Here is a 72,089-nt window from a genome sequence, read left to right on the forward strand (position 1 = left end):
TGTATTTTGCAACAGGCATGTAAATCAATGATGGATCCAGTTGTAGACATTTATGAAGCAATGAGGTGTACTGTTGCTCCTTGCACATAAACCAAGTGTGCCATGTGGAGGCTGATATCATAGTCAACCAATTTTTACCATTCTTTCCCTCTAAAAGGGGAAGTGGGATTGCAGAAATCTGACCTTCATGTTAAGGAACATAGGTAATGGGGTGTGTTATGGGTGTGCAGACCACAGGGTAGTTTGCCTGACTGGAGCCATTGTCAAGATAGTTTGGTAGATAGTGCTGGGGAGGAGTCAGTGGCCATGATGCATGTTGGCCCCAATGACAAGGGGAAATGCAGTTGTGAGGCCCTGGAAGCAATATTTAGATTGCTAGGTAGGATGCTGAAAGCCAGGACCTACAAAGTAGCTTTCTCTGAAATGCTACCTGTTCCATGTACAGGGCCAGCTAGACAGCTGTGTAGTCTCAATCTGTGGATGAGGCAATGGTGTTGGGAGGAGGAGTTTGGATTTGTTAGGCACTGGGGAACATTTTGGGACAAGCCGGGCCTGTACAAAAGGGATGGGCTCCACCTGAACCGGGATAAAACCAGACTGGTTCTAACCAGACTGGCACTTAAAATCACAAGGGTGACAGAGCAGCTTTTAAACTGATGGAGGGGGGAAAGCCGACAAGAGCTGAGAAGGGCCTGGTTCAGAACAAATCTCCCCCCTGGGATAAAGACATACATATTATGGAAATGTACAAGGGGTAGGCCTTCAACTAGGCATTGTGAGTGCAGCAGCACAGGATAACAATTTAGAGAGGCCAAAGTACATAAGCCAAACTAAAAGTGCCAAAGACACGTCAAGAGAGACACTGTATATCAGTGTTTATAAGCTAATGCTAGAAGTCTCCAAGCCAAGATGGGACAACTGGAATGTTTGGTCTTAGAGGACAGCACTGATATAGTGAGCATAACTGAAACCTAGTGGAATGGAGAAAACCAGTGGGATATGATTATCCCTAGATATAAACTCTATCGGATGTTTTGGAGGCAGTGTTGCTCTATATGTGGGAGGGCATTGAATCCAGCAAGCTGGAAATGCCAAAAAGGCAGACTGCTCTACAGAATCATTGTGCATGGTGATAGCAGACCCTAAGAGTAATTTAGCACTGGAGATGTTCTGTTGTTCCCCTGATCAAAATGTTCAGGGAGATCTTGAGATGAAAAATGAAACACAGGAAGCATCCTAACTAGGAAATGTAGTAAATGGGTAGCTTCAACTACCCTGACATAGACTGGCTACATATGTGTTCCAGTCATGACAAAAAGATAAAATTCCTAAATATCCCACTTGACTGCACTTGAGAACACTTGGTTATGGGGCCGACCATAGGGGTGGTAACCCTGGACTTAATCTAAAGTGACGTCCGTGACCTGGGTGAGATATAAGTATTGTCAAACTGATTGGGAGCAGAGACCATAGTGCTATTAAATTAAACATACATGTAAATGACCAATTGCCAAGAAAATCCAACACAGTCACATTTGACTTCAAAAGAGGAGACTTCCCAAAAATGAGGGGGCTGGTAAAAAGAAAGTTGAAAGATAGTGTCAAGAGGGTTAAATCACCCCAAAATGCTTGGAAATTGTTTAAAAAAACAGTATTATTATAACAACAACAACAACAACAACAATAATAGAAGGTCATCTGGAGTGTATACTACAGATCAGGAAAGGAACCACCAGGGCCAAGAGGATGTCAGTATTGTTAACAAGCAGAGTGAAAGAAGCTGTTACAGGCAAAAAGGTTTCCTTCAACAAATGGAAGTCTTGTCTGAATGAAGACAATAAAAAGGAACACAAACTCTGGTAAAAGAAATACAAGAAAACAAACGCAATGTTAATAAGGAATTTGAGGAGGACATTGCTAAAAACATAAAAAACAGCAACAAAAAAGGGAGTCAAATGTGTGTTTAAGAAGGATAAGGAGATTGCAGAGAAGCCAAATGAATTCTTTGGATCTGTCTTCACAGAGAAGGATATAGGGCAGATCCCTGAACCTGAACTAACTTTTGCATGAATGGAGTTTGAGGAACTGATGTAGATAGTAGGGATGAGAGATTAATTTCTAGCCTTAATAGACAAAATAAAGACTGACAAATGGCTGGGTCCAAATAGCATCCACCCAAGAAGAACTCAAATGTGAGATTGCTGATCTTCTAACAAAAATATGTAACTTGTCCCTCAGATCCTCCTCCATACCTGAGAACTGAAAAGTGGCCAATGTAACACCATCTTTAAAAAGAGATCTGGGGGTATCCTTGAAATTACAGGCCGGTTAGCTTAACATCTGTCCCAGGAAAACTGGTAGAAAGTATTGTTAAAGATAAAATAACCAAGCATATTGAAGAGCAAGCTTTGCTGAGGTAGAACCAGCATGGCTTCTGCAAGAGTAAGTTCTGTCTCACTAATCTATTCTTTGAGAGTATTAATAAGCATATAGATAAACTGACATGGTGTACTTAGACTTTCAAAAAGCTTTTGACAAGACCAAAGACCTCTGAGTAAGCTGAGCAGTCATGGAGTAAAAGGAGAGGTCCTGTTGTAGATCAGGAATTGGTTAAGTAGCAGGAAGCAGAGAGTAGGAATAAATGGATCGTTCTCCCAAGGGAGGGCTGTAGAAAGTGGAGTCCCACAAGGATCAATACTGGGACCTATGCTTTTTAATTTGTTCATAAATGACCTAGAGTTAGGGGTGAGCAATGAGGTGGCCAAGTTTGCTAATGTTACTAAATTGTTCAGGTTGTTCAAACAAAATGGTATTGTGAAAAGCTCCAAAAGGACCTCTCTAAAATGACTGAATTGATGGTAAAATGGCAAATGCAGTTCAGTGTACACAAGAGTAAAGTTATGCTTATTGGAGCAAAAAAAAATCTTAATTTCACATATATGCTCATGGGGTCTGAACTGGCAGTGACTGACCAGGAATGAGACCTGACCAGGAATGAGACCTTGGGGTCATAGTGGATAGCTTGATGAAGATGTTGACCCAGTGTGCAGCAACTGTGAAAAAGGCAAATGCCATGCTAGGGATCATTAGGAAAGGTCGTTGTCCATAAAACTACCAATATCATAACACTGTTATATAAATCTATGGTGCAGCTGCATTTGGAATACTGTGTACAGTTCTTGTTGCCTCACCTCAAAAAGGATATTTTAGACAAAGGTGTAATTGTCCAGGGTCTCAGGAGGTCTTAGACCCCTTACTGATTTGGGAGCAGGGTCCCAGGAGGGTCCCTATGTCTGCAACATCCTATGAGCCAATCAGCATGAAAGGAGAGTTTGTTAGCCACTGAGAAGAGTCTTCTAACATGCTTCCTTGTCATTTCCTGCTGTTTGTAGCCAATCAGAGTGAAAGGAGGTTAGTCAGCCACTAAGAAGCCTCTTCTCAGTAGCTAACACTCTCCACTTCCATGCTTATTGGCTGTTGCTGTGGGAGAAGGCATTAACAAGGATCTCATTCTGAACCCAGCAGCAAAAAAGGGAGGTGGTGGCTCTGAAGGGACCCTGCACTTCTGAATTTGCCACTACACTACTGATTGTAGAGCTGGAAAAGGGCAACCAAAATGATCAAGGAGATGGAGCGGCTTCCCTATGAGGAAAGGTTGCAGCATTTGGAGCTTTTTGGTTTAGAGAAAAGGTGAGTCACAGGCAACATGACAGAAGTTTGTGTAATTATGCATGGCATGGAGGGAGTAAATAGAGAGAAGTTTTCTCCCTCTCATCAACTTGTGGACATCCAATGAAGCTGAATGTTGGAAGATTCAGTACAACTAAAAGCGCATAGTGAAGCTATGGAACTCACTCTCAGAGGAGGCAGTGATGGCCACCAACTTGGACAGCTTTAAAAGAGTATTAGACAAATTTATGGAGTATCAAAGGCTACTAGCCACAATGGCTATACTCTGCCTCCATAGTCAGAAGCAGTATACTTCTAAAATACCAGAAACTGCAAGAGGGGTGGAGAGTGCTCTTGTGCACAGGTCCTGCTTGTGGGTTTCCCATGGGCATCTGGCTGGCCATTGTGAGAACAGGATGCTAGATTCGATGGGCCACTGGCGTGATCCAGCAGGCTTTTCTTATGTTGTTAATATGAACCTATGAATGAAGCATCCACATTATATATTACTTTAGGAGATTGGTGAGGCCTAGTCCTAAGACTGAAAAAAGCAGTGTTCAAATATTCAGTGAGCCAGCTTCTATAATGAAACAAGTAATAACCACTTTAGGCTGCAGCATTGGTGTTCGCTTCTTTGAATGCTACAAATTAAGGGCCAAATTAGATATGACATTAATTCAATTATCATTCAGATTACATTTTTTTAAAATAAAATAAAATAAATAGCAGGTGCATGGGGACCAAGCAGCAACAGAACTGCAAGGGATGGAAAAGGAGAGTATAAGCCTTTTCCTCTGCCATATTTCTAAGAACAGTCATCCCCTGAAGCTGGTGTTTGCTTCAGGATGAAAACCTTCATTGGTGTCAGTGAAGACAGTTATGGAGGTGGTGATGAAAACCATAGCTATATGAGAAACCCAAAAAAAGGTATTTACATATTGTGGAGAATTCTCAGGGAGAAATTGTGAGAAATGGGGAACAGTCTGTTTTCTGCAGTTTCCAAAATCCTGCATATGGATCCAGACCTTCTGTGTAATCTTGAAATTCTCATAGGGAAAATTTAGAAGCTTGTACCTTTCTCTCTCTGAGCCCTGGCATTCAGAAGTGGAACTATATTGTCAGGGCCGGCGCCAGGCATGGCGCCTGGGTGCACCGTCTGTTCCACCTACCTCTCTCATGTCTGCTACTGCTGTGCGTGCTGCGTGCACAGGGGTCTATCCGCCAAAATGGTGGCGGAGGCTTCTCTAAGGGACTGATGCCTCCGCCACCATCTTGGATGATGGCACACATATGCAGTACACTATGTGCATGTACATGCCTGCCATCAACCAAGATGGTGGTAGGGTCATCAGCCCCTTAAAGAAGCCTGTGCTGCCATATTGGTTGATGGCAGCCCTGCACGCACAGCACGTGCAGCTGCAGAAGACAGGAGAGAGAGGTAGGTGGAGCGAGCAAATGGGTGGATGGCCTGAAAGCTCCCTTCCTGGGATCCACGGCAGGGCCTCTGCCATGGATCATGGCAGGGGAGTGCTACTCTCCCACCCGTAGGACGGGCCCTCAGTCAGGGCCCAACCTGGCCACCCTTTGGCACCGGCCCTGCATATTGTTCCTGCAATTAGCATGAAAGTCTCAAGCCTTCCCCATTGGCTTTCAGGAAAGGAGAAAAAATGGTTAAGAAAGAATGTATGACATGAAGAAAATGAATACGTACCAATAGATTTAGATTTAATGCTTGTGGTGGGTGGGAGCAAAACCAGAACTGACTAACTATTCAGTCAGCTGGTCAGTGGGAGAAGTAAGTTACAAAACTGCTATTGCAAGAAATTGTTAAAGAGAGGGCTTTAGTGTGCCGACTTAGTATGCTGACTTAGTGTGGTGGGTTGGATATGAAATGTTACCACTAGCTTCTTCCAATTCAATTCTCCCAGGTCAGGCACAATTTTTTTAAAAAGGTATGTTGTTCTCTAGAAAATAGAACAGTGTTTTGGCCTTATCGGATACAAGTTATTATTTCTGAATACAAAACTCCTGAGGGGGGAAAAAGGCCATTCTCCTCATTCATGGAGATGTCCAGTTCTTTTCATTCATACCAAATGATGTTTTTTAAAATTAAATTTGACTGGTGTGCCAACTATGACTGTTCTTCGCTATAGCGATAATACATTCACAATAGTCTTGCAATGGGATAATTTTGCCACGGTGATCCATACATTGGTAACCTCACAATTAGACTACTCCTGAAGTGGAAAAACCCATTTTCAGGGGTCGTTGGTATTAGCATGTAGATGAGAGGGTTGGGGACGGATGTTGCGACAGGACAAGATAGATAAGGGATGGGCATGTGCATTCATACTTCCCTACAATGGAGAATTACCTGGCAAATCATGAGCCAGGTGGGTGTGGGAAACCTTGGGTACCTTGGGACACATGACTGTACCTTGTACAAACCTATAAAAGCCGTGAAGTGGGGAAGAAGGCAGTCTCCCGCCATAGCACACACTAGCAGGGACTCCTTGCAATTGTAAGTATAATAAACAGCTGTGAGCTTCAACCTGCCTCAGTGTCGTTTCCTGGACAAGGACTCCATTAAGGAGAAAATTCCACAACACTCTAATGTAATATATGTAGGGCTACCCTTACAGCTAGTTCAGAAGCTACAGCTTTACACATTATTGCACTGTTGCTGAAAGATCTGGCTGCCTATTACTTACCAAAGCAAGTTCAAGGTTTTGCCATCGACATTTAAAGCTCTAAATAACTTGTGACTATGATACCTAGCAGATCCCTTCTCCTGGTCCAAGGCAATCCTTAAGGTCTTCTGAAAAGAACCTACTAGTCATTTGATGACCAGTGGTGACAATACGGAAAAGGGCCTTCTCAGTGATAGGACTAGGGTTGCCATATTGCCCAGTTAGCTGGGTTTTACCTGGATTCTATCCATGCCACCCGGTGCCCATTTAGCCCATTAGATGGCCCAGATTCTCAGCTTTAAATTATTTAACAAATTAAGTTTCTAGGTGGTCTGGTTCTTGAGATATACATCAAAACATCAGCCCCCCCATGACTGTTAAATCTTTTTAACAGATCTTGTCATAGCACTTTGTAGCTCTAACCCTGCCCTTTCAGGATTGCAGCCAATAAGTGAAACCAGGGTTGTGATTGGTTGACCTTCAGGCAGTGCCTAGAAGACCTCATTGCAATGCCAGAAAATGGTGGTTTTCCCTGTTTATCAGAAAATCTCATAAATTGGGTAAGTATATACATTTCAGGGTTTTTTTCTCTTGTGTGTAGGAGTCAAATCCTGGGCTGTCGAAAAGGGCAGTGTTAAACCTTCCCAATGCTTGCTTTTGTGGGAGTAAAAGCAATGCTAATCCCATATACCCAGAGTAAATCCGATTGAATTTAATAGGACTTACTTTTGAGTAGACATGGTTATGAATATGCTGTAAATTAATGGGACTTTGGAGTGAACATAGCAAAGAATTGTGTTTGTGTTCTAAATCTTTCTGTCTCTCTCCAATCCTATTCTTAAAGCAATTAGGCAGGGCTTACTTAGGTATTACAGTTTTTATTATGTAGGAAACTAATACTGATTTTTTAAAAAATGTTCTGCAATGACCAACTGGCTTGACAATAAACTATTATATGGGTTGTATGTATTTTTACATCTGCAGTGTGTGTGTGTGTATGGAGTCTTTCCAACAACCCTGTGAGGTAGCGTTGGTTATTGAAAACCAAGGTAGCTCACAATAAGAAATAAATCCCTTTAAAATCCAGTAACCATAAAGCACGAATGAACAGTTGCAAAACAGCTTAAAGAGGCATGATTCTGAATTTTGGGTTGGGTGAATGAAGTTTATTTATTTGTTATTTATTTATTATTTGATTTATATCCCGCCCTTCCTCCCAGTAGGAGCCTAGGGCAGCAAACAAAAGCACTAAAACACTTTAAAACATCATAAAAACAGACTTTAAAATATATTAAAACATCTTTAAAAACATTTTTAAAAGCTTTAAAAACATCTTTTTTAAAAAAGAAAAAGTTTAAAAACATATTAAAAAGTAATTCCAACACAGACGCAGAATGGGATAAGGTCTCAACTTAAAAGGCTTGTTGAAAGAACAAGTTCCTTATCACTTGAGGTTGCAGTTCTCTGCACACTACCCTGTTTGAGTAAGTCCCATTGAATACATTGGGACTTGATTCTGAGTAGAAAACATAGGATTGCATTATAAATATTTTTACAGATTGTGTAATTAATAAACATATTTGATAGTCGTGCTTATATAAATATTTCTTCATACTGTGTCCCAATAAGTATTTGATTTCACACTATGGTTGTAGATGATTTTCCCCTCTACATTTTAAGTGTGCCCTTCTTCCTTGGTGTGGTCATGGTTCTCCGTTGTTTTCATCCTGAAGGGCAGACAGGCTGAGAGATGGTGAGTAGCCCATGGTCACCCAGTACACTTTATAGCTCATTTCCATTTTGAAAAATTAATTAAAACAATTTACATGCAGTCAAACTTTATTAAGTAGATCAACACATTTAAAACACATCCAACTCACATTTAAAGTGCATGACTTCCCCTAAAGAATCCTAGGAAGTGTAGTTTCCCCCTCACAGTTATAGTTCTCACCACCATTAACAAATACAATTCCCATGATTCTGTGGTGGGATTCATGTGCTTCAAATAATAATAATAATAATAATAATAAAATTTTATTTATGAGTCGCCTATCTGGCCGAATTAACGGCCACTCTAGGCGACGTACATTAATACAATAAAATACAATATACAATCAATAAGACCATCATTCATCTAAACACCACTCTACCAATTAATAACAACATTAATAACTAACCCGCCCCAGAGATCCCATAGGCCTGCCTGAATAGCCAGGTTTTCAAGGCCTGGCAGAAACCTATTAGGGAGGGGGCATGGCGAAGATCGAAAGGAAGGGAATTCCAGAGGGTGGGCGCCACAATCGAAAATGCCCTCTCCTTGGTCCGCACCAGTCTCGCTGTTTTAACTGGTGGAACTGAGAGAAGGTCTTGTGTGGCTGATCTCGTCAGGCGGCATAATTGGTGATGCTGGAGGTTCTCCTTCAGATAAACTGGGCCGAAACCGTATAGGGCTTTAAAGGTCAACACCAACACCTTGAATTGGGCCCGGTAAATAACTGGTAGCCAGTGTAGATCTACTAACACCGGAGTAATATGATCACGGCAACGGCTATTCATGAGCAACTGAGCCGCCGCATTCTGTATCAGTTGTAATTTCCGGACCGTTTTCAAGGGTAGCCCCACGTAGAGCGCATTGCAGTAGTCTAAGCGAGAGGAGACCAGAGCATGTATCACCCATGGGAGCAGAAGGGCTGGAAGGTAGGGTTGTAGCCTTCGTATCAGATGTAATTGATACCAAGCTGCCCGGCTCACTGCCAAAATCTGAGCCTCCATAGACAGCTGGGAGTCAAGAATGACCCCAAGGCTATGGACCTGGTCTTTCAGGGGCAAGCTTACCCCATTGAACACCAGGTCTATATCTCCCAATCTTCCCTTGTCGCCCACTAGCAACACCTCGGTCTTGTCGGGGTTTAGCTTTAGCCTATTCCTTCCCATCCATCCACTTACGGAGTCCAGGCACTTGGACGTGGTATCCACAGCCAACTCTGGTGAGGATTTAAATGAGAGATAGAGCTGAGTGTCATCCGCATATTGGTGGCACTGCAGCCCAAATCTCCTGATGACGGCCCCCAGCGGCTTTACATAGATGTTGAATAGCATGGGGGAGAGGATAGAACCCTGTGGCACTCCACAAGTGAGAGGCCAAGGGTCTGAAACCTCATCCCCCAATGCCACCCGCTGGTGCCTGTCTGAGAGATAGGAACGGAGCCACCATAAAACAGTGCCCCCTATTCCTAATCCCTCCAGGCGGCCTAAAAGGATACCGTGGTCGACGGTATCGAAAGCCGCTGAGAGGTCCAGGAGGACGAGGAGGGTATATTCTCCCCTATCCAACGCTCTCCTCATATCATCCACCAGGGCGACCAAGGCTGTTTCAGTTCCATGTCCAGTCCTGAAGCCCGATTGGAATGGATCTAGATAATCTGCTTCATCCAAGTGTGTCTGTAACTGTTTAGCCACCACTCGCTCAATCACCTTGCCCAAGAATGGTAAATTAGAAACTGGGTGAAAGTTATTCAACTCTTGGGGAACCAAGGAGGACTTTTTCAAGATAGGTTTTATTACTGCCTCCTTGAGGGCTAGTGGCATTGCACCCTCTTCCAAGGATGCATTTACCATTGCCTTGATCTCTTCGCTCAGTTTCTCTTTGCAGCTCATAATGAGCCACGAGGGGCAAGGGTCCAATAGACAGGTGGTTGGCTTCACAGTAGAGAGAACCTTGTCCACTTCCTCAGACGGAAGAGGCTGAAACCGATCCCACCAGACCGGAATGCGACTGGCTGACTCTGGCTCACTTCCTGTATCCACGACGTACGGAATCATGTTCTTCAGGCGTTGAATGTGCTATAAATGGGTGTTGAATGTGCTATAAATGAATGGTGTGGATCTGCCCTAGGTATGATGTGCATTCAAGAGTGAATTGCAAAGAACAATTTTAAAAGATACTTTTTTAAACAGGGGGGAGGGTTGCAACTCATTGGTAGGGCATATGCTTTGTATGTAAGGTCCAAAATTCAATTTCTGGAAAAGACTATTGCCTGGAATCCTGGAGAGCCAATGCTAGTACATGTCATCATCAATGAGCTAGATGGTACCAAATGGCATGAGTCAGTATAAGGCAGATTCCTTTGTTCCTAAAAATGAGAAGAGACTCAAGGGCCACAGGGACTCCAAAATTTATTTATGTATTTGTATTTATAACATTTATATACCGCTTTATTGTAAAAAAAAATCTCAAAGCGGTTTACAGAAAGAATTAAAACAATAAAATTATTGACAAAAGCAGTTTAGGATAGGTGTTCAAAAACATTCAAAATAATAAAACCTATGAGTTAAAAGGCAATAGCTTCTACATGCCTGGATAGGCTTGCCTCAAGAAAACTGATTTTAGCAGGTGCTGAAAAGAGGCATCTGCCTAATGTCAATAGGCAAGGAGTTCCAAAGCGTAGGTGCTGCCACTTAACAGGACTGATTTCTTACAAGAGCAGAACAAGTACTATGTGGCACCCATAACATGGAAAGCACAGCTTGAGCTTGGCCTGGTAGCAAATCAGCAACCAATGCAGATTTCAGAGCAGAGGTATTATGTGCTGATATGATCCCACTCATGTAAGCAATCGTGCTGTAGCACTCTGCATTAACTGCAGTCCCCAGGTCAGGTTGTGCTGCATGTGGATTTCTGTGACCTTGACTGACAGTCTGACAGGATTTTTTTAGTTTGGGTTTTTGGTTATGAATCCTGACTGGTTGTGGGATGCTGGCTTACTCGTAGGAATCTTGTTGTGGTTGGTATTGCATTTAGGAAAGCATCACTGTCTTTTGGTGTTTTTTTTCTATTTGTATTTCACTTATCTTTAACCTCACTCCGTTACAGCCATAGAAGCAACAGCAGTGGTTCCATGTGCTCAGCTGAACCCTCTTAAACCCACTGATGATGCACCTTGTCAGTTGCATGATGGTTTGTTTCTTGCCCAATAGTGGTAAAAGAGAATTCACATACTTGGAAGTGTGGCTGCAATTGTTGTTCCCAAGCTGCTGCCTATGAAAGTAGACCAAATCATGTGAGCTTTCTTTCTGTCCATTATTGCTTACTCGAATTGGGTTGGCTGTCAAAGTGGGTTTATAGCAGCCCACAGGGTAGACAGAAAGGGTAGAGAATCTTCTTACTCTTACTCATTTCTCAGACCTCTTTCTGAAGGGTCAAATCTGTTAAGAATTTTGGGGCAGCCATGTTAAAAGATAGGGGCAAGGCACTGCAGGCAGGGGATTGCCCACCCTGGGCTGGTTCACACGGGAGCTTAACTTCATAGTAAATACGCACCTTTTGTCATCGCGATAGCTTTGGAAGGTTTTTTATTTTATTTATTTTATTTATTATGAGATTTGTTAGTCGCCCATCTGGCTGGACAACCAGCCACTCTGGGCGACGTACAAGATAAAATAGTATATAAAACAGTTAAAAATTTAAAAACACAGTAAAACAAGCCCATTCCAAAAGCCAAAAGCCTGCCTAAAAAACCAGGTCTTCAGGGTCCGGCGGAAGCTCATTATAGACGGGGCATGGCGTAGATCATTTGGGAGAGAGTTCCACAAAGTGGGGGCCACAATTGAGAAGGCCCTCTCTCGAGTCCTCACCAGTCTAGCTGTTTTGACAGGTGGGATCCAGAGAAGGTCTTCTGAGGCTGATCTTGTTGAGCGGCATCCCTGTCGATGCTGGAGGCGCTCCTTCAAATAAGCTGGGCCACAACCGTATAGGGTTTTAAAGGTTAAGACCAACAACTTGAATTGGGCTCGGTACACAACCGGTAACCAATGCACAGGAGTGATGTGATCTCTACGGCGGCCGCCTGTAATCAGACACGCCACTGCATTTTGTACCAGCTGTAACTTCCGAACCGTTTTCAGGGGTAACCCCACGTAGAGCGCATTACAGTAGTCTAGGCAAGTGGTGATCAGGGCATGTACCACCGGTGGAAGCAGATGATTACACTCCCCAGCTTCCAATACATTTTTTTTTTTACTTTCAATTCACATGGCGTTCCTCTGGAAAGGGTTAGTATCGCTGTTTCCTTGTGGGCCCACCCCCAAATCTGCATGTTTACTCCCTCTGGAGTATTGCCAGTGGAGAAGGGGGGGTTTAATTGTTTCTTGTCAATTGGACACTGAAGCAGGAAGAGCGTGGGGGGGAGGAACCACCCCTTTTCTAAGTATATTTGAAATGCAATTTTTAGTGGAAGTGTGTGTGTGCGCGCACACATGAGTGCGTGTATGCCTTCTGCAGCCTCAAGCGACTACCCGGTCCTTACTTACTCAGAAGTAAGCCTCAACAGTGCTTACCCTTCACTCAGGGCTCATCACTAATAACCTCCTGACAGATAGACCATCAAAGTTGTTAGTTGTTATGCACTCCGGGCCCTCCCGAAGTCATTACTACCCTTCTCTCTCGATTTTGCTATTGAAGAGGGGAAGGGTTTTTTGTCAGTTTCATTGTTTCTTGTTAATTACACCCCTCTTGGCAGCCTGGGGGGGGGAAATTGACATGAAACATGGGGGGAGTGAGTGAAAGCAAAGTAGGGCAGTTTTTGCAGGCGGCAGAGAGACAGGGAAACTTCTCCTTTCATTCCTGCTTCTGATAGTGAACTGGGGTATTCCTCTCACATCTGTTTTTTTTAAAAAATCTACTATTTTGCAATCAAACATAAAATCAAATGTTAAATGAATAATATTTCCACAACGGCAATTTTGCAATATTACACAAACAAAGTTTAGAGGAGGTTTTTAACTGAACTTCCTTGGGCTGAAAAGCCTCTCTTTTCCTGCCCAACAGCTGATGTGGATGGGAGGGGGAGCTAAAAACCTGGGAACGTAAGGAAGGGGAAATCAGGTTCTCTTCCTCCAGGCAGACAGATCTCTCTCTGTGTCTCTCTCTGTCTCTCTCTCTCTCTGTGAGCGAGTGCACGCATGCACTGCACGCACGCACTATAAGTTCCTCCCAGCCTGAAACAACCCAGATGTTTATTTTGCTTGCACTGGGGGGGCATTAACGTTGCCCTTTTGCACACCCACAAACCTGTGTTAACATTACGGGGGAGGGAGTGAAGGGGCGGAAAGGAAGGCTAGAGCAGCGGATGTGGCAGGCTAAGCAGGCGGAAATGAAATGGAATTGATGGGGTGTTTAGTGAGTGGAGAAAGGGGAGTACCTGCAAGTTACGATCCACCCCCCCCAGCAGGAAATATCGGAATAAGGGACTACATGAGCGTGAGGCAGTGAAGCAGAGGCGGTTTTTTCCTTACTATTCAGATTTTCACCGGATTGGTTTGATTCGCATTTAAAGGGAAATGCAGCGGCTTGCCTTCCCTTCCCAAAAAAGTCATGCGATTGCTGCAAATTAAAAGGGAATGCAGCCAGCCTTGATCTCATAGTAAACTGCCATGTGAATGAGCCCCCTGCTTGGATATGGATGTCTTTGCAGAGGTTCCCTAGTCAAGCTTTACCAACAGCACAATCCAAACTATACTGAGGTCTTGTTGAGTTCTATGGGGCTTAGTCCCTTAGTAAGTGTGTTTAGAATTGCAGCCTTCGGGGGCATCCATCTTTACTCCTAAGGGTTCCCATCTAACATCTTCCCAACACTAGGCTCCTTTCTTCCTACAATGGCCTTCTGGTGACTGGCCTGGCCTGAGGGCACTTAAACCCTTCTTGCCGAAAGCAAATGGGCTAGATTAAATGTTCCCTACCCAGACTCCATCTTTTAGCTAAGATTTCTATCTTAATTTCCAATCAGAGAAATGCTTTTTTTTAATCATTAATTTTTATTCAAATTTTCAAAGACGAAAAAACAAAACAAAACAAAAACAATTAAACAATAAAATAAAATGTCGACTTCCGATTTGTCGCAGATCAGTTATAGGTCTAGAATATATAACAATCCTATCTCTAAAATTATATTATAAAATCACTTTCCTCCAGTAATTATCTTAATTAATCATCAAATCTCATAAACATTATTTTATTCTTTCCACAAAAAGTCAAAGAGAGGTTTCAATTTCTTGAAAGATATATCTTTCAATTTTTCTCCAAATAAACATGTCGCTTAATCCATCTAATTCAAATCTGTTAGGCCCAATAATTTCAATAGCCATTCTTCCATTATCTATATTAACTCCATCTTCCATCTTCAATAATCCTGTTAAGTCCAGTAATTTCAGTAGCCATTCTTCCGTTATCAATATCCCATAATAATCTTGTTGTCATAGCCATAGTCCAAGTAAACATATCAATTAATCCATCTTGTCAAATCTGTTAAGTCCAATAATTTCCATAACCATTCTTCCATTATCAATATTAATTCCATCTTCCATCTTCAATAGTCCTGTTAAATCCAGTGGTTTCAGTATCCATTCATCCATTATCAGTATCCCATGATGATCTTGCTGTCATAGCCATAGTCATATAACAAGAGTCTGATGGGAATTTCCCCCATCACAAATACGTCTTTGCCATCAATTCTGAATATGTTGTTGAAATATTGTTGTAAAGTCACATCTCTGTTCTGGGTGCATCTCTGCTCTGTCACATATTTGTAGTTAATTCCATAATTTTTTTCCATGTCAGGACCCATCACATCATTCCAGTCAAGAATTCTGAATATGTTACTGAAGTATTGCTGCAAAGTCATATTTCTGTTCTTCTTTTTTACAAAATGCACTGGCTCATCTCTTAAGAGTTTCTCCACTGTCACATATCTGTAGCCAACTCCATAGATTTTTTCTATGTCAAACTCCATCACATCATTCCAGTCCAGAAAATTATCCAAGACATTGATAACTTTACCACCAAAATCTTCATTAATTTCTTCAGAGACAACGTTGAATTCCAAACAATCAACTTTATTTCTAACATCCATAAAATCCAAATCTTTTTCAAATTTCACATTTGTTCCAATCTCCAGGGCTTGTAGCTTCCCTATCCCATCAAACTCCTCTCTCACAGAATCTACTATTTCTTTAAGCTCCTGCGTCATTTTGTTAAGTTCAATTTTCATCTCCTGTCTACCCTGTCTCAGGGTTTGTTTCGTTATCTCAATCTCACCCATTATTTTCTGAAACATAATTTCTTCCATGGTCTCATTCACTTTCCTAGTTGTCATTCTTAAAACCACAGAGTCAAAAATTATTTCAGCCACAATTGGGTTAATATTTCAGGCTTGCTTGTATCAGTGTAGACAATACAGCCTGCCTTATCTCTATGTGTTCAGGAATACAAAACAAACTTAGTTCCCAACATCAAAACAATTAGTGGCGTCATGAACAAGCAGATTCGTCAAAATGAAATAGACCAAAAAGAATTCCCCCCCCCCTCGAAATAGAAATCCCTCTTCCATTGATATCTTTAGAATGTACCTCCAGGACAGCTTTTTGCGATAAAAACAAAGATAAGCTTTTTTGATTTCTTTCCTCCTTAATTTCGTTAGTGAAAGAGAAAAGCCAAAACTTACCTAAGAGTTCTTCACAGCTGATTCATTGACAAATCTCTTTTTGCTGCACCAATTTAAGCCAAGTAAAAAAAGAAGATAGAAAGAAGGATGCTTATCTGCCTGTTAAAGTCCGTTTTCTTTAAAGAAAAGATAAACGTGTCGCTATAATCAGCTAGAGCTTGATGAAAGTCCGTCCGGCATTGCAGTTTGAACTTTCTCTCATAAATAAATGAAATCCAGTCCTCCCCACAAAAACAGGCTTTGGGGTTGATCTCTGTTTCTCCCTGCCCGGGAGAAAGTCTTTATCAGTCAAAAAGAACGTTGTGACTGATTTTAGAGCTGAAAAAGCTTCTTCTGAGACGAGAGCTCGCTCAGAGGCAGCACAGGCAAAGCAACCCTTCCCGGAAGTCCCAGAAATGCTTTTTTAAAATTGTATGCTCCAAGCAACTGTGATTGATGCTTAATGTATCATGCTTAATGACAGCACTAGGGCCCGCCCCTGTGACATCATGCAGGCCCACCCCTGTGACATCACTTAGGCCCACCCCCTGACATCACTGGGAAATCTCAGGGTTTGGAACGCTTCTGACCTGGTAACCCTAATTCCCGCCTTCCATTGTTCTTAGCCAATGAGGGACACCAAGTGGTCCTGGAAAAATCAAGAATTTTAGACTGCTTGCTGCTGCATATGCAGAATCTAGCAATTTAGAAAACTGCACATGCTCACTTGATCAACAGATGCTGTTCCACCCCTTACCCATAAACTTTCTGGTTGTGTCAACAAGGAGAAGCAGCTTTCATCTCAGTTGCCTGTTTCTCAGGATATGTGTCTTAAGTGGTGAATGCAATGGGAGGGTCTGCCTCTCATCATGGAGGATGGAATAAAAGGGTTTGATTCTACCAAACACTCCCTCCCCTGAACAGATACAACATATAAAAGCAAACCTCTCTGTAGGAAAGGCAGTGATACTAGTATTTGTATTTTTCAGTCCTGCACCCACCTTGTTAAATGGTGTTTACTCCTAAGTAAAGTTGCATTGGAATGCAGCCTCACTCACCCTGTTGCGTGACAGAGCCTATGTTCAGCAATTCAGAAAAGGCTAAAATGTAATTTTTGATACATACCCTTCTTCAGAATGACTGGCAGGCATCTCGCCACCAAAGATTACCCTACTTCCATCTCCCCAGGGATGGATGTGTGTGTGTGCACAGATGCATACACACATGTATGTATATATATATATATATATATATATATATATATATATATATACATACACACAGAGGCGCTCCCTCTCCGTATCTATGTATATATTCAATGCAGTGGGGGGTGTAAACTTCCCCCCTTAAGACTAATAGGAATGGAACAGCTACACTAATGCTACCACAGCTTGCCAGGTCTCTAGAATTCACTGCATTTTTAATTTATTTTTTAAAAACAGGTGCCAGCACCCAAGTCTCCATCATGTTGCAGCCTTTATCATAGAAGGCTGCATTTCCCCTCTCTCTGATCGGATATGTGAGAATCAGTGTACTAAAGACACTTCTTACATGCTCAGACATGCTCCCTTTAGACAAGATGATTGACAGAACTGATAATATTGAAATCTTGATTTCTATCTGCGTTAAAAGTTGTACGATTTTTATACTGCTTCATTGACTTGTTTTATGTTTGTTGTGTTTTTATTATGTTTTTACATTGATCGTGCATTTTTATTGTTTTTACTATGTTTGTAAGCTGCCCTGAACTCTGTTTTTAACAGTGGAAAGGCAGGATATAAATCCTCGTAATAAATAAATATTCCATAATAGGTATTTAAGGTTGAAAATGAAGGATTTTTTTAAATCTTCACATTTTCTCCAGTTTTTGGTGGTAATTGCTAGGCACAAAAACAAAACAACTGGACAATGCAACCTTTAATATGATTAATTTGCCTAATTAGGACACGATTTGCATAGTATGCAAATTATGCAACTAATTTCTAATTTGCATGATATGCAAATCAGCCTATCCAGATTTGTGGAATTGGAATATGGCAACCCTAGATAGGGCCCACCTTCTGGAATGTCCTCTCTTGTGTATTTCATGGGGCAGAGCCAGTAGTGACCTTCAAATACCTCTTTAAAATTGTATATGTTTGCCCAACCTTTCCTGGACTCCGATTTGTATTTTGTTAATAAAATTGTTTTGTGCACATAGGTTTTACTTCTGTTATACAGATCACTTTTGTTTCTATCTCATTTATCTGGTTTTTAGGAACTTTTATTAAATGTTGTTGTATTTTTATTGTTTTTATGTAAACCGCTTAGAGGGTTGTTTTATCATATTAAGGGGCATAACAATTTTACAAATAGATAAGCAAAAGAGAACTATCGACCGTGAATTTACCCAATCCCCTGTTAAGGCCATCTGAACCTGTGCCCTTTTAAATCCTCCAGTTTAAAAGCCACTCAGTTAAGTGTTTTCTGAAATATGAAGGTTCCTGCCTCATGGAGACTCATAATAAGCGCGTGCCCAGTTCCGGCGTTAGCCGGTAAGAATAACCAGAGAACAGAGACAAGTGCAGAAAGTTCTAAGAGTCTTTTACTTGTAGATAAAACACAAGCCTCAGACAGATACAAAACACCAGCTCCGCTTTCCTCCATAGACTTTTCCCCCACACTCGGCTGGCAGAGCTGTCCAGCCTTTATCTCCCTTGGTTGCCTTGGCAGCACCAGGTGCTGGCCTTGACAGCCTCGCCAAGGCTCTGCAAGGCTCTGCAAGCAGCTTAACCCCTGCTCATAATAATATCATAATAATAATATCATAATAATATCATAATAATATCATAATGCCGTTGTATATCTATGGTGCGGCCGCATTTGGAATACTGTGTACAGTTCTGGTCGCCTCATCTCAAAAAGGATATTATAGAGTTGGAAAAGGTTCAGAAGAGGGCAACCAGAAGGATCAAGGGGATGGAGCGACTCCCTTACGAGGAAAGGTTGCAGCATTTGGGGCTTTTTAGTTTAGAGAAAAGGCGGGTCAGAGGAGCCATGATAGAAGTGTATAAAATTATGCATGGCATTGAGAAAGTGGATAGAGAAAAGTTCTTCTCCCTCTCTCATAATACTAGAACTCGTGGACATTCAAAGAAGCTGAATGTTGGAAGATTCAGGACAGACAAAAAGAAGTACTTCTTTACTCAGCGCATAGTTAAACTATGGAATTTGCTCCCACAAGATGCAGTAATGGCCACCAGCTTGGATGGCTTTAAAAGAAGATTAGACAAATTCATGGAGGACAGGGCTATCAATGGCTACTAGCCATGATGGCTGTGCTCTGCCACCCTAGTCAGAGGCAGCATGCTTCTGAAAACCAGTTGCCGGAAGCCTCAGGAGGGGAGAGTGTTCTTGCACTCGGGTCCTGCTTGCGGGCTTCCCCCAGGCACCTGGTTGGCCACTGTGAGAACAGGATGCTGGACTAGATGGGCCACTGGCCTGATCCAGCAGGCTCTTCTTATGTTCTTATGTTCTTATGCTCTGCTCTTCTTTGCTTTAGTCTTGATGGAAACACAAGGCAGTCATGCCTATGGGTCAACACTATCGACCGTGAATTTACCCAATCCCCTGTTAAGGCCATCTGAACCTGTGCCCTTTTAAATCCTCCAGTTTAAAAGCCACTCAGTTAAGTGTTTTCTGAAATATGAAGGTTCCTGCCTCATGGAGACTCAAAAACCAGGGAATTCATATCTGGGAAGTCACTGCACAGGGATTGATGGGAGAGTTGGAAAACAATTCAAGTTGAATGACAATATTTGGTGTGACAAATAAACAGAAAAAAGTACATGAAACTCAGTGAAGCTTGGGACAATTTTCATATAAAAAACCCTCAAGTATTGTTACAGTGTGATTCATTCTCTCCTTATTGCAAGCCCATGTCACAATCTCATGTATGATTTGTTATTAAAGAACTGTTACCCTTTTCATTGGGAAAGGAAGTTCTTGTAACTGGCTCCTCATTGTTCCTCGAGGCATTCATTAAACTAATTATCACATGGCATGCTGAACTGCAAGTTTTATTTTGCCATATAAACCCACCCAAAATTAAAGAGTGCCATTTTTAAAAAGATAATAACTGTCATGCAAACCCTTTTTAATTCATTGTTCTTCCTAAACCACTCACACAATTAGATGTGCAAAATTTTAGTTTTGCAACAGAATGAGCATTTTAATTGGCAGTTGAACATTTTAAAGAGAATAGATTAATCAGTGTGAATCAGCATAACTGGCAGTTCCCAGAGATCCAAGTGATGTTCTTACACCACTTAAGTTTGTATGGCTTCAAAAAATTACCATTCCATTCTTCCATCCGCAGCTATGAAGGTTATGTAGGGTGGGCAGCTTTACATCTTGGATCATGGAAGGGCAAGGTACATGTCTATGACAAGCTGTCAGTGTGCTGTGCTGAAAGTGGCAGCACCTACTCTTTGGAACTCCCTGCCTATTGACATCAGGCAGGCACCTTTGCTGTATTCCTTTTGGTACCTGCTTATAAATTTTCTGTTTAGGCAAGCCTTTCCAGACACACAGGTGTTGATCTGCTTTAATCTTTTTAGTTAACAGCTGTTTTAATTGTTTTAAATATGTTTTAATTATTTGTTTTTAACTGTTTTATTGATATTTTTAATGGTTTTTGTAAACTGCTTAGAGGTCTTTACTTTCAAGCGGTGTATTCATTATGTTAAATTAAATTAAATTACATACATAAATAAGTAAATAAATATCTTGTGTTTTTCGGACCATTCTCCATCAATTAAAAAGAAAACTGATTTTGAAAATTATCAAAGGAAGGAAATTTCAATGAAATTTTCATGGGTGGAGAGGGGAGGAGGGGGAGGGAGAGGGGGAGGGAAGGAAGGGAGAAGGAGGGGGCAGGGCATTTTTGTGTTTTCCTCTCACAAGCAATAATAAAAAAAGAAAAATGAATGTGGAAAAAATAAGCTAAGCTCCAGTCTATTTTTGCATGCACTGTGCATTAGTACTTCTGATGCATTATTTAGCCCACTGTATGTGTAAAAACCCAGCTAAAGCTGTTGATTTGAATGGGTTTTGCTGCGCAATTCACCATCAATTGTTTACTCAGTGTAGCTGAATTTGAACATCTGATAATGCAATTCTGTGCCACATAATTATGCATATAATATATTCTTTACACTTTAGATATGTTCCCATATGCTTGAAATCCCACTAATCTCACTGTAGAGTTCAAAATTCTAGATTGTAGATTATATCATTCTAATTGATGGCATTGATATTAACGGTGTGGGTGTGGGTGTGAATGGAATGGAACATTCTGCAGGAGGCATGGCTGGGATCAATAGTAATTTCCCAACCACAGCAAAGATCAATTTTAAGGGAGAGATTATTTTTGTCAGGAGCATGGCATAGGGAAAAGTTGAGCACATGATCCTGATCAGACCCTCCCAGCTACTATAAGCTCCCCTCAAAAAATCAGATATGTGAAATGCAACTATGTATTGGTTGTTAGTGATTACAGTTTCATGGATGTTTCAAGGTGCTTTATTTATTTATTTATTTTATTTATTTAATTTAATTTATATACCGCCCTAAGCCCAAGGGCTCTCTGGGCGGTGTACATAAAATAAAGCAATCAGGAATATATAAATACAATAAAACAATAGATGCAATAGCGTTATGTGTGCTGGGACGGAGCTGCCCTCCTAACACCAGCATCAGTGCTACTTATCCGGTCACGGTAGGGCAGTGGTGAAGTTGGGGATGTTTAGCTGCACCAGCAGGAGTGCCAGTTAGTGGTGGCACTCCCACTGGTGTGCCCACTCTAGTCCCATCCAGGTATGTAGGAATGATCGGTGTCAGGAGGGCAGCTCTGTGCCTCTGCACAACCACATGCATCATTACCATTTAAATACCTACATAAATGTTTGTGCATTGTCCAGCCATTGGTGACATTTATTATATTTAATGTCCACAATTTCAGAACATTAAGGCTGTCCTAAAATTTCCAAAAGGGTTTTTTTCAGTTTCAAATGTTCCCCCCTTTCACAATTAACTATCATTAAGATACCTTTTGGGGGTTTTTTATTCAAAAAATGGTGACCATTTTTTAAAAAAGATGTTGGCGTGTATTCTAGCTCTTTTCCAGCTCACTAATACTTTGCAGAGCTTTCAGAGAGTTGGTGATTACAAGGCAGAAGGTATTTTATTTCATGCAGCATCTAATCAAGACTTAGGGAAGTATTAAATGAGTTTGTAATTAGTTAATTAAAAGGTCTGGCTGCCCAAACAACTTTGGTCTTGAAGCTTTGCTTAGCCCCAGCAGGAAGTGCAGTAAAGTCTTGGTTTGCTGCCCTTAGCAGTTTGCTTGTGAAGGCAACTGCTCTAGCCATAACAAGAGAAATGCCTGGGATAGTAATACTAATGAGTAAGTGGGAAGGGTTTATTTACTCAGACTCAGAGGTATGAAGGCCTGGAAAAAAAACAGAAAACTTCAGAAACCTCCCCTGCTTTTCAGGGGTTCATCCCCCCTCCAATTTTTCAGAACAAAATGACTTTGAGGGAGAAGGGGAAAAACCCCAAACAATTTTATTTCCTGAAATTTTCTGGCTTTTTTCTGGGCCTTCACATCTCTATTCAGATCTCACAGAGGCTGTGCAAAGTATATTGATTTTCTAATCACTACAGAAGCATTCTAGGAATGCTGCCTGAAAAAAATGGTTATGATCACTCTTTAAAGCAAGGACAGTGAAACTATGACCCTCCATATGTTGATGAACTCCCATTAGCTCACATCAGCTCCAGTTACCATGCCCAATAGTCAGGGATGATGGATGTTTTAGTCCTAAAGCAACTTAAATGGAGGGGCTTAAGTTCTCCCATTCCAGTTTTCAAGCCATTGCCCCTAGCATCACCATCATTCTCTGATGACTTGAGAGTGATTGCATATGCTATCTTGTGGTAACCCTTACAGTAATTCCATAGTCCAGGGGCTATTACACTCTGGCCCCAGGGACATGGTGGAACCATCTGAGGCTCACTGTAATGAATTTCCTAGGCACTTCCAGGATAAAATCTTGAGCATCCGCCAGGACTTAGACTCCAGTGTTATAGCAGGTGAATCAAGCGAGGTATCCAGAACACAGCCTTGTCCTGATTTCTTGGATGAGTTTCAGTTGGTCCAGCTTGAGGATGCTGACAAGGTGCTTCGACAGGTTTGTGCAACCACTTTTGTGCTGGATTCTTGCCCTTCTTGGCTAATAAAAGCTAGCAGGGATGGAACAGCTGACTGGGCCAGGGAAGTGATTAATGCCTCTCTGCAAGAGGGGGTGGTCCCTGGCCGCCTAAAAGAGGCGGTAGTGAGACCACTCCTGAAGAGACCTTCCTCGGACCCAGAAAATCTTAATAACTATAGGCCTGTGGCAAATGTTCCATTCCTGGGCAAGGTCCTTGAACGAGTGGTTGCGGGCCAGCTCCAGACACTCTTGGATGAAACCGATTATCTGGATCCATTTCAGTCAGGTTTCAGGCCTGGTTTTGGCACGGAAACAGCCTTGGTTGCCCTGTATGATGAACTCTGTCGAGAGAAGGACAGGGGAGTGTGACTCTGTTGATTCTCCTTGATCTCTCAGCAGCTTTCGATACCATCGACCATGGTATCCTTCTGGGGAGACTGGCTGAGTTGGGAGTGGGAGGTACAGCATTGCAGTGGTTCTGTTCCTACTTGGCAGGTCGCCTCCAGAAGTTGGTACTTGGGGAACATTGCTCGGCAGGCTGGACTCTCCAGTATGGGGTTCCGCAGGGGTCAGTTCTGCATTGGCTGCCTGTATGTTTCCGAGCTCGATTCAAGGTGCTGGTTTTAACCTATAAAGCCTTACATGGCTTGGGACCACAATACCTGATGGAACGCCTCTCCCAATACGAACCAACCCATACACTACACTCAACATCTAAGGCCCTCCTCCGGGTGCCTACTCCGAGGGAAGCTCGGAGGATGGCAACAAGGGAGAGGGCGTTCTCAATGGTGGCCCCCAAATTATGGAATGATGTTCTTGACGAGGTGCACCTGGCGCCATCACTGTTATCTTTTCGGCGCCGGGTCAAGACTTTCATTTTCTCCCAGGCATTTTAGCATGTGTTCTTAAAATTGTTTTAAATGTTTAAATTGTGTTTTAAATTGTTTTTAAAAGATGTGTTTTAAATTTGTATATGTGTTTTTTGTGTTTTTAGGTGCTGTAAACCGCCCAGAGAGCTTCGGCTATGGGACGGTATAGAAATACAATAAATAAATAAATATAAATAAATAAATAAATAAATAAGCTACTGTAAGTCTACCCTTTCCATGAGTCAAGGTGAGCCTCTTGGTTCAGGTGAACAACTGGGAAAGGTCCATCCGCTGCTCATGTTGGCCATCTGCAGGGCTACCTGTTTCAAGCAGGCTGGCTGCTGCTTCCACTGGCCACATTTGCCAGCCTGTCTGTCTCCCTGGCCCGTCTGTCTCCCCGGCCCATCTGTCTCCCCACTGCCTACCATCCAGCCAGGGCCAGCCCCAGGCATGCCGGGGCCCTTGGGCACTAGCCTGCCCTAGGCCCTGGCACTCCCCTTCTGCGATTTGCGGCAGGATTGGTACCATGGATCACAGGGCAGGAGATCCCAAGCCGCCCTCCATTCTCCCTCTCTACTTACCTTTCTCTGTGCTGTTTTTTCAGCAGCGCACCTGCATGTGCAGGTTTGCCATCAATCAGGAGGGTGGCTGAGGTTTCCCTAAGGGGCTGAAGCCTCAGCCGCCATCTTGGTTGATGGGAGTCATGTGTGCTACACACAAGCATTGCTGCCATCAACCAAGATGGTGGCAGAGGCTTCAGCCCCTTAGGGAAACCTCGGCTGCCATCTTGATTGATGGTAAACCTGTGTGCGCAGTGTGCACAGCCGCAAAAAAACAGCAGAGAGAAAAGTAGGTGAAGCAGGGAAATGGCACGTGGCTCTGAAGCTCCTGCTCTGCTATCTGCAGCAGCAATCCTGCCACGGATTGCAGAAGGGGAGTGAAGGGGCCCCCAGGGACCCTTGGCCAGTGCCCCACCTGGCTGCCCTTTAGAACTGGCCCTGAATCCAGCCATATCCTGGCAAATCTATGCCTCTGGGAGCAGCCACTGGTGGCTGCTGCCTAGGAATACTACTGCTGTATTGCCACAAAAATCTTTAACATTTAATCATTGGACTGGTGGAAGGGAGGAGGAGGAGGAATAAGCAGCAGTCACCACCATCACAGAAGTTTGGAAGGAGACAGAGGGAGCAGCAGCCAGACAACATTTGCTGGTCTACTTCAGGTGGCAAAATGTCTTGGGCTGGCCCTGCCTGTCCAAGTCTTGATGGTGCTGAGAAACAGAAGCACCAGTCAGCCCTGGACTATAGTGAGCTCTTCCAGGCTGCTGGGGTCATGACTAAGTTGGAGGACTGAAGCTGATAAAAAGTGGCTTTTCTAAGGCACCTTGTAAGTCTGTGGCAGATATGAGATGTGAAATGGGGACTTCTGTCTTAACCACTACACTACACATAGGAACTGTAAGGTACAACAGAATGCACTTCTTTAATGAGGAACTGTGTAATAGATATAACATGTTACCAACTTCCTGCAGGCTACAGACCTTCTCCCACAGCAGATGAGGGAGGTGGCCAGCTGAGGCAAGCCACACAGGAATAATCAGGACAGGACAGGGCAGCTCCTTAGTAGCTGTCCTTCTCTCACGCCACCCACTACTTCCCTCATCCTCACCCTCTGTCCCTGAAGCTGAAATGACAGCATTGATGCGGTGGGCAGCAGCCTGTCATGACTGTTTCTCCACAGACTATCTGGGCTGCTAGAGGATGAAGATGGCCACCTGAGGGGAAAGACGCCTCCCCTATCACTCTGTATTACCAACAAATTAATTACGCTTGTCTATGCTTGGCTACACTTACAGATCAACAAACAGCTTCAAACATTCCTCTAGTGAGCACAAGGATTTCTGTGCTACTTTATATGCCTCTGTTTTCATAACACACTGCTTTGAGACGGACAAGTTGCTGATAAGCTCCGAAAGAGGTAGGGAACATTTTTTATCTCCTTTCTACTGTTGTCTGCTGAACTGCTTGCTGAACTGATGACCTACAATAAATTACAATAAGCAGTTGAATTTAAGAACTCAAGAAACTGAGTCCACAAAATTACCTAATATTTATTGGGAAGATACTGAATGCAGTTTTGATTTTGCTCCTCCCAGTTGCAAACTTTAAAGAAAAAGACACCGCAAAATGGTCTGCACAAGAAAGACGTACAGAGAGCAAAAAATCCCTCTTGAAGGGGAAATAATACCACCCTCCTCTAGAGCAAAGCAGTCAAAAATTACTCACTTATTTTCAACTAATTTGAAGGAGAAGGAGAAGAAAGGGGATAATGAGGGAGTGCAAAAGGGACAGATGTTACTCCAAATGCCGATTGTTTAAATGGTGTGATCTTGGACTGGTCTTTGGATACAAAGAGAACTTTACAATCGGGAGAGGAGAACTATTTTTTGCATAATCTTGCCTTTGAACTAGAGCAAGCGGAAAACCTGACCAAGCAACTGTTGATCAGTAATGCAGGCTATGAGACACACAGACAGAGGTTTGTTCGGAGGAGAGAAGGAAACCTGAAACAAAAGAGTTAAGCAGAGCAGAGGGGTTGCCTGGTTCCTCAAGGCCAGCAGGTGGTTGACAAGGGGAACCGGGTAGATAAGAAGCTGCTCTCGCAGAAGCTCTGGTGTGGGGGAAAGTCGTTTGTGTTTAATTGTTTTTGTCAGTAAAGACTCTTACAAGATACTTCCCTGGCCTGGCTTATTTACTGGATCTATCCGGCGCTAGAATTTCTTACTTGTACGATATCTATACGCACGCGCCGACAGGGGTTATGGGCCCAGCTTATCATACAAAGTAAGGGGTTCAAGTGTCATTTACGTGACGTTGCTGCGGAGAAAAGAAAGTGCAAGAAAGAGGCAAGTAAAGAGTGGACAACATGGCTGTAAACCTGTCATCCGGGATGCCGATGGAGAGACTGAATGCTGTAAACTACTCCAGCTGGAAATGGAGAATGAGAGCAGTTCTGATTAAAGAAGATTTGAATGATGTTGTAGAAACCCCCCCCTCCGGCAGCTCCTTCAGCAGCGTGAACGAAGAAAGACGAGAAAGCGAAGGCTTTTATTACTCTGGGGTTGTCTGATTCTCAACTGTTGCTGGTGAGTAATGAGCCAACAGCTAATCAAATGTGGGAGAAGCTAAGAGCCGGTCATGTGCAGCAAACCGCAGGGAGCCGGCTGTGTTTAGCGCGGAAGCTTTATCAGATGCATTTTACAGATGAAGTGACTATGACAGAGCATCTGGCTGAATTTCGTAGATTATTTGCTGAACTTCAAGAAAGAGGAGTACATCATAGTGACATTCAGATGGTCTATATACTGTTATCTTCATTTGATCGAAAATGGGATGTACTGGTCTCTAGTTTGGAGACTTTACCAGATGGAACTTTATCTCTGGACGTTGTAGAGCAGAAACTTCAACAAGAATGGAATAGGAGACAAGACAGTAAGAGGACTGAGATAAAAGAGACTGAGGCTGTACAACAACAACATCAAAGAAACAGGCAAGAGAATAAAATATGTTATTTTTGTGGGTCCCGGGGACATATACAGAGACATTGTTTAAGTAAGAAGAGAAATAACAGGGACTTTGGACATCGGAAACCAAGTGTGAACTTTATTACTAAGGAGGACAATAAACTAATTAACTCTAAATGGCTTCTCGACAGCGGAGCATCTAATTGCCTGATCACAGACTCTAGTTTATTTTACACATCAAAGCCAGTGCAAGAGAAGATTTATCTGGCTGACGGATCGACTCAGGACGCAATTGCAAGAGGCACGCTCAGGTTAAGTAATTTGGGAACTATATTGACAGATGTGTTATTAGTTTCTGGTTTAAAATATAACATTCTATTGGTGAGAAAACTAGCTCAAATAGGTTGTAAAATTACATTTGAAGGGAATAGATGTTTTGTGAGAAAAGATGGTGAAATCTGTATGCAAGGGAAATTACAGAACCAAATGTTTATGGTAGAGAGCAAGTTTGATAAACCCACGTGTGCCTGGATAGGAGTAAATAAAAACATACACGAAAACTGTATACATGAATGGCACAGAAAATTAGGGCACGCACATTTTGAGAAAGTGAAAAATACCCCAAAGCATAGTCAAGATTTGGAACTAACACATTGTGAGCATGTGGATGAATGTGAGGTATGCTATAAAACAAAAATGACAGTGACTCCAATTAATCAGAGCATTGAAAGTACTACCACGAAACCTTATCAGCTGATACATGTGGATTTGGCTGGACCTTTCCAGTGTTCAAAAGGTGGGGCAAGATTTTATTTAGTGATTGTAGATGATTTTTCCAGATTTACACATGTATTCTTGTTGAAAAAGAAAAGTGAAGCAGAAGATAAATTAAAGGCATTTATACAGAGGATAGAGACACAATATGGGGTTGTTATCAAAAATATCAAATCAGATCAAGGAGGGGAATTTACCAGTAATTCGTTTAAAACATATCTTGAAAAGAAGGGAATAATCCAAAGTCTCACTGCTCCCTTCAGCCCATTTTCTAACGGAACTGCAGAGAGGAGGAACCGGTCGCTGCAGGATTCAATGAGAGCCATGCTGGCTGATGCAGATATGAATAACACCTATTGGGGAAAATGTATTCTGTACACTGCTTACATTCAGAACCGCCTTCTGCACAGAGTAATAGGCATGTCTCCATATGAGAAATTGACTGGAAGAAAACCCAGGGTAAAACACATAGAGCGTTTTGGACCAAAATGCTGGGTGCATGTTTCAAAGCAGAAAAGGCATGGTAAATTAGCCCCAACAGCTCAGGCAGGTCACATTTTGGGATTTCAGAATTCATATTATAGAATTTGGTTGCCTGAGAAACAACAATTACTGTCAAGTAGAAGCATAAAGGTGATAGATAAACCTTGGAAAGACAGTCAAACAGTAATACTTGATGATGAAAGCAAGCAGAAAGCAGCAGATGTTCCTTTTGGGCATCAAATACCATTAAGAACCACATTGACTGACTTAATTCAAAGTGGCAAACGTACTGTGAAAAGACTGAGGAGTGAAGACATGGCAATGCAAGATAAAGAGGTGCCAGGTACTAGTGCAGGAACAAGTGCAGACACAGGTGCAGGACCAAGTAAAATTGAGAGTGATGAAGAAATGGAAATAGATACTGTTAGACGGTCAGAAAGAAAAACAAAAGGAAAACCACCTCATAGATTCACATTTAACGTTACACAAAAGAATGATGAGACAGATGAATATCCTGTAGAATGGGAAAAAGAAGGTCCAATAGACAAAGAAACAATGGATCTCATGTGGAAATACTGTATTGAAGAATGAAATATAAATGAGTGTTATCAAATAAAAGTGAACAAAATGCTGTATAACATGTATGAATAAAGAAACAAAACTGAAATGGAAATAGAGACTGTAAAGAGAAACAAAATAATGTGTATATATATGTGTATTGAACATGTAATGTATGACTGTAAAATAAGATAAATTTAGTTTTGTGATCTGTGAGTCTCAGGTGGGGGCTGTTGATCAGTAATGCAGGCTATGAGACACACAGACAGGTTTGTTCGGAGGAGAGAAGAAAACCTGAAACAAAAGAGTTAAGCAGAGCAGAGGGGTTGCCAGGTTCCTCAAGGCCAGCAGGTGGTTGACAAGGGGAACCGGGTAGATAAGAAGCTGTTCTCGCAGAAGCTCTGGTGTGGGGGAAAGTCATTTGTGTTTAATGCTTTTTGTCAGTAAAGACTCTTACAAGATACTTGCCTGGCCTGGCTTATTTACTGGATCTATCCGGCACTAGAATTTCTTACTTGTACGATATCTATATGCACGTGCCGACAGCAACAGATGTCTAAACTAATAGGTAATTCCCTACTCATTGGAAATGTGTTAGAGGAGGTGAAGTGTAGCCCTTTGAAATGCATCCACTCACTTTCTAAAACTCCTCAAACTATTCCGGACAAAGCAACCAAAAGTGACATCCAACAGTTTTTAGAGCAGAATTCATTGGACTCCCGGCTCTGTGTAATAACAAAAGAGATTACTTGCATTAAAAACTTTTTAACTGAGGCCAACAAATTACTAACAAACTTGGCTGAAGAATTCAAGACAGTGGGTACTCAATATGAGACCAAAATATGTGCTGCTAGCCAGCTCACAGGTACTGCGTATTGCTCGAAAAATCGGAAGGGCAAACGTAGAGCTGCAAAGACCATAAATGTGAAAAAGACTAAGAATATTAAAAACTTCAAGATCAAGAGGGTCAGGAAAATGAACTATACTAAAATTTTTAAAACATTAGAGTCCATATTGAAACCCAGGAAAAATCAAGGCAATAGATCACTTGAACAGGAAGCTAGTTTGAGAAAGCCTAAATTTAAGCCCAAGTTCATTTTTCCAGCAGCTTCATCGACGGCCGTTAATCCACCCCAGTCCTATTTTATAGAATCACAGGAGCAGTTGGCACGATCAATTCAAGATTCCAACTGGACGCAGAAACCAAAAAAGGAGAATTCCTGGAATTTAAAACTCATTCTGCATAAACTAGTTTTATTAAATTGTCCCAGAGAAAATCTCCTTTATACGCAATCTGCTCGGAAACTTTATATTGCTAACCTTCTACAACCAATCATGCCAGGACTTGTGAAGGCATCGGACCTTCACAAAGTAGATTACTTATACAGTAACACTACAAAAGCAAAGATCGTACTGACCTTCAGAAATCTAGATAAAGCCAACTCTTTCTGCATAAATGGACAGGCCCTACTTAGGCGTAGAATTGTGATCCAAAGATATTTTTTGAACACAGCTGAACCCCATCCTTTGCTTTGGACGACATCGACTCTGAATATGGCACAGACATCAGAAAATGACAGTACAGCTAGACTCAAGACAAAAACTTCAAATAAAGATCTAACAACTTCACCACTAACTGCAGTAACGACGACACTACTTATTTGCGATGCTCACACATTACCACAGAGTAATACTAAGTCCGGAGCGGTTGCCTCTAATATTTCCTTGCTACCTAACACCCCAATTTTGATAAATCTGGAGTCCAGTATCAGTGGCTGCAATAATGAAGAACCCTACAGCTTCTTCAATGAAGAAGAGGAGAGTTTCTTTACTGCCTTCAGTGCTTTACCAAATCCAGCACAACAGGATATCATCTTGCGACTGCAGAGATTATCCAAACACCTTCAGGACAGGATGACCCAACTGAAACGTTCTACTCATACATGTACGGGACTTTATACTGACCCGAAGGAGCCTGGATATTTACAAGCTGAACGGGAATCACACCTCCACTCACCTTCAGAGGATAAAGTTACCCACCTTCAACATCATTCCGCAGTGGCCACACAAACAAACTGTATGCCAGCTCTCGAACCGCGCCAGAAAAGCTTCTTGAATACACACTCAGTCCCATCTTGGACTGATGTGAGATTCTTGGAGAAGGAAGAAGAGGGTTCTCCACCCAAATGTACAGGCCAAGAGAGGCAGCATCTTCCCAGGGTGATAATTTCCAATGTTAGCAGACCAGCACACACTTGTGAGGTGATAATTCACCTTCTGGTGGACCACAGCCCAATAGCTAATCTTGGTGATTTGAATCTTTTACTCAAGGAGCAGGTTGCCATTTGACCACATCTAACTGTATCTTGACAAAACAAGACTCTACGTAATACTAAACTTACTCTCATATCTTGGAATAAGAGGAGTAAGAGCTGTGACCCCGCATGCATGGACTACATAGGCAAACATGATATTATTTTCCTGCAGGAAACCTGGTCAACAGATCCGGTGGAGTTGAATGGCTTCTCCACCTATTTGCTGGAGGCTACCCTAAGTAACAACGGTGGCAGGCCCAAAGGTGGGCTATCAGTGCTGGTTGCCACTACCCTACGTGCTTCAGTTAACAGCTTAACATTTCTACCTGAGATTGCTGTGGTGCTTCTGCTAGTATTAAATCAAGTGCGATTTATTCTCATAAATATCTATCTCACTCCTCAACGACAAAAATCCAGGGTGAAAATTAATAGCCACAATCTTGAGCTTTTTATCTCCCATCTGACAACAACATTCCCTGATGCGATATTGATATTAGCAGGAGACTTCAACGACAGGCTTGGAAGAAATGATAGAGCTCTATATGATCATTACCATGAAATTCCGCCACCGATAGATGAGGCAGCTAGGTTGCCGGAAAGACAGTCTAAGGACCCAGGCTGCAATTTTGTAGGTTATTGCCTCCTCAACATGCTTCATGGTCTTAATTTGACTATCTTGAATGGATCAATAGAGGGCGACAGGTGTGGTGAGTACACCTTTTTTTCAAGTTCAGGTGCCTCAACAATAGATTTCGTGATAGTATCATCTGACTTTTTAAAATCTGTGGTCAGCTGTCAGGTTGCGAACCATACAGAGAGCGATCATCTCCCGGTAATCGCAAATTTTCTTTGCAACAACCAGTGCCACACGGCTGAATGGCGCCCAGGTCCGGACATTTCCTTAACAAACAAATTCATCCAGGCCAAATGGTCGCACAACCTGGAGCTGAAAGTTAAAGGAATTCTATATTCAGATAAAAATATTAACCTCCAACAAACTATCATAGCAGAAACACAGGGAATAAATATACTAGCATTCTATCATGAATTGTCTACAGAACTACAAAAGTATATCAATCTTAACTCTAATTTGCCAACTAAATCTGGCTTTGCAAAATCCTATTCCAGCTCTTGGTTTGACCAAGAGTGTCACGCTATGAGAATTCTTTTAGTGGGACGACTTCCCAGGAGGATCACTCCACCTGTGCTGCCTCTAAGATGGGCTCCTGTCTTGGATGAAACTTTTTCAGTTTTAAAAACCAGTCAGAAGGGCTTTTTGACTGGTGATAATTTCTTCCGGATAAGGAAGAAACGTGAGATTTTCCACAGAGCTTTGTTGTGTTTGTTGGAGACTGGAATTCATTAGAATTGTCTGTGAAAGAAGGTCTTCCAGCAGCTCGGACGGAGCTAGGATTTCTAACTAGCTCAACTGATTAAGTGAGACTTTTTTCTTCAAAGAAAAACGGATTAACAGGCAAGCATTCTCCTGTCTACTTATTATTATTTTGTTATCAATACAGCTAAAGAGATTTGTCAAAGAATCAGCAATTAAGAAACCCTGGGTGAGTCATAACTTTCTCTTTTATTCACGGAACTAAGGGGAAGAAAATAGAAATAGCTTATCTTTATTTTTATTGCAAAAAGCTGGCATGGAACTCAGCATTATAAAGATTACAAATGGATGAGGGGTTTCTAATTTTAAGAGAAAAAAATTGATTTATAAGACTTTTGAGTAATATATGTCTGGGACTATTTTTTTCCAGTCTACCTTTTGTTTTTTGTTTTTTGTTTTTTGACGAATCTGCTCATTCTTTCTGCCACTAATTATTTGGATGCTGTGAACTAAAGTTGTTTTTGCACTTTTGGACATATAAGAGATAAGGCAGTTCGTGCTGTCTAGAGGGTGACGTCAGCTGGCTTGAAAGATTAACTCCTTTGTAATTGGATAAAGAAATAAACTGTTCTTTGCTTGGGATATTAGAAATTGAAGGGGTTTTGTTCTTTTGGTTTTAAGAATGACAATCAAGAAGGTGGTTGAGATCATGGATGTACAAGAAGGGACTTTCTCTTTAGATATGTTTCAGAAAATAATGAATGGGATTAAGCTAACAAAACAAGAACTGAGTCATAACAGACAAGTGATGAAAATTGAATTTGGCGAAATGAGACAGGAGCTGAAAGAAATTCAGGATTCTATGAGAAAGGAGAACAAAGATAAATCTGGAAATCCAAAAAAGGATGAAAGAAAAATTAAAGGGAAGGTTCAAACTATGGAGATTGGATTAAATATGGACTTGGAAAAAGATTTGGATTTCCTGGCTGTGATGGATCCTGGAGACAAATATTACTGTTTGGAACTCAGCGCTGTCCCTGAAGGAATTGGTGAAGAGATTGGAGATAAAGATATCATCAGTTCGAAAAAATTCCTGGACTGGAAGGATTTGATGGAACTTGAAATGGAGAAAGTTTACAGAATTAATTCTTGTTTTGTGACAATGGAAAAACCTTCAAGAGATGTGCTAGTGCATTCTGTAAAAAGAGGAACAGAGATGCGGTTTTGCAACAATACTTCAGTGATACGTTCGGAATTGATGGCAAGGAAATATTTGTGATGAAGGAAATTCCTATCAGACTCTTATTATATGACTATGACAGCAAGATTATTGGGTGCGTAAAGATGGAAGATGGAAGATGGAATCAACACGGATAATGGAAGAAGAGCGATTTGAAATTACTGGACTTAGTAGACTTGATGAGTTGGATTAATTGACATGTCTATCTAGAAAAAAATTGATGGACATATATCTCAAGGATTGGAAACTTCTCTTTGACTTTTTGTGGAAGAATAAAATGATATGATGTTAATGAGATTTGATACCAACTAAGATAACCGCTGGAGGAAGGTGATTTTATAATCTATTAAGAGACAGGCTTGTTATATATTATAGACCTATAGCTGAACTACGACAAATCCGAAGTCAATAATTTTTTTTCTTTTTTTTAATTGTATTAGTTTTTTTTCTTTTATTGTATTAGTTATTAATTTGTGTTTTTTTTGTATTGTTTTGATTTTGAAAATTTGAATAAAAATTAATTGAAAAAAAAGAGAATTCTTTTAGTGGAAGAATACAAAAGATACAGAAAGTTAGATCTTACAGTAATTCCTCAGGAATACACGGTCCTGAAGAAATAAATTATAAAGCATTGATCAAAAGGAAAAAGAGCCTAGTTCAAACAAATCTATGGAAAACTTTAATATTGGCTTCAAGAACCAAAGATGTAACCACCTTCTGGTGCCTTGTCAATAGAGGTTGGCCTAACCAATCTTTGAGACCTGAATATCATATTCCCGTACAAACTTGGGAGTCATACTTCCTCAGCATTCATACAAGAGCACAGGAATGTGAACCTCTCTCCCTGAATCATTTGAATGACTTACCTGACTGGCCCCCAGTCTCACACAAGGAAGTAACCTCTTTAATAGCAAAATTGAAAGACGGCAAGGCACCTGGTCCTGACAATATACAGCCCGAAACATTTAAGCGAAATATTGAATGGTGGGCCCCTGTCTTAGCCGCACTTTTTACGGTAATCGATCGTACGGCTAAAATTCCAGAAGACTGGGGTCTAGCCATCGTAATTCCAATCTATAAAAGAGGACTACGATCCGACCCTGCTAATTACCGGCCAATCAGCCTGCTGTATATAATAAGCAAACTTTACACTTAACATCTTCTTGACAAATTACAGACTTGGTTAGCCCAGGAGAACATTCTGGCGGATGAACAAGCGGGGTTCAGAGGGGAACACTCCACAATAGACCATTTATTAGTAATACAACATCTGGTGGAGAAATATTCAACAGAAAAAGGCAGAGCCCTATATGTGGCTTTCACAGATTTCAAAAATGCTTTTGATCTCATACCCAGAAACAAATTATGGGAAAAGTTTGAGTCAACAAATATAGACAGGCACCTTTTAACGCTGATACGCTTGCTCCATGAAAACACCAGACTTCAGGTTTGATGTGATAATATAGGCCATCTTACCAAATTAATTCCTACTTATGAGGGAGTCAAGCAGGGATGTGTTTTAGCCAATCCTTATTCAATTTTTACGTAAATTGGTACCTTGGTTGGTTCCCTGGTGCAGACTGCATCACAACCACCGACTCGCCAACAGAATAATATTGGTATTACTTTATGCAGATGATGCAGTTCTGTTATCGCTGACCTGCACTGGACTACGTCGCCTGCTGCGGGCATTGGTGGAACATTGTGCCAAAGACCACTTAATTATCAATCATGCTAAAACAAAAGTACAAGTGTTTACTAAAAGTAAGGTGAGACACAACTGGCAGCTGAATGGTCTGAAAATTGAACAGGTCTCATTCTTTCGATACCTGGGGGTGTCTTTTCACGCCTCAGGTTTATGGCGTTTCCACGTAAAGAATACTATCTCGGTTGATCAGAGGACCTCTAAAGCACTGCTATCATTTTTTTACAACAAGGTTGGACAACACACCTCCTCTTCCATCCAAGTGTTTGTGGCGAAGGTCATATCATAAATGCTATATGGCTCACAGATACTAACTTTCCCGAAATCAGTTCCATTTGAACCCATACAGACAAAATTTCTGAGGGCTGTTTTCGGGATTCCATCATGTGTCTCAAACAACACTGTAAGATTGGAAGCCGGCCTTCCCTCTATTGAAGCACGAATTTGGAAACTTAAAATAAAGTTATGGTTAAAACTTCAATTTCTTCCTGGAAGGCCTGGCCCCACTAGTACTTTCTGATACCTTTCAATCGTCTTGGCACAAATCATTGATGAAGAAAGTGGCATCCCTCGGTTTTTCGTCTTCTATTATCTCCAAGTTAGGATACTCTAAAGCATGGACAGCCCTCTCCCAACGCATAATGGACATAGAATTGCAAACTCATTTAACTGTGCCACCTACCAAGTTTGACGTTATCACTACATCCAGGGGCTTCGCCCCTGCTCAATATCTCAGCAACCTTTCTAGTCCCAGATATAGAAAAGTGTTTACCATGGCGAGATTCAACGTGATACGATCAGCTCTCCTTGAGGGTAGGTTTCGTGGAGTCCCACATGTAGAAAGGCTGTGTCCGTGTGGAATTGGAGAAATTGAGACAATAACTCGTACTTTTATACTGCACCTTTTATCAAGAGATCCATACTTTTAGTATTATCCCTATTATCCCATCGATCCCTGGTCATGACTCTTTATTTTATACAAGATATTTATTGCAGGATCCCAATCCACAAATCACATACATAGTTGCTAATTTTTGTGCCACGGCTATTATAATCTGTAGAACATTGTTAAGTCAAAAGTCCACATAAAAGAATTCCGACAATGATTTTAACTTGTATAAAGAAACAGTTTTAGGTGTATGATTTTGCATTGGCCATTGGCTATAATAAACATTGATGATGGCCTGCAAGCTACACAGCAAGTGGATTGGACTGTGAAAGACCAACCCAAATGGTGTTTGCATTTTTACACATTTGTAGGGCAGTACAATATCTCAGAGAGGAGGTCAGGTCTCCTGCTCTCCTTGTGCATTCACTATAGCTGCCCAATTTCCCTGCTTTTTAAAGTTTGATAGAAATATCTGTTGGCTATAGGTACGTTCTTAAACCGCAAAGTTTTTTGCCTATTAGTGAATATAATTTAAATTAATGAACAATTCGATTATTCTTATTTGTGCTCCATAAATAACTTTAATCTCAGAAGTTTAAATTACATATTACATGTATTCATTCATGTGATATTGCTGGATCAAGTAAACAGCAGAACTGTAGGCAAAAACAAAAGGCTGGTTGAAATCTGATCTCTTTTTTGTAATATGTTACTATGTCAGCTGACATTAATTATTGTACTCGTGTTATTTAAAAAAATACTGTTGGGGTAAAATTTATACATGAAAATTATCTTGATTAAAGAGCCAGTTTCATAACAATGGATTATGAAGGAATGGAATAAAATGTAGTTTTATGGTCATTTTTATCCCTGATGTTAATTGCTGCTGCTTGAAAATAATTCAGGCATTATTTGCCCAATAGCCTTGGTATTCTGGGATAAGTGCTTTTACATGTTCCGCAACTGACATCATTTTGGTTCCTTTCTTTATCTTCCCCAGTAAAGTGCTGATTTCTAACTAATGGCATGGCAAAATACACTTCGGGTCAGAAAACTGCATTCACATTTTATAGTATGTTTGAAAATTCCATCTCCTGTGCCAAGGCTGATGTTCCATCATTTCACAGAAATTACCATTATGTACCATTTGTAGATGTATTATGTCAATGAGTATCATCAGGTCAGGAGTACTTATTTTGAAAGATACTGCTGTAATGACTTTTAGAGTGGTCTTTTATGACAGAAACTATGAATCAACTATAGGAACACAAAAATCTAGTTACTATCTGTTCTGACTGACAGTGGCTCTGCAGAGTTTCAGACAGGAGCTTTTCCAGCCCACCCTGAAGACACATCCTGAGGCCTTCTGCATGCAAGGCAGATGCTCCGTCACTGAACTGCAGCCCTATCAATCTCCATCTGTCAAATAGAGAAACATTGAAACACTGTGGTAGCTGAACATGTGGGAGTGTCTTTTCTATCTTAGAGATCCTGTGGCCCTGTGCTCAAAGGCTTTAAAAGACTATAGTCCTTTGGTTTTAAAGAATCACATGTCCTTTAAGGATATGACTACAGATGCTTTACAGCAGAGGTGGGGAGTCTGTAGCTCTCTATCAGCCATACCCAGCATGATCAATGCTCTGGAATGATGGGAGTTATAGTCCAGCAATGTCTGGAGAACCAGAGGCTCTCCAAACCTACTTTGAGATCAGAAAAGAGAGACTCTCACACTATGCAGCTACCACAGTGCCAAGAAAACATGTGCCGCAAGACAGGATGGAAGGGGAATGTATTAAGGGCACAGATGGAAGACAATATTCATGGATTTCTGGTGGTCACTTTACTGGCACTTAGCACATATGCATGAAATTTGAATTAAATTGGAAATCAAAATGCTTCCCTTGTTAACACAGTTGCAAGACCACCTCATACATTATTTGAATATATATGAGTGATTATAAACATTGTCATGAGGAGAATCTCCACCTTAGCACATTAATTGCAGAAGCAGCACTAGTGTTGCACTTTTCATCATTATTTTCCTGTTTTTCAACTCATGATCAGTGCCTCTAATGGAGCAACTAATGGAGATATTTTATTGGGAAAAAGGTTAATCCATATGGTAAGATGCTTTCAAACGTCATTCCTATTGCGTGGTCCCTGCCCCATGGATTTTTTTTTTACTGGCTCCACATGGTAGCTGTAAGATATGCATGAAGTGACCCTACCTCTCATTTGAGTTCAACAGGACTTCAGGATTGCATGATTATACCTAGATTTAAATTGGGTTAAAAGTGAAATGGGGGAGGAATCATTTTAATCCACCAACTCTACCGGTTTGGAAACAGTGCTAATCACTGTAGCAACATTTGTCATGGACATCAATGGTAGCATCTTCTGGAGGCAAAACTGACATTAGTGGCTCTTGCCGCAGGAACAGACATTGGCATCCCCCCCTTCTCTAGAGTGAATAGTTTATGGGGTTTCCTTCCTGCCCTTTCCCTCTAGCTACTAGTACAAGTGCTTGGTTAGTATGACAGGTTTAGATGTATGACAGCTGGTTAAAGAGGGACACAAATTGCAGACCATAACACAGCAGCATAAAGATGTGAAAGAAGGATTTCAGAGTTTGCCACCTAGTCACTCAGCCTGTAAGAGATATTGATCATGGGTTGCAGAGCAGGAAAATAATGATGCAAGAGCTCTAAGGTTTAATATCAGATGTAATTATCCCAGAGAATATATAGGTGATTGTACAGCAAAGCCATTTCTCTTCGCCTCCTTTCCAGCACCGATTGCTCTAATGGAAATATTATTTATTAGGCAGTTTCACCCATACTAGACTTAACATACTTTCCCCATTGGGCTTTCTAAAGGCAAAACTGCCTTTTGCTATGCCCTTCACAGAATCTTCCATTTCTTTCCAAAAGGAATTGGTTACAAAGTGAGACTTTTGCAAATGTAGAAGTTTCTAAGGGGTGAATTGGCTTGAAAGGAGTCAGAACATAAAGGACCAGTGAACAATGCATGTGTAAATACAGGCACACAAGAGCAACTGATGCTGCTGTCCTGGGACTGGATGCCCTGCGTTGTCACAGCAGACTTGATTGTTTAGCTTTCTTAAGTTTGCCACTACCTGTTGATTCATTCTTATGTAAGGAAAAGATACAATAGCACTTAAAAGCTTTTTATATAAGAAGTGGAGAACCTTAGACCTGGTGCCCAAATGCAGCCCTTGCCCCAGTCCATGCCCTCTCTGGCCTTCTCACATGATGCTTATGGGTGCTTTTGCCTGATTGGAATGTGTTCTTGAATTTTTTTATTATTAGTAGTATTAGTATTATCATTAGTATTATCATTAGTATTATTATTATTATTATATCCCACCCTTCCTCCTAGCAGGACAATTGTAATAATACCTCTTGCTTTCTAGGATGGAGGTGCATGTGAGAGTGTCTTCTGACTTTTGCATGGGTGGAATTAGGGATGGAAAGATCTGTCAATTTCAGTTCTCTCAAGTTTCTCACTTTTCTAATGTTAAATTCAGTCCTCTGCATCTCTGCAGCCATCTGCAAATTTTTTTAAAAAAAATCCTCATGAAAATTCTCCACCATTTTAGTGTGAATTTCTCCAAATAAACACATTTTTGTAGGCAGTTTTGACAAAGGTACACATTTTTGCAAGCCGTTTTTCATCATATGCCTTTTTGCATGTTATTTTCGCTCATATATTCATTTTATGCACACGTTCCCCTAATACATGCATTTTTGTAAATGTTGCTTAGTTGGCAAACTGCATCCCAAAATTCTAATAAGTGCAAATTTCAAAGGATGACTGTGTTTCAGTTCTCATATTGTTTTGGAAAGTGCAAATTTGATACATTCTGATTGAGATGTGAACTGAATTGAAATTCTCAGCCATCCCTAGCTGGACTGTAGCTTACTGTACAAAAGTAAGAGTTGCTCCTCCCACTTTTGCCTCCTGCGCCACCCATCTCCGGAAGGTTTCCCACAAAATAGTGCAGCCCTACACCTGTTTTAGACAAAGTATCCCTCCAATCTACCATTCCTTTATCATTTCTGTGGTTCACTCTGCTCTGCATTCTAGTCCACCTAAGCCTCCTGATTAGAGCCCAATGAAATGTTAATGCAAGTAGGAGGCACAGGGCTGCATGTGCTAGCCTTCCTCTCATTATTAGCATTTATAGCTGCCCCATCCCCTTTGTTTCTTACTTTCCTTGTGTGGAGTGGAAAAGGTCTTATAGATAACAAAATTAACCCCTAAATTATAAACCGAATGTTCCCTGGTGTTGCACTTTCAACACAATGTTCATGTTTGACTTCCTGCTTTAGTGTTTTCAGCAATATGACACTACATCCTATTTTATAGAAATATTTAATAGCAACAGCAAGAAAGAAAAACAAAGAACAAAAATTCAAGCAAAATTAAAATCTAAGGCTACCAAATGAAACAATGTGGTATTCATATTGAAAAGAAATTCACTCTCTTAAAAATAGTTTTAAAGTTTAACCCTTAATCATCAGTCTGTGTTTCTAACCTATGCCCTTTTCTGACTTGCCTCCCACTACACATTGCTGCAACATTTATGTTTTGTTTTTTTTGCTGGAGATTACAATGCTATTAATCTATTATTTACGCCACCTAACATCTTTTATAAACCAGAAAGCAAACTGAATGGACAGCTTCTATTATTTTCTTTTGGCTGGAAGGCAAAATTCTCACTTTCCTTAGTGAAATGTTACTTCCGTTGATTTATAGCTTTGCAGATCTTTCTGTGTGTGATTGCTGAATTTGCCGTCCAACAGGGACTAGGTAATCTGTGTGTCTTGGCAAGGGCTATTCATCTTACACGCTTCAATCCCCCAGTTACATTATTCTTATGTTTATGAACTACAGTAACAGTGATCACTGTAGCTGAACATGACACTGAGATTAGGGCTTCTTTTCCACATAAGACAGAAAACCAGCTTTTGAGGGATCTTAAACAATCCGGAAAAGAAAACTCTAATTCCAGGATACAAATGTTTTGCAAAGTGGAGAGAAAAATGCCATTTCTGGGACACATGCAAACTTTCAAGTTAGATTTATATTTGACTCTTATAACATGGGTTTCACTGAAACAGTCCAGTAGCTTTGCGGTTATGAATATAACTTGTTACAAGGTGAGGCAAGGCAATGGTGAATGCATACAGGCTGATTACTGAAGGCTGCTTCTACACAGAGTATTCATATATGAAGAAAATGTGCATTACAATGTGTTCATGGATGTATAGGAGAACAACAGTTTGCTGCTAAGTCCATAGGAGAGTACACACAGGCTGTTAGGAGGTCCCTAGGAACCATTGCATCAGGCAGCATTCAGTTCTTCTTGCAAAACTGATCACTAGGTGATATTTTAAGTTGGTGTGGAATTTTAGACACCTAGGGTAAACTGAAGGCAGTAGTGCAATAAATCAATCTTGATTTGCAATAACACAAGGCAGCTTGGTTAGAAATTCAGCTGTTTTAGCATGAAGCCCACATCACTTCAAACACACATTCAGTAAAGGAAGCCAAACCCCAGCCCAAAAGTCTAACGCTGTTCCCATCTAAGCCATTCATTACAGCAGCGTTTACTCTGAAGAGGTGGTAGGATCTCCCATAGGGCAAAAATGGTGGCTAATGATAGCACCATATCTATCTTTGGACAGCTATCTTCTTAGGACCCAAACTCTGGGTTTTCTTTAGCCACTGATCCTAAAGGTCAAGTAGGGAGAAATTTGACTCAGTTTGCACTGAAAGCTGGATCTATCAGGTTTGCACTTTCTGAAACAATATGAAAACCAAAACACACCCATCCTTTGAAATTCACACATCTGAATTTTGGGATGCAATTCTCTAACCAAATGATGTTTGCAAAATGCATGTATTAAGGGAAAGTGTGCATAGAAATGAATATGTTCATGAAAATAGCACAAAATGCATTATTTTAGGAAAAATTACTTACAAAAATGTGTACATGAGTTAAAACTACATGCAAAAATGTGTGTGTTAAGAGAAATTCACACTAAAATGCTGAAGAATTTTCATGGGGCCTTTTTTTAAAAAATCACAAATTGCTGCAGAAATATGGAGGACTGAATTTAAGAGTGTAAAAATGAGATGTAGAGAAGCAAAACTGACAGATCCTTCCACCTAAGTCCAAGGCAGCGTTAAGGACTATTTGCAACTTGAGGCATGTCCTTGTGGTAAACAACTCCAAATTTGGTGTTGTATCATGCCTTGATCACATGTACCAAGTATGATGTGATGTCCCTCCTGGTACTCAAATAACCTTCCTTTCCCCCTCTTTGATATGACCTGTATTTTCCCTATCTACTACATACACATGCTCCTCTCTTATATATCTAGGCATCTTCTATTGGTATTTCCCCTTTAGAACCTATTCAGGCCTAGAATGTGGGACTTTTCATTTTTGTCTTTTTGCAGAGCAATCCGACTCAGAGGTAGCCGGAGGAGGGGGGTGGCAGAGGAAGAGTCGGAGGAAAGTTCAACTTGCCACTTGGGAGCCAACAGCCTGGCTGAATGCAGGTTCCATCAGAAGCTGCATGTGGGAGCTGGAAGGGAAGAGCCAGCTCCCATGAACAGGCCTATCGAAGAGTCAGTGCTCCCCATAGACCACCATTACAATAATTTGACTGTGTCGGCTTTTTTGCTGGCAGAACTTTGGGCCAGATTGGGACCCACAGGAGTGCTCCGAGGGCGATTTGGATGTTGCATAAGTCCCCCCCCACAGCTCTTCCCTCACCCCCCCAAATGCTCCATATTTTGGGCTACTGCTGGCTTGTGCCAGCTTTCCATCTACCAGACTGGCCGTCTCTGGCAGGCTCCTGGCACTGCCACAGCTCAGCCAGGATGGGGGGCTTCTGCTGGCAGTGGAGCTGGGAGTCTGCCAGCTCAGCTGAGGGTCTGCCACATCCAACTCCCCTCAGCCAGGCATAAACTCAAGTTGGATTGCTCCATAAGTCCCCTTATTCCTGACTTTTTACTGGCATAAGTGAGGTTCACAGCAACTGACAACTTATGCACCAGTAGGAAGATGGTAGTGACCGAATAGGACTTGAGAGGTTAAAATCCATTCAGAAAGATTTATTTTAAATAAGTGAGTAGAAGACCAGTGAATTTATTTCAGTTTATAAAAAATATAAAAATAACAGAATCACAAAGAAATCAACAGCAAGTTATACATTAATTAATCTTGGGGAAGGAAGAAATAAAGAACAGTATATGCAAATGATGATTACATGGAAAGCAAACAAACAAAAAAGAATATGGATATGTAAACTTAACTATTAAGCTTAACTTGGCTCAGAAGAACAAAATTCATGATCGAAGTTCACCACAACTTAATTATTGTGGTATCCTACAATGGCCCACCTAAACTCTAACAGTCCTCAAGTTAAAGTGTACTACATTATCCCAGATGTCCTAACCACATGGCTTTTCTGTTTAAGATAAGAACATAGCTACCATTCCAGAGTGAAATTCCAAGAAGCAGATTCCTGTTTATGTGTTACTAGACATCAGTCTGGTGTCCAGATTAGAGAGTCCAGAAAAATTCAAATAGAGAATTAGTCCAGATGTAAAAGAAATAAAAATAAAATGGTGAAGTCTGGACTTCACCCAGGAATAATATAATTAGAACTGTACAAATATGTTCTGGTAAACCCAGCTCAGAAAAAGTTAACCAGGTGTAAAATGATTACAAGAAATAAAGATGGAATCTAAAAGCAAATGTTCTTCTCTCTGTGTATTCCAGAGAAAAGATGTCACAGCACAAAAAGACATTAGAAAAAGCTGCTTGTATGAAACAGAGAGAAGAAACTCCAACTTCTCTCTGTTCCTCAAAATCCCCCCCCCTTTTTTACTGCTTCTTCTCTTCTAACTCCCCTTCCCCAGCATTGCTCACTACTAAAATTTGTTCTTATTGGTAAATGAAAGGCCATGGGGTAAACACCTGCAGTAACAGTATTTTAGAAGTTGACATGATCCCAAGCTTTATCAGGGTATAGGGAGTCTCATGAATATCACTCAGAGCCACTAAGGAGCCCTGCATCGTCTTCACTCTTGATACATAATCTCAACTTGACTAAAGCATTGGCAAGCCTTCCATTTCTTACATTCCAGCAGGGTCTTAAGACATGTATTAATTAGCCAGTCTTCTTGACCAAAGTTTATTTCCGTTTCACTCCACAGCTTCTGGGGTGATCACCTTCGCCATGCACATAGGTTCACCCCATCCCAGTGAGCTGAGTAACAAATTACAGCTAGAATCATTGCAGAATGGACTAGGGACCCTTTATGATTCCAGATGGTAGGGATGGAAAGATCTGTCAAGTTTGGTTCTCTCAGTTTCTCACTTTCCTAATGTTAAATTCAGTCCTCTACATTTCTGCAGAAATTCTCTGAATTTTTTTAAAATCCTCATGAAAATTCGGCACCATTTTAGTTGAATTTCTCCAAATACATTTTTGTAGACAGTTCTGACAAAGGTACGCCTTTTTGCATGTTATTTTCACTCATATATTCATTTTTATGCACACTTTCCCCTAATATATGCATTTTTAAAAATATTGTTTAGTTGGCGAATTGCATCCCAAAATTCTGGCTCGGACTCAGTGATGGGGCCTGGATCTGGATTCAGTACAGTTTGCACCATTGGTCTTCCTGAACCAGTTAATTCCTATTCCTCTGTTAGTTCTGGCTGCTGCTCAGAGTTAGGATCATGACACTGCACTGATCCCTCTCGCCCAAGGGTAGTCAATGTGGTGCCCTCCAGATGTTATGGATAGGGCTGTGCACTGGATTTGGCTGAATCTCAAACCAAATTGGGCCTATTTGGAGGAACCTGGGCATCAGATGAGTCAGATTCAGACAGCCATGGATTGCTACATGTCGGACTGGATCACCCAGAGCAATCTGTGTCTGTCAGGGCTGGGAGATCACACAAGAAGGAGAAGGCAGGGAAGGAAAACCCAGTGAAAAGACAGACCTACCTCAGATCCAGGAGAAGGTAGGCCCAGCTTCCTGCCTGCCTGCCCCTCTCCTGCCTACCTGACTCCCCTCCCCCATTGATCCCTTGGCTGAGCAATGATTCTTCAAGTTGCCAGTGATGCCCTTGAAGTGGCTTTCCTAAAGGAGCATCACCTGCACAGAATTGCCCCCTCTGCCCAACAGCTGTTCGATTCTGCAGCATGCAGGTGATGCTCCACAGGCAGCTTTCCTTTAGTTTAGACCTATCCCAGTCTGCATCTGTGTTAGAATTGCTTTTAATATGTCTTTTAATATCTTTAACCATTTTTTAAAAGATGTTTTTAAAGTTTATTTAAATGTTTTTAACGTTGTTTTGTTTTAATTTATTTTAAGGTCTTTTTATGATGTCTTAGAGTGTTTTTAGTGTTTCTGTTTGCTGCCCTGGGCTCCTGCTGGAAGGAAGGGTGGGGTATAAATAAAATAATAAATAAAATAATAAATAAACAGCTATTCAATGAATGGGTTGATTCTGCAGGGTGCTGCAATGCCCCCCCCGGATTAATGCCTCCACTGAGACACTGATGCTGGAGAGGGGAGATATCACAGCACCCTGCAGAATTGATGTCTCATTTGGGAGGGGGAAGGAGACACATGATCTCCTTCCCCCTCCCGTCTCTCAGTTATATGTTTAATTTGGGCTTAAAACCCCTAATTAAACATTAGCCCTGCTCCTGATCTGGAGTAAAGTGGGGATCCCCATGTCTACCCAGGGTAGGTCAGCCTGATGCCCCCCAGATCAGAGGCACAGGGAGGATGGGGGAGGGCTGTGCACAGCCCTAGTTATGGATTACAATTCCCATCATCTCTGATTCTTGACAGTGCTGGCTGGGCCTGATGGGAACTGTGGCTCAAAACATCAGGAGGGTATTGCATTGCCCTGCTCTTGTCCATTTGAGACTGATTGTGAAAACACCAGATATTTTTCAAATTTGGATCTTTTGGAGTTGACACTATAAGGAGAAGTCAGTCAGTTTTGGTTGGGAAGCATCAAAGGTAGCAAGGAGCTTCAATTATTTAATTTAATTTTTTGTACAATGTATTGCTTATTGGTGTATTGCTTTATTGATGTATTGCTTTTTTGATGTATTGCCTTGTTGATGTATTTTTATATTTGTGTTTACTTTTCTATAAGCCACCTTGAGGGCCTTGCGGCCGAAAGGCGGGGTATAAATAAACATTAACATAACATAACATAATGTAACATAACTTCTGTTTTCTTGTAAATATTTGTGACACTGCAGATCAGTGTCCCCGCTAACCTTTAGACCTTTGTGGAAATATATCATCTGAACATGGCATACCAATTTTTTTTAAGCAAATGAGACAAATTGGATAAAACTGAGAGGAGAGCAGAAGCAAACTATAGAGGCTTTGGAAAAGGGAGTCTACAGAGAGATATAAAAATGAGTAGGCATACTGAATTTGGAGAAGAGCAACTATATCTGTCTACAGGTACATAAATGAAAATTATAAAGAGGAGAGGGACTAGTGTGATGTTCCTGTATGTGAAGGTAATGTAAATATGGTAAGTGCAGGTTTATTATAGGAAATATGGTAAGTGGAGTGAGTGAGAAGGGGGAGTACATGGGCTGTAGAATGCTGGATGATGATTGGCTGTGTGTTTGAATGGCTGAAGGTATAAATGAGAGGATGACAGTTGAGTTGTGGTGGGTGTTGGACAGGGTGGTTGTGGACAGGGAGGTTGATCTGGAGAGTAAGAGGTGGCTGTTGAGAAATTGGATTGGGAGTTCTGAGGCAAATATTAGGAATTAGGAACATAAGAGAAACATATATGAAACCATATGCTTGTCAATGAAATCTATAAGTAAGCCTGTTATTCTTAGTGTTATCAATAAATATTTTCTTGGTTTACTTAAAGCCTGATTCCTCAGCTGGGGTGCTCAGACCAGGGGGGAGGCAGAGTAACCAAGGCTGAAGAAGAAATAGTATTGAATGGTGGCAGCGGTGAAGGAAGAGATATTGTATCAACATCCAGTATCACAGAGCAACCCAGAGCTGTGAGCTTCATAGGCATGAGGCTTCAGGGGGGTTGGGAATTACCTATACACAGAGACACAAGGTATCAAAATAACCAGGGAGAGACTAAGGTACAGTCTAGAGGTTATATTGGATACACAGAGTGTTGGTAGTGTGGCCTAGCAGGGGGATCTTTTGAGATCTGTGCTAGAGCGGAGAGAGGTAAAAATAAACACAACGATCCTGACTGCTGGTAGCCACGAGTGAGAGCGACACAGGTGGTGCCAGGGAAGGACGTCACAATTAGCTATGCATTTTGAGTCAGCAAGGACAGGATAAGAACAAATGGATTTAGGACACACTAGGGGAAATCTATTTAACATTAGCAAAATAATTTCATGGCTATAAAAATTATTAGGATGGTGGAATACACTTTGAAGAAAAAGTGTGACTTTTACATTACTTGTACTGCTCCCGCTACATATCTAAGCTAGTGAATCAAGAAAAGCTGGGCAAAAAGGACAGGGTTCTTTTCTCAAGATGTAAAATGGGTGATGGGTACCATAAAATCCATTATAGTTTAAGGACTTATTCCTGCAAGCACTCTTTTAAAAGCAACCATCAAAAAAACCAGCATATGTCATTTTGGCTTAATGAGACTTTGACAGAATTCTTAAATAGTGTCTAGTTTCTATCCCCAGCTAAAGGATACTGAAACATATTCTATAAAGCATGTGGCACCCAGTGTGCCCTCCAGTACCTCCTGTGGCACCTGCAAAAGATCTCACTAACCATCCCTTCCAAAATGTATAATAAACAAAAGGCAGTTTGCTCTTCCTGCTCAGTTTCTATTTGACTACTCTGCCCCTCCTATATGCACCCCCCTTAAACATGCCCACATTTCCTTGGATGCCAAGATTGGCCATGCATCCTCCTATCTGTTTGAAACAGAAGAGGAGTGCAAAGAGCTTCTCTATGTGGCAGAGCATGGCATTGGATGGTGTAGATGCCTTTTGCCATTTGATGGGAGAGAGTGTCAACACCATTTTGTGGCCCTGTCTCTTTTTCTGCTATTTTAGGAGTGGCAACCTTTATGCTACATCCTCACAGAAGCCATTCTGTGTTATGCCATACCCCACAACAGTCATTTTGTGACATGTCATGCCCCCACGGCAGCCATTTAGTGACTGCCACACACAGCCCTTTCTCAAAAATTTAGGTATGTTCACTGAACCCAAAAGGCTGGCAACCCTTGCATGTTGTATGATAAGCACGCAGGTTCCTGAATGACCTAGAGGCCCAGGCAAAATGATTGTTTAATCTTGTGAAATGGCCAAGGCTGGTTGATCTAACCCCAATCTAATTAGGGGAAAGAGAGGATATCTTTCATTATCTGATCTAACTAGACATTCCATGATAGCGTGTCATCCTGAATGCATTACCTCTGCTTTCACTTTTCTAGTCCTTGTGGCATCTTTAGTTGCAGTTATTTGAATATTAACCTTCTTTGGTTGCACTGCAATCTCTTTGCCCTGAAGTCTCAAATCATTTTCTGGAATCACCCATTCGAATGCTCTTTTGGTTTGTGTGATGTGATTGTTCTGCTATTTCCACCTCATTTTCTTCACAATTGAGGACCACAGTGTTGTTTTGAGCTCAGGAATTAGTTACCTGTCACAGGTGCCAGAAAGGGAGGGGGTGAGTTAGAGAATTCGCTAAGTGGTCTTTGTCAGCTTTCTGCCAGAGGGCAATTCTACAGTGTATTCTCGTTTAGAATTCATTTTTTACTTATGAAATTCTAAGCAGCTTATCTGATTGTTCTGCCTAAATGGACTAGCTGAAGAGAGTGCATAATGCCAGGGAAAGGTGACAAAAGACCTAATAAAATAAGGAAGATAGATTTTGATTGCACTATGGAGGGATGGGACAATATGAGGAATAGCCATCTTTTCCCCTTCTGTGCAACTTGGAAAGCAATTTTTAGAATACTTTTGAGACTATTCAGATCTTAATTTTTAAAGAACTATTGCAATTTCTTTTAAAGATAAGCTTGAACATGGATTTGTGTTTTATTACTGAAGTCTTTAGCCACCTGAATTGATCATCATTTCCACTTCTTCTTTTCAGTTTTCCAGTATGCATCTTTGAATGATTGAACCTGTTTGCATCAATCTAGAAATGGGGCACCCATCAAATTGTTCTAGAAATAGATCCTTGGGTTTGAGATTTTTGTATCCATTATCGTTTAAGCCTTTGAGGGGAATGGTGACCAGTTATCAGTATAAAAGAACTGCTTCCTTCAAAATGGGACAATTCTGGAATTGAAAAGAGTGTGGAGTTCAGCCACAGGGCCAAGGGCTTCTGACATTGTCCTCATGGCACAGGAAACACCATATGCTAGCAGCTTTCACTCTGGAAATGTAATATCAGGAAGGGCACCCACTGATATAGTCATGACACAGAATCAGAGTTAAGGAGATGATGGTGGTAGAATTGAAGGATGTGGGGGAAGCAATACTTTTGCATGTCATGTATGTAGCACATGAGAGAGGTGCAGTGTAGTCTTCTCTTTGATATAGTAGTTGACTATAGGGGGCTTTACCTCCTACATGAAGTCATAAAGCCCAGAATTCTGCACCACAGTGCCCCTTTATGTCACATTCACTATTAATTTCCATTCATTGCAAGCAAAATGAATCTGAGTGATGGTTGCTATGGTTCCTTTTTTCATCCCATGTCATCTCTCTTTCTTTTGCCTGATGACCAGTTTGCATATGTTAAGAAGGAAATGATGTAATGCTAAGCAACGAGAAAAGTTCTGCTTATTAGTCGAGCGTTGCTGAAATCTCTCTATTGCTCACTGTTGCATTTCTGCATGTTCCAACCCCACAGAGCAAGGATGGGGAACTGGATAGGGCTGGTGGGGCAGACCTTTATCTCCCCTATCCCACACAGGCTAAATGTGACAGGTGGGCAAGGCCATCCATCTGTCTATCACCTCTCCCTCTACTTCCTTTGCATCTTCTGTTGATGTTTATGAACTAGTAGAGAGAACCTTGGTGCTGCCTGAGCCTCTGAGGCACCACCCCCTTCAATTCCAACCCAATCATGTTTGCTTCCTGTTGCATCAACAGCAAGGTGGAGGCTTATTGCATGGTATCCCTTTGTACCTCATCACACTCCCATTGCTCTTTAGAGCTGCAGTGATGAAGCCCAAGATTTATGATAACCTGGATTTCAGTCTATATGAGATCACTGTATTTCTGTAGCTTGAGGGAGATTTATATCCTATCCTTCTAATGCTTGTGCACTAATCAGGACAGCTTACAAAAATTTAAAATCATGATGTCATATGAAACAATTTTAAAAAGCCTTAAAGTGCATTTATAATAAAAATGCAAAAATGGCAGAGACCACAAACAAAGCATAAAGGTTGCCTATTGAGGACATTCCTTTTTCAACAAACCTTTTAAGTGGATATTTTTTTATCCCAAACTGTGTAGATATTGGCTTTGATATTTTTTCATACATGAAACTGTTTTGTTCTTATATATGAAATTGTTTCTTTTAATTGCTGATAATTTTACTGTTATATCACTTTGAGATGTTTCATGGGACTTGATTCATAAATTAAAGTAAATAAATAACTAAAATAGTAGATTTAGCAAGCAAAAGTCCACTGAAATTAAAACATTGTTAAAATCCTGTAGTGCAACTCCAGAAGAGAAAGGGCTCCAGGAGAGAAACATCATTTAACAAGATATCCATGTGCAAGAGAAAAACTTTAAAGAAACTTGATGATACAGGTTTGACTAAAGACTTGGAAAGAATATTTTCATTATAAGGAGAAAAAGAAATGCAGGACAACCTAATTCAGTTCTTCCCTTGACAGTTACTAATGAACTCATACATACATAGAGACATAAGTATTGATGAGATAAGCTAATCTCAATCAAGATAAGATGAACTTGTGGGTTGAATTCATTTATAAGACTATCAGCAGTACACATTTGTCATTGATACATATCTAATAAAGTATGTAGAGACATCTTAATAACTTGAATCCAATAAAGTTTTACCGGGGGGGCACAAAGATAGCATAATGCCTTAACTTATTGTACTCTTCATATTTACAGCTAAGGGTATCTAACCAGTTAAATGCTGAACAGTTAGATGATGTAATTTAACAGAAATGCAAAGATGTGCACAAACCCAAGACTTTCCAATTGAGTTTTCCATAAACAGCAAATTTACAAATCTGTAAGTGCCTCGTACATTTCATACTAAGGCATTGCACCTTGTTGCAGCACTTACACATTTTTTTCTCTATTACTCTTTTCTGGTACATTTTTCCCTAATAGATTATTTTAAAAAGCCATGCATCAGTGAACATAAGAATCCTGCTGGATCAGAACAAAGGCCCATTCAGTCTAACATCCTCTTCTCACAGTGGCCACACAGATGCTATGGGAAGCCCATAAACAGGGCATGAGCGCAAGAGCACTCTCCTTCACTTGCAGCGGCTCTACCAACAGCTCCTGACCACTTGTGTTTCTCAGCAACTGGTATTCAGAGGAGTACTGTCTGCAATACTGGATGTGGTGCACATCCATCATGACTAGTAGCCACTGATAGCCTTATTTTCCATGATACTTGTTCTTCTATATGCTTGGTAATTCTGTCTTTAATAACATTTTTGACTAGTTTTTCAGGAACAGACATCAACCAACCTGGCCTGTAATTTCCCAGATTCCCCTTGGATACCCTTTTAAAAGTGGTGTTACACTGGGCACACTCCAACCCTCAGGTTTGGAGGCTGATCTTAGAGACAAGTTATGTATTTTGTTAGAAGCACCAATGCCAACAAACTTATTCTTTTTGGGGTGGATGCCATCTGGATCCAGTGATTTGTTCATTTTTAATTTGTTGCCAGTGCTGATTTTATCAACAGAACAGGAGAAATATATAATTCTACCAAGGCTGTTCTTTATCAGCACTTTTTTTAAAAAAACACCCACCTTTTCACCTTCCTCTTCTCAGTTTTTAACTATAAAATAAATCAATAATGGAAATTATTAGAAGCAAGCACCAGCTTTTAAGTCCTACTCATACATTTTTAAATGATTTGGATAAAGACTGGATGCATGGAAAAGAAGGGTCATAGCATTAATCTTTGGGGCCTAGTGCTGGTAATGAGTTTGCAGATGGTACTGCAAATAATCTCAAATCTGCAAACCATTAATGCTCTACAAACATTGCAATATTATTATTTTTTCATGAATGAGAGCCCTCCACCCCTCATTGTGGAAAGAAGGCTCAGGTGGTTTAGCCCAAGGGAGGAGAGAGGTCACATGGGCCCTGGAGCCAATTGGGCAGGGGCTGGGAGCATGGATTGTTGCTGTTGTTATATATAAGTCCTATAATTCTGCAGGCAACATCCCCAGCCCTGTGTCCTTCAGATGTTTTGGACCACAATTCCCATCATTCCTGGCCATTGTCCATGCTGGTTGAAGCTGCTGGGAATTGTAGTCCAAACCATGTGGAGGGCACCAGGCTGGGAAAGGCTTTCCTACATATTAATAGTGAACTCAGTTACCTGAGTGTGGATCTTTATATAGCCAAAATATCACCACCCATGCACAAGAGGAAATTATTAGCAGACTCTGGGAATCCCCAATGTCCACACACCTTCAAAAATCTTTAAGACAAAAGTCTTAAAAGGAAAAAATGAGGACTACGCATGCACAGTGGCCATGGAAAGCTAGTTGATTATTGGAGGGGGAAGAAAAATGGAAAACTGATGGGGGAGAGGGAATTGAATGGAGTATCCTGAAAGAGCGCATGGGTGGCTGGAACCCTGATCAGGAGCATTCCATACTACAACATTTTGTTGATGGTCCCACTTATATAGTAAATTCTGGTAAAATAAAGGAGTACTTCCTTCTCCTAGTTTTCTTTCTAGCTCTAAATTTCCTCATCTCTGCTTCTTCTTAGTCTTCATTCTAGTCTTATCCTGAGATCAGTCTCACTTCTACGAATCCTTCCAAGACTCCTCTCAATCTTTGGTTCCAGTGTTTCTTCCGGTGCTTTAAGATGTATTTTCTCTCTCTATATATAAATCTTTGTCTACTTTCCAAGTCTCTATCTACCCCTTTCACCCAATAACCTTCTCAGACTAATACTCCTCTCTTCTCTGTCTTGATTTCCTGTCTCCCTTTTTCCTGTCTCATCTGCACAAATTGCATTGTAGGGATCAGTGAAAGTCTCCCAAGAAATTTTGCTAGAAAATTTTGCTAATCTTATTTAAAGGTTTTGCTTCCTTCATACTTCAGCTGAGTCAAATCTCCATTGAATTTGTCTTTAGGCAACATCTCCGACTGGAATCCCTTTCAGACTTTTCCCATTCTATTCTAGTTTCCACTTGACCTGTTTCCCTCTACATGATCTGTTAATTTTGGTTCTCTGAGTTTCTCATTTTTCTAAACTTAAATTTGGTTCTCCACATTTCTACAGCAAACTGCCATGATCGCAGTTTGATTGAGCTTGACACAGACACAGACACTCTTCATGGGAGGGAAAGACAGAGAGATGAGGAAGGAAGAAAGAAACGTCTGAGGAAGGATCCAGCCTTTACAAGAACAACACACAGGTCTTTCTCCTGTCCCTTTTGGCTCAAGACAAGTCCCAAGAGCTGCTGCACCTTTCTCTTTCTCTGTTCCTACTTGTATTTTCCATGTGGGAAAAGCCATGAATGCTCCAGAGATAAAGGGGGTGGGGAGAGAAATAAGAAGTCAGCTTTTGCAAGAGCAACACCCAGCTCAGTTCCTGCCTGCACCTTTTAGTTTAAGACAAGCTCCAAGACCTGCTGCTACTTGAGGTCAGGCTACTATGTTCTCGCTTTTCTCTTTGTCAACTCCAAACAGCACCCCCCTCTTCCTCCATTCCCTGCTTGAGTGCAGGGGAGGATGGAGTGTGTGCACACACACGTGCACACACTCACTCACACACACACACACACAGAGCAAGCATGGGGGTAATGGTGGTGATGGTGGCTGACCCATGCCTGCCTGCTCAAGTGTAGGAGAGGATGGCAAAGAGAGAGAGAAAAGCATGACAAGTAAATCCTGGAGGTTATGATTCTGAGGAGTAGTGGGCAGGTGGCTTTTAAACTTTCCCCTTGCAGTTCATTTTCAACTCAGGTGCTATGCCCTATTTCAAAATGTATGATGCCCCTTAGAGCACTCACCAATGCCTTCCTCCATCTGTTCTCTCTCTCTCCCCTCAGCACCCATAGAATCCGTCCCCACCATCTATGAGCAGAAACATGACCCGGCAAGGAGCGTGTGTGACAGACACCTCCAGCACCTGCGACCAACCATGGAAGGAACAGCAAAACAGTGAAAGAGAGGGAGAGCAGGTAAGCCAGCCATTGAAGCCATCCCCAGCATGTCAATAAAACATAGATCAATAAGTTTGGCCACCAAAATGGAAATCATAAGAAGGGTGAAAGCTGATGAAAGAAAAATTGAGTGGCACAATCCGTGGGGCTGGCACAAGACCATTTTAAGCCAATCAGACAAAATCAACTCCTCTGGGCAAAACTGTAATGCTCTTACCATGAGTACATTAACAGACACATACACTCCAGTATCATGGAGAAGAGGGGGAGAGAACATTGAGTGTTTGGATGGATGACATGGGACAGTGCCACATGCCAGTCAGCCAGCTGGCAATATGGCACAAAGCATTAAGTCTGTTTGCCCATTTGAAGGCACAAGAAGGTGAAAGTACCACAGAAACATTTGTGGCTTCCCATGGATGGTTTGAGAAATTTAAAAAACATGCAAGAATTCATAATGTTCACATCACAGGCAAAAGTGCAAGTGCTGACATCCAGACAGCAGCAGAATGCTCCACCAGTTCAAAGCTGTAGTGGAGCAAGGGGCATACCCTCCAAATCTGGTGTTCAACACAGATGAAACAGGGCTTTTATGGAAACATTTGTTCTTAATGTTAGAATGAAGCAACAATGCTTGTAGTTAGCTACCTGAAGTGGTGGGAGGTTCTAAACAGGAAGAGTAACATTTTGTGTTCCTCTCACTGACCCCCTTGTAACTTGGTTTGTTGGTTTGTTTGAGCACCTTCTTCCTGCTTCTTCTCAGACTACACATTCTTCCTTTGTCCTCCCTCCATGTTGTGAGGACGTGTTCTCTCTGAGTTCTTACTCAGAGAGATTGCTATGTATGTTTCTAGTGAATAAACCTGAACTTTTGTTTTTCACCTTTACTGGTGGTAACAAACTGATTTGTTGCAACTGCTGCAACTCTGCTGACCTTCCAAGAGTTGATGGGCCCAGACAGCAAAAAGCAAGTTTAAAAGATGTAGAAGAGATCTGTGTGTGTGTGTGTGTGTGTGTGAGAGAGAGAGAGAGAGAGAGAGAGAGAGAGAGAGAGAGAATCTACAGTGGTTTCACAAGCTGAGGGCACTAACATGCAAAGCCTGATCTCAAAGCTGCAACCAGACAATTTTCATACATGGCTGTATAGGTTTGAAGCCGTTCTGAACTGGGAAGGGCTCCTGGAGACAATAAAAGAATCACAGCCAGAAGGAGCAGCAGACGCTGGATGGCAAACACAGAATAAATGAGCTAAGACTATTCTAATTCAGTGTTTATCTGATGCTGAAATAGTGCATGTAAGAAATGAAAAGACAGTAAAAGAAATGCTAGAAGTCTTAAAGGATTTGAATGGAAAGAGAGGCATACAAGAGCAAATTCAACTGTTTAAGCAACTGTTTACTGCCCAGCTGAGACAAGGAGACTGCCCACTGTCTCACTTCAGTAAGTTGCTGGATCTAATGCAAAAGGTTTCTGAAATTAGGGGTGTTTTAAATGGCCAGCATAAAATCACTATCTTGCTGGGGTCTTTGCCAGATGTTCTGCTTTTATAGCTGGAATTGACACTCAGAGAAGTCCAGAATTTATTTAAGTAGTCCCCAATTTCCGAAAGGAATTGCAACAGAGTCTTTGTAGAATCAAACAGGCTAGTGGGTCAAATTACACTGCCCAGGAGAATCAAGGGAACAGGAGCTTTGCATGCAGCTAATCAGGAAGCATAATGCAGAAACTTGCATGCAGTCAATCACAGAAGAAAGCCCAAGTTTTGTGTTTTCACTGTAGGGGAAGAAGTCATTTTCAGTGGAAGTGTGGAAGCCCCACCCCTTTGAACAAGCAGTCTCACAAACAAGAGACACAGACAAAGAGAGATTTTAAAAACAACAAGCCCAGAGGAGCTTCAGAAAGCCATAGAAACCTTACAATAACACAAAATAATAATGCAAAAACCACATGGCTAATCGACTCTGGCTCATATATGGGCTGCAATGAAACATTTTTCAATGAAATCAGTAGAAATGAAAGTGGGCCTGTTTGGAATAGTTGGATGTGCCACAGGTAGACTAAATTTTAAAGACCACTCAGTTGGTGTAACAAATGTGATGTACCTTCTACAACTGGATGCAAATGTACCTAGTGTCTCAAAACTAAACAAGTAAAGCTTTGATATGCATTTCAGTAATGGACTGTGTACTAAAACTGCAGATGGACAAGTCCATGCCAAAACCTTTGAGAAAAAATGGTGTATGAACTAGACTGTATACAAGAGCAAGTGAACATGGTAAGATGTGAAAACAAATCTTGTTTTTCTTTATGGCACTGACACCTTGGTGATTGTGATACAAATGCCATACTGGATATGGAAAGAAAAGACCTAGCCAGAAACGTAGCAATAAAAGGGTGCAACAGCAGGACAGACAGGTGTGCAAACAGTATAAAAGGGAAGGGTGCAAGGCCCTCCATCCCAAAGCAAAGTGAAATGCACACCAAAAGACCATTTGAACTGGTACACTCAGATTTGTGTGGACCAATCTAGATGCCAACTAAGGCTGTAAATATTTACATCTTAATTTTTGTAAATGACTGTTTCAGATACTGCATCACCTACCTGTTCAAGGAGAAAAGCCAGACACTGCAGGTGCTTAAGCAGTACATAGCCACTGTCAGCAACAGAATTTAACAGGAAACCTGAGGCTCTACAAACAGACAACGGGGGTGAGTACCTCTCACACCAAACACAGGCATACCCGAGAGAGCAGGGCATAACACACAGGCACACAACCACATATACCCCAGAGCAGAATGGAATCTCTGAGAGAAGAAACGGAAGCTTGATGGAGATGGTTTGTTCTTTTTTACTGGACTCTAATCTTCCTAACAAATATTGGGGAGAAGCTGTGATGACAGCAACTTAACCTACAAAACAGGTTGCCAGCTAGGGAAACAGACAGGACACCATTTGAACTGTGGCATTCAAAAAAGCCAGATATGGGACATATCTGAGTGTCTGGAGCCAAAGCTTACAGTTGTGTACCAAAAGTGAAGAGATCCAAACTAGACGACAGAGCTGAAGAAGGCATAATGGCTGGCTATGAACCAGGAAGCAAAGGCTACTGAACCCGACTACAGGAAAAATAACAGTAAGTAGTGTTGTGGCAAAGTGGTTAAGGTGTCGGACTACGACCTGGGAGACCAGGGTTTGAATCCCCACACAGTCATGAAGCATGCTGGGTGACCTTGGGCCAGTCACTGCCTCTCAGCCTCAGAATGCCGCTTACCACGAAAACCCTATTCATAGGGTCACCATAAGTCGGAATCGACTTGAAGGCAGTCCATTATAGTGTTCTTTATTTTGATGAGAATGACAGAATCAGCACAAACTAAGATGCTGCAGAGTGCTCAACACAAGAGATAGAACTCACCTACTTACTAGCAGACAGAGTTGTCAGAGAAGCAGAGGTAGAATGCTATGCACATGTAGAAGGGGGTGTATAACAAGAGGAGGAAAGTCCAGAGCTGGAGGTCACTACACCAGCAGATGGGGCCACTGAACAAGAATCCAGACCTACTGTACAGAAACCCAGACACTCATCTCAACTAAACAGAGGAATCCCAACTGTACAACTGTCTTTCCTTGCAAGAGCAGCAACAGTGCACGAGCCCTTAACTTGGGAAGAAATTGAGAGAATGCCCACAGCTAAAGCACGTGAGTGGAAGAAGACTGCACAAGAGGAAATAGATACATTACACCAGAACCAAACCTGGACTCTCACAGAACTGCCTGCTGGCAAGAAGGCCATAGGCTGCAAATGGGTCTTCAAAGCCAAGCTGGATGCAGAAGGGTAGATACAAAGATACAAAGCAAGCTAGTAACCAAAGGCTTTTCACAAAGACATGGAGAGGATTACAATGAGACATTTGTTCCATTTCGCTACATGGAGAAATTGAGGAGGAGATCTGCATGGAACAGCCTCCTGGATTTAGAGCAAAAGGAAATGAAGAACTTGTCCGTAAATTTCAGAAAAGTTTGTATGGTCTGAAGCAAGCTGCCAGAGCATGGAATGAAAGACTGAACCAGTTACTTATTCAAAAAGGTTTCAGAACAAACGTGATCCCTGTCTCTACACACAATACAGAAATGGAAATTGGACTTATCTAGTGCTTATGTTGATGATCTACTCTTGGGTTGTGAGAACAGAACTGACTATGAGGACATTGTACATCACTTAAGCCAAGAGATACGAGATAAACCAACTGGGAAAAGTCTCCCACTATCTTGGGATCCAAATAGAAAGAGAGGAAGATGGGAGCTATCTCCTCAACCAAAAACAAAAGATCCAAGAAACTCTTCAGTACCTAGAGCAGCCTTTCCCAATCAGTGTGCCTCCAGATGTTGTTGGACCACAACTCCCATCAGCCTCAGCCAGCATTGCCAATGGCTGAGACTGATGGGAGTTGTGGTCCAACAACATCTGGAGGCACACCGGTTGGGAAAGGCTGACCTAGAGCTTACAGAAGGTTATACAACAGCAACACCCATCGACACAAATTACCTGAAAGGGGAAGGAGACAGTGAACCCCTTCCACAAAATGAAGAGTACAGGATAGCTATAGGAAACCTGTACCTGGCCACTACAACCAGACCAAAGATAGCAGCTGTAGGGATAATGTGTAGGAGCACCAACTACAAACAGAGACTGGAGTGCATTAAGAGAGTGGCCAGAGATCTAAAAGGGACAGCATATCTGAAACTAAGGTTGCAGGCCACCAATAGCCCCACACTAGTAGCTTACACTGATGCAGACTGGGCTGGGGACCCTATAAGTCGCAAATCTACTAGTGGCAATTTGTTCCACTATGGAGACGTGGCAATTGGCTGGATTAGCAACAAGCAACCAACAGCAGCAACCTCATCGACTGAAGCAGAGTGCTTTTCAGCTGCCCTAGCATGCCGAGAACTAATATGGCTATCTGGCTGACTAAAGGACCCTGGGATAGATGAACCTAACCCAATGCACATCCTGGAAGACAACTAACACTGCATAAAGATTTCTCAAACAGAGAAAAACAGTGCACGTAACATATATTGATGTGAAACATCACATAATAAGAGATGTACAAGGAAGAACTTATTGATATGCAGTACTGCCCAACGAAAGACATGACACCAGACATTCTCACTAAGCCGCTTTCTAGATACCAGTTTCAGCTTCTGCAAGAGAAGATGAACCTTGACCAAGTGTGGTTGAGAACAGGTGTTGAAATGAAGCAACAATATGTGTAGTTAGTTACCTGAACCAGTGGGAGGTGCTAGACAGAAAGAGTAACCTTTTGTATTCCTCTCACTGACCACCTTGTAGCTTGGTCTGCTTGTTTGTTTGAGCACCTTCTTCCTGCTTCTTCTCAGACTACGCATTCTTCCTTTGTCCTCCCTCCATGTTGTGAAGACGTGTTCTCTCTGAGCTGTTAGAGAGATGGCTATGCATGTTCTTAGCAAATAAACCTTAACTTTTCTTTTTCACCTTTACCAGTGGTCTTAACATAGCGACTGCTATGTTAACTCTGCTGAACTTCCAATACCCAAAAACCTTTATCTTCCAAAATGAGAAAAGAACTCTAGGATTGAAGGTAACCAAGGACTGTTTAACCCTGTTGCTGGGTGGAAATGAATTGGGAGATCTGAAGCCAATGCTTGTTTACTATTCTGAGACACCTTGAACCATGAAGGGTTTCTTCAAACCAAACTTGCCCATAATATGGAAATCCAACAAAAGGGCCTGGGTAGCAATGAATGTGTTCAATGACTGGTTTGTTAATCATTTTGTTAATCAAATTATTGTGTGCAAAATAATTTTGAACCCAAGGTTCTGTTGCTACTGGAAAATGCTCTGGGTCATCCAACAAACCTTGACTCACTTCAAACCTGCATACACTTCAAACCTGCATACCTGCAGAGGTGATGTTTTTACTACCAAACACAACATTGCTTCTACAGCCAATGGACCAAGCTGTTACAGCTGCATTTAGCTTATTAATCAAGGCAAATGATGACCAGCAACAGTCAATCAAGGAATTTTGGAAGAATTACAACACAATGAAAGCTATCAGCAGTATCAGAGAATATTGGGAATAGGTGACAGATCAGTGCTTTAATAGCATTTTAAGTAAGTTGTGGCCCAATGTAGTAAAAATGTTGGATTGAAACTTGAGATTCTTGCAGTTAGCACTAAAATTGTAGAAAAGGGAAAAAATAGTGGGCTTTGATCAAGATGAAATGGACAACATCCAGGATTTGTTGGATATCTTATGGTGAGTCTCTAACAAACAAAGAACAGGAATAGCTGATGGAGAAGCAAGTGGCACAAGAGAACACAAAGAATGCAGACAGGGCAGAAGGTGTTACCCTGGAGAGAGTGTTAACCACAAATATTTTGTCTCATTGTTTAAGTGAGAGTCTCTTGCCTTGAAGATTCTGTCAGTAAATGATCCTGACTTTGAACAATGCTGGTGAGGAGAACCGTGCTCAAAGCTTTAGAATGCGACAAGATGCTACTTGATAAAAGAAAAAAAAGGCAAGGCAGGCATCCCTGGATACATTTTGGAAGAAGCCTTCAGATGATCCGTAGAAGGTTCAAAATGTTCTTATTTACTTATGCAAGGCTTAGCTGACCTGGTTGTTTCATTTATTTATTTATTTATTGTACTTATATACTGCCCCATAGCCGAAGTTCTCTGGGCAGTTTACAGTAACTAAAAACATTAAAACAAATATTCAAATTTTAAAAATTCATTTCAGACATGTATACTGTTAGCGTTGAACAAAAGGTTTGCTGAAACATGTTGAATTGCTCCTCTTTTTTGTGGTGTAGAGACCCATCCCTATTTTTCCTATGTTATTCGTACCTCTGGTACCAAAGTTTCTGTTAAAGAAGTAATGCCCAGGAATGCATCTACTTTGTTAACTGAGGACTTACTGTATATTTATTCAAAAACACACAAATTCTGTAGCTCAGCTTTTCCAGGATTGTAGCTGAGTTCTGTTCTCTGTGTTGTTGATGCCTTCCCATCAAGGAAGGGACCAATCCAGACACAGTGGTGGGGAAATGCCTCCATAACATCATCCTCTCCTACCACATACAGAGAAGACAAAACCCAGTAGAAACAAGTTTGTGACTGTGGCACACCCAACCCAAACCTAGTAACTGACATACTCCAGACATCTCTGCAGATGTAGGTTTGGATCACCTTATACCCCCTATGAATGGAAGAGAAATTTGATTTGATTGGCATTTTAATGCAAAGCTACCTAATTTGCACTTTCTGAAACAAAATAACACTAATTCTGTTCCAATTATACTGGCTACCTATACACTTCTCAGCCCAATTCAAAGTGCTGGTTTTGACTTATAAAGTTCTTTGTGATTCAGGACCCCAATATCTTCCTGGAATGCCTCTCCCAATATGAACCTACCTGGACCCTTTTTTTTTTTTGAGGCCCTTCACCAGGTTCCTCCTATGACAGAGGTTCAAAGGGTGGTAACAAAGGAGAAAGCCTTTTCAGTTGTGGCTCCCCATCTCTGGAACGCACTTCTCAGTGAGGTTTGCCTGTCACCTTCATTGACATCTTTTTGGCACCAGGTAAAGACTTGTCTTTTTTTCTAGGCATCAGATAGATTGAGATGATGTTATTTGTATTAGTGTGCCGACAAAGCTTTCTGTGGCTGTGGAGGTGGTTGTTTAAGTGCTGAGAAAGTGGATGAAGTGCAGATCTTGTGCCTGAGTCCTGGTGTGTTTGTGTGTTAAGTACCTACAATGTAGATCACCATCCCATTGTCTTCCTCCAGCCCAGAAATTCCTTGGGAATGATTCCCAGATCATTTCTGGGAGACAAAACGGTGGCCACTAGCCAGCAGACACCAGGAAGAGCTCTTGCTTCTTGCTGTTGATATTACCACTACCTCCAATCACCCCCTGTAATTTATCTGTATTTGAACCCCTCCCCCCATAGCCCACTGGAAATGATGGACACATGAGCTCGACCATAGGATTCTGCTATGCCATTTCTGGGGGTGGAAAAGAGCTCTGAGGAAACTTGAGATTCCAGTTAATCCTCACTCCTCCCCAACACTGCCCATTTTGAGTCCCTAAAGACAGAAATGCTAGGGACTTCCATACACCTAAAAGTCTAAGCCTCCATAGCTAGACTAACTGGACTGTAATATTGCATTTTGATTTTCATATGCAATGATTATTGAGGAAAGAAGGAGCATAAATATTTGAGCATTAGCTTTGTGTCTCACTGCTAAATATTATAACCTGCAGATCAGTGGATAGGTAAGGTTTAATTTGTTCTTCTGCTTGCAGTCACGCGTGCACACACGTACACACAATTGATGGTGGAGAGGCTTTTGAACAATGAAATCTCCAACTGCTTCAGCAGCAATTACCTTGTTTCTGAAGTTCTCCATTAGCTTCAAATGTTATTTTTGCTTCAATGTATTTCAGAGTAAATTGACATTTTAAAAGGCAAATATGTGTTTTTGCCTAACCTTTAGAAGCAGCGTAAGATTGAAAGACTATCCGACTTGCCGCCTCCTTCCTATTCTTTTCTTCATCCCTGGTAAACCTTGGTGTGCTGGAAGCAAACGGGGGTAGGGGGGTGTAAATAATATGGAAAGTATTTGATCTTGATTCTCAAAATATTATGCTGAAGAAGTTTTATGCTGCAATATCTTTATTTGGGAACAGAGTACAGGCCTGGAACATCCGATGAAAGAGAATGAAGAGAATACATCTACCCATGTGGAGAGCATCCTAATCATCATTAAAAAATCATAACCAGCCCACGCACATCTAAAAGAGCATGGGCATAGGTTCCATACAGGCCTTATTACTGGTTCCTCCCGTTTTAATTTATTTGTACATATGAACAACAATAAATAGGTCTATAACATTAATAGATGGATAATGTTGACTAATAGATTAAAAATAATCCTCTCCTGATCAAGAAATTTGCACTGATCCCGTTTATAAACTAGACAAATCTCCTCCATGTAAATCTCCCCCAGTTGTCAAGCCAGTCTACGCAACCTCTCTCTCTGTCTCTCTCTTGCACGCACGCATGCACGCACGCACGCACTCACTCACTCACTCACTCACTCACACACACACACATTTTTGGAAATGTATAGGTATTCCGTATAGATATATTCTGTATAGATGCAGATATTTTGCAAGAAAGAAAATGCATTTAAATATCAGACTCCCTTCTTTTGATTATTATCAAAGAAGCACAAATGAAGGGCAAGCTCTGCAAAATGAGCTACATGTATTTTATTTTGCTTTTCATTGTCAAGGTTTTTGCCTGCCCTGGGAAACCTCACTAAGTTAAATATTTGCTTGCAGAACTGCTTTTCTAATGAGATATAAATTCTTTCATGTTGTTTGCCAGGGGAATGAGTAGATGCATTAATCAGCAGTTGAACCTTTTTGTTATTATTTTAAGCACTTTTTCACTGCTAACAAGATCTTGGGATGTGTTTATGTACTTTCTTATTATATTTCCACTAATGGCTGATCTGGAAGATGCAAGGTCAGATTTACACTAAAAATTGAATACAGAATGACAAGATTTCTGGAGAGAAAAGACAAAGAGTCACATTCTTATACTTTATATCAGCCATATGGCAACTGCCAAGGAATGCTTCTGTACAATATTGACCTGTGCATGAGGGAGTCATAACCTTTAAAAGCTTCTTCTTGTTGGATTAGCCCTATTGTTTGGAGAGGATCCATGCAACAAAAGCAACTTACCTGTGTTATGCTCTTAAGTGCAGCCACTGTCACCCACACTTAAGTTGACATGAGTATGATAATGTTAAGGTATGAAGGAACAGATGACTGGAGCCATTTCCTATTTGGTTTCTGAGATGGAGAAAAGTACATATGGTGCAAACCTTAGAAGCAGATGTAGCTACCAGGCTAAAACCCATTTGGCAAACTCTCACATTTGCATGTCTGAAATTAACCAATGAATATCCAGTGCTTGGCTATTCCATGGCCAATAGGCAAAAGGTACTGCTAAGTGTAACTCCCTGTTACACTTGATAAAGGGCTGCTGCCCAAAATGGTATCCCCATGTTGAATCTTTTTGCCCCCACCCTTGAGTTTTAACATAATCATATTATGCATGCCCTTATTCCCACTTTACATTTGGCTGCATCAGGTGGGGAAATGCATCATCTGGTGATTTTGGACATTAAATAATAATCCCACATGTGAGGGAACAGCAGCATTTATACTAGCAATTGTCAGTGGCAGCCTTCTGTCAAGTATAGTACACATTTCCAGTCTAAGAAATGCTGTCAGCTTTTCAAGGGGACACATCCAACCAATCCAGTCGAGCAAAAAAGAATCACACAACCAAATCTTCAACACTGCATGAGTTAACATCCCTGCTGCTGGCAACTGCTGGGTAACTGTAGAATGGTAATTACTCTGACAGCATTATATTCTGTGTGAGATAGGGAAGTGCTGTAGATAATGTTTGTTTTTGATCAAGTATTAGAAGTAATTGCCTTTAATTATCATGGCAAATGTTCTGTGTTAGATAATTACATGTTGACCCTTCTTCATAGCTTCAGAGCTGGGAGGCTGTTGGGCCAGCTATCCTATTGTTATGGAAGATAAGCCATTTCAAGGCAATTATTATATGCACTGCTTCAGATTTCTCTCTCTCCTCCTCTTCTATTTCTCTTTTCCAGGCTTAAAGTGCCTGTGATTCTCTCATGGCCATGACATTGCTTCTAAGTGGCATAAACAAATGTGGCTCATCTGCCAGGGTTTGTTTGGGATGAGGATTGGATAGACCACATTTTGATGTCCCTTCTAACGCTCGCTTGCAAACCTACCAAAGCTGGGACTAAGGAAAGAACTCAAGAGTTTTTTCCCCTTTGTAAAATATCCTGCCTCCACTTAGATAACCAAATGAACAACAGGGGTCTCATCCAATCTTTTCCCCTTTGAAGGTCACCTACTAGGCTGACCAAAGCAGTTTTAAGCCTAAACTTCAACAAGCTGGATTGAAATGGATCCAAAAAATCTGCCCCACGCAGAAGAGTTTGGAGCTGCTCAGCCTTAAGCTATTCTATCACCTTGGTTAAGAAGGGATAGTTAAAAACTGGCCTATATTATTTAGAGAAATTTAATCAAATAAGGAAATAATAACATGAACTGAAATGACTACAAAATAATGGTTTAAATATTTAAAAGAACCAGGAAAAATCCATCAAGACAGTACAATTTAGGCAGAACAATAAACAAGGCAATGCAATGAGAATAAAATGACCATCATCAAGACAATGCAATGTGGAGACTTCCGGGAAGGGTGACTTCGCTTGTGCCTGCTTTTGAGACGGGCTCCCACCTCACAAGAAGCTTATTCAGATATAAATTAGTCAGAACATTCTTTTTGACTGATAAATTTCTCCCGGGCAGGGAGAAACGTAGAGATCAACCTCAAAAGCCTGTTTTTGTTGGGAGGACTGGATTTCATTAATTTATGAGAGAAGGTTCAGCCAGCAATGCCGGACGGACTTCCGAACAAGCTCTATCTGATAATGCGACACGTTTATCTTTTCTTCAAAGAGAAAACGGACTAACAGGCAAGCACCCTTCTTTCTATTTTTTTTTTACTTGGTTTAAATTGTTGCAGCAAAAAGAGATTTGTCAAATGAATCAGCTTTAAAGAACTTCTGGGTGAGCTATAACTCTTCTCTGTTATTCACAAAATTAATAGCTTATCTCTGTTTCTATTGCAAAAAGCTGTCCTGGAAGTGCATTCTAAAGATATAAACAGAAGAGGGATTTCTATTCCGAGGAGAAAAAAATAAAAAATATGAACTTTGGAACATTATATTGTCTGGGACTATTCTCTTTTTGGTCTATTTTATTTTGACGAATCTGCTTCTTCACGACACCACTAACTGTTTTGATGCTGGGAACTAAACTGTTTTGATGCTGGGAACTAAATTTGTTTTGTATTCTTGAACATAGAGAGATAAGGCAGGCTGCTCTGTTTATACTGTGATGTCATCAAGCCTGGAATATTAACCCAATTGTTGCTGAAATATGAAGTGGTTCTTCTTTATTTTTGTTTTGTTTTGTTTTCGTGGTTTTAAGAATGGCAATCAAGAAAGTGGCTGAGAATCTGGAAGTAATTATGTTTCAGAAAATAATGGATGAGATTGAGATAACGAAACAAACCCTGCGACAAGGCAGTAAGGAGCTGAAAATTGAACTGAGCAAAATGATGCCGGAGCTTAAAGAAATAGGGGATCCTGTGAGAGAGGAGAATGAGATCAGAGATGAGAAAAGAAAAAATAAAGGGAAGATACAAGCCCTGGAGATTGGAACAAATGTGGAATTGGAAAAGGATCTGGAGTTTATGGATATTAGAAATAAAATCTACTGTTTGGAATTTAACGTTGTCTCTGAAGAAATTAATGAAGATATTAGAGATAAAGTTATCAATGGCTTGGATAATTTTCTGGACTGGAATGACGTGATGGAGCTTGATATAGAGAAAATCTATGGAATTAACTGCAGCCATGTGACAATGGAAAAACTCTCAAGAGATGAGCCAGTGCATTTTGTAAAAAAGAAGAACAGAGATATGACTTTACAACAATATTTCAGCAACTTATTCAGAATCGATGGCAAGAAAATATTTGGGATAGAGGAAATTCCCATCAGACTCTTATTATATGACTATGGCAATGACAGCAAGATTATTATGGAATACTGATAATGGAAGATTGGACACTGAAATTACTGGACTTAACAGGACTATTGAAGATGGAAGATGGAATTAATATTGATAATGGAATAATGGCTATTGAAATTATTGGACCTAACAGATTTGATGAGATGGGTTAATCGATACGTTTATTTGGACTATGGTTATGACAACAAGATTGTTATTATTATTAACGAGATGGATTAATCGACATGTTTATTTGGAGAAAAATTGATAGATATATTTCTTAAAGAATTGAAACCTCTCTTTGACTTTTTGTGGAAAGAATAAAGTCATGTTTATGAGATTTGATGATTAATTAAGATAACTACTGGAGGAAAGTGATTTTATAATATAATTTAAGAGACAGGATTGTTATATATTGTAGACCTATAACTGATCTGCGACAAATGGGAAGTCAACATTTTATTTTTTGTTTAATCATTTTTGTTTTGTTTTGTTTTTTGTCTTGGAATGTTTTATGACTTTGTTTTGTTTGTTTTATGAAAATTTGAATAAAAATTATTGTAAAAAATAAAAGACAATGCATTGTGAATAACAATGACTTGAATAAAAATAATTGCAAAAGCAACTAATAAAGCCATTTTAAACAATAATAACAATTCATACTTAATTCTATGATTCCAGTGCTCCTCCACACCATTTGGAATAACCTTACGCTGCAGTCTAATACACATTTACTCAGACTTAAGTCCCATTGTGTTCAATAGTAATACTTCCATATAAGGAAATATGGAATCGCAGTCTTACAGCACAACAGTACACATGTCTGCTAAAAAGGTAAGCTCCATTGACTTCATAGGGACTTAACTCCCAGTTTCCTAACCATTCTAAATTGCATATTATTTTAATATCAAGTTCGTGGACACCCCTTTTTATGTTGATCAGAAATGGCACCAGATCTTTATGTCATTTTGGAGCTGGGCTCAAATGCATGCACAAAAGTTTTCCTACGTGCAAGTATTTCAAGTGCCTCTGTAAACCATTGCCTTTCCATTGCTTCATAAGCACATGTCATTTTCTTCAAGGGTGCTAAGGATTCATAATCTATTATGAGACATTGTTCCTCAGCCTCTTAGCAAAATATTCTTGCTATCCACAAGTACTAAAGCCACACACTGGCAGTCAGCATAATGTCCCCTTGGCCCACAATCAGCTTTTCTGCCTTCCACAGAGTTCGCACAAAGGGCCTGGTCAACAAGTGCCATGTAAGTTGGTGCCAATGGGGGCAGTTATCTGCCACCACTCCAATAATTCCTCTGGAACAACATAGTGTCATGATGTGTCATTCCCAGAGGCATTCAGTCCAAGGAACATGGCCTGGCTGCTGAGACCACCACCTGAAATATTGTAGTAGCAAGGGTTTTGTTGTTGCCCTTGTGTAAAAAGAAAGAAATAAAAGAACCAAAATCCTTTGCCACCTTGTCTGTAAAAGCAAGATACCTCAAAAATTCTTTAAGATCTCCACTTTTATAGGAGATAGTGGGGGTAATATTCAGCACAAATGTAATTGGAATAGATGTGAAATATATAGATAGGTTTTTTTGTTAAAAAAAGAAGAGGAGGAACTCATAACTTGATAAAAGTACCATGGGTGGCATGGGCAGCAAAAAAGAAAGAAGTGTCAGTATTCTGTGCCAAGGAGTACTGTCAAAAAAAAACCCTATCTGTAAAACTGTCTCAGCAAGTTCCAAAGGATCCAAGCTTACAAATTATAGTTGGGGCAGGATGCAATCACCCATCCTCAACTGTAAATAACTCAGCTGAATGTGACTGCACTGGCAGCAGAAAAGACAGCCTGCTTTGCCACCATACAGGAGGTCTCAAACAGGCTCTAGGCTGTATTCACCTGGATTCATCACAAATCTCAGCTTTGTTGCTTTTACTTCCTGTGATGAAAGACTAATCTGAAAGGAATTAAATAAACATGCCTAGTAGGGTTGTGCACTTACCCACCCCCCGATTCAATGTGTGGCTCCAATTTGTAAATACAGATCAGGCCCAATCTGGTCTGGGCAGATTTGGACCTGCTCCAAACCGAATCTGAATCACAATTCAGATATTACAAATCTTCATAAATCCTACTTACTTACATTGCAAAACCAACATGGACATAACTTTCTTCTTTTTTGACCTATATACATGAGGTTTGAAGACATGGAAGCTGGTTTATAGCGGATTAAACCTGCCAAGTTGCAGGCCAATAGCTCAAGAGGTTCTCATACTAATCACTACAGTTTAAAATGTTTTAAAATAAAAATGACATAAAAGTTTTATTTTTTTCACACAGGGGCATGAAATTTGTTGACACGGTAGCCTCTATAGAGGGAATTAACCCTGATAAATTTCAGGAGGATAGCTCCAGGAGTTTTCATGCTAGCCACCTTTAAAATTTGCTTTTTCCAATAATCCCCCCCCAAAGATCCTGTCATATAGGGGGCAGATTGCCAACAGCAGTAGTGAGGGAAAAATAAAAATACTGTTTAATATTAATAATGTTTACTGTGGTTAGCAATTAGAAATAATAATAATAATAATAAATAAGGATGATGATGATGATGATGATGAATCTACAGACGATGAATCTACAGACGATGGTATGCCATTTCCACATCCAGCATTACATAAGAACAGGCATAGGCCAATCGTGAACCATGTTGAGCCACATAACTCACCCACAATGCCTCACTCTAAGGAGGCCTCCCCATCCAAATGAGGCGTGGAGGGCCTGAGCCACCAGTGCTTTCTCAGCAATGAGTGGGCAGAAGGGAAGAGAAGGAGGTGGGTGGCAGCAGAAGCATTGACAAAGGGTGGTGGCAGCACAGTCCCATCTCAGGAGGTGCAATGTTTTGCACCAACCTGGCATAAGAAGCCTGATAGAGCCATTTCCATTTCCTCTCCCCAGCCATTCCAAATATATCATGTAACATGCAAACCCACTCACACTTGCCCATCTCTAACCTTGCTACTTCTTTTTTTGCCCTCCCCATTTCAAACCTATTAAGCTCCTAAGATTACAGAATGTTTACTTCTACTTTTCAGTGTGCAAGAGTGACAATAGTTTGACGAACCTGTTTTTTCTGTGTTACTAGCAGACTTGAAACAGCAAGGTAAATAGAGCCCCATCCATTTCTCTCACTCAATATTTCATTTGATTTTATAGCATCTGAGATTTCTGTCCCACTAGAAGTTTATTATTGGGTTCATAGAATTCACATCCAAACTGCAATGTAGCAAATTTCAATGGCACATTTGTGTTTATGATACATGTCTTCGTCTCTGTGTATAAGTGTGTATAAGTATATATAAAATATGTATATAAATATATTATAATTGAGTTCAATTTAGTTGCTGTACGAGTAAACCTAGATATATGTATTTGTATATTTACTGCTAACAGCATCTCAAATGCAAGCTTTTATCAACAGGCATATAAGGGAGGGAGAGATGCAATCTTTAGGTGCATGGTCTCAAGATTAGTTAATCCAATCCTAGCTATTAGGGTACAAAGCATAAGTGTTTGTGGGCAAGGAGGCTGAAAAATGGTCATGTAGGGAGCAGTACAACTGATTTTCCAACCTAAAAAGTTTTGTCTTCAAGAGCTACAATGAAATCCATTGTCTTTTCCCACTTCCATAGTACACTACCGCCAGATTATTTTCTTATCCAGCATCATGCACATCTTCCCACAATTCAGCAGCCCATCCACAATGATTTTTATTTCCTACAGAATTTCTTTCACATACTTTCCCTGTAGTTGTTCAAATCTCTGTTTATAGATTATGCCCTTTGAGTGATTGGACTTAATCCACTCGTATTAATCTTTCTTTACATAAGCAGGCTTTATTCTGGCATGGTAAATTTTAATCATTTAGTTTTCTACACTTATCATTTAGGGGTAAAACCAAATCCTCTTATCTATGGAGCATGAAATAACTAGTTGTATTACCAACATGTGAAAGGAGCTACTGATTAACTATTGCACTGAAGCTGTTTACAAGGCTTGTATACATGCATATCTTCCAACCTTTG

Source organism: Rhineura floridana, chromosome 7 (genome assembly GCF_030035675.1).
Source record: "Rhineura floridana isolate rRhiFlo1 chromosome 7, rRhiFlo1.hap2, whole genome shotgun sequence".
Lineage (NCBI taxonomy): Eukaryota > Metazoa > Chordata > Lepidosauria > Squamata > Rhineuridae > Rhineura > Rhineura floridana.